Source organism: Toxorhynchites rutilus, chromosome 2 (genome assembly GCF_029784135.1).
Source record: "Toxorhynchites rutilus septentrionalis strain SRP chromosome 2, ASM2978413v1, whole genome shotgun sequence".
In the NCBI taxonomy this organism is placed as follows: Eukaryota; Metazoa; Arthropoda; class Insecta; order Diptera; family Culicidae; genus Toxorhynchites; species Toxorhynchites rutilus.
Window position 1 is genome coordinate 283,059,385 of NC_073745.1, and position 72,089 is coordinate 283,131,473.

Below are 72,089 nucleotides of genomic sequence, written 5' to 3' on the forward strand. Positions count from 1 at the left end.
AAGGATGGTCTGAGAAAAGCTTTCTGCAGACCAATCCTGTCTGGCTAAGAGGCGGTTTTCAGTATCTAACTGGTAACTAGTCCAATCTGCGAATTCAAATTTCCACCTTGGCCTAGTTAGTGGATACTTCCGGAGAAGATTTACCAAGGAAAATAATAATGGGGAAGTGATCTCTATTACAGTTGTCTTCATAGACGTTCCATAATAGCTTCGAAACAAGTTGACTAGAAGCGATAGTGAGATCAATGGCGGTTGTGAGACCATTAGAAGAGTGTAATCTGGTATGTTGACCATTATTCAAAATGTGAAGGGAGTGATTAGAAGTGAAATCCTCAATTATCTCTCCTCTTCGATCGAGGTGTGTACTACCCCAAGTATGAGAGTGAGCGTTAAGATCACCCCTAATTATAAATGGAGGGCGAAGCTGGCTTACTAGATGATCCAGTTGACCACCAAGTGTAGCCAAGTCAGCATGATGTGGGATGTACAGGCTAACAACTGTAACTGCAATTGGGAATTCAGCTAAAATTCCTATTGCTTGCATTGAAGTGTTGAGTTTAAGGAGTTTATGGGGGGACCCGGTTTTAATTGCAATTGCAACCCCGTTTGAACATAGGGTGGGGCCTTCCTTAAAATATGTTACATATGTTATATGTAATCTGAAGAAAAATTACCAGGAGTCATTGTTTCCTGAATACAAAGAATAATGGGATTAATTTCGGAAATTAATAGTTGTAAATCAGTAAGTCTACATCTGAGACCTCTAACGTTCCATTGGACGGCTAAATTGTTAAAAAATTTCCTGTTATTTTTGGTGGGATTGTTAGCCATTTATGAAGAGTTATTTCTGTCTGGGGCAGATGTACTGTTACCAAAATTGGATGGCTGTAGCCTCATTTTGTCAAAAGATTGGTCTATTTCCATATTTGTTTCTATTTGTGTGTTTCTGGGTCCGATTATAAGTGGTTCTTTATTAGTTTGTTTCGTTTTTGGTGGAGTTTTCATGTGTTCTCTAGTCGGAGTCTTTTTTTCCGGTTGTTGTCCGTTGTCAATCGTTAAATGTCGTTTGTATTTTTTTGATCGTTTTATGTTCATGTATATGCTGTGTTCTGGTTGTTCAGTGTTGATTCCGATGTTAGTATTTCCACGATCGCTTTCTGTGTCCATTTCGGTCAAAGATTCATTAGCATTATTAAGATTTGTCAATTGTTTCTTGAGACTTTGATCTCGCGATTTTTAATTTCAATGATTTTTTTTGAATTCGTCATCTGTTTTGTGTTGAGTTAGCCTTAGTTGCGCTACTCCTGCATAGGTGGTGTTACCGCCTTTTGCAATTTTATGCGCTTCTTCAAACGAGATTCCCTTGACAAAATGAAGCCGTTGGACTTCCTTTTCGTCCTGGTAAAATTGGCATTTTCTGTTGAAAGATCCATGCTCATTGTTTTTGCATCTAAGGCAAAAAACTGGTTTGCGCATTTGATATCTTTGACAATTTTGTGCTCTTCGCCACAAGTTCCACAAAGTGGTTAGTTTCTTGGTTTTGTGTGTCCGACATTCCAGCACTTATAACAGAGCATTGGTCTGGTTGCCACTCTTAGCGGACCAAATTTAATAAATTGTGGAGGAACAGTACCCAATTTTTTAGAATAATTGCATTTAGAATAATGGCGCTGTGTGGTTCGATGGTGGACTGTATATGATTGGGGAGGAGGCAAAGATGCTCGTGACCTTTCCTCGGTTTAATTGGACAGCTGGTGATGCCTCACGCATGCGACAATCACAATCGCCGGGAAGTAGCTGGCTGAAAAGCTGCGTGCTGCGAAACTTTCCACTCGCTGATCTACGCTGACGACCACTCTCGTTGAATCAGCTGCTAGATAGAAACTCTTAAACACTGTGAAATTCAATACACGGAATGTTGTCTTTTATAATACACTTTATTTACATTGCCCTAGCTTAATCTAAAATTATACTAACTTATTCTAGACTAAAAGAGAAACACTTGTAAAAAAAAACTGTTTGAGGTAAAACACTTCTTGAGCCGTCAAAAAAATATAGATGTGAGAGCGTCTCACTGGCTGAAACGCATAGGTTTATTCAGCGGTAATGCTGCAATAGCGATGGACAGCATTTTTCTTTCTTGTGTTGTTGCCGTTATTGCGCTATGTAATGCACGTGCGCTGCTGGAAGGGGAATCAAAGAAAAGGGGCGTTTGTTCCTTATGAACATGTACAGACATGTTTTCTCTTGCGGGTTCTCTTTTCTTCAGTCGTGAGACTGAACATACTCCCCCGGCGAATAGGTAACAGCTGCTTTTTCTAATGAAGTGGAATCATTTCGATCATTGTCCAAAATAGGTAAAGGTGCTAATTTGTGAATGGGTCGCTTGAAAGTGCCGTTTTTACATTTGACTTCTACCACACGCACTAAATTGTCAGGTCCATAAAATAATTTGTCCACTCGTCCTATTCTCCAACACTGTGGAGGCAGATTATCTTCCTTCATTAAAACAATCAAACCTGGTTGAACATTTGGCTTTTTGACTTTCCATTTGTTCCTCACTTGTAATTCGGTGACATATTCTTTAGTCCAGCGACGCCAGAAATGTACCTTTAGCTGTTGTATGCGCTGCCATCGGGATAGTCGATTTTCTGGGATTTCTTCAAGTGAAGGTTCTGGTATAGCTAAGAGTGGTCGATTAATTAATAGATGACCCGGTGTTAGAGCTTCGGGATCATTCGGGTCTGAAGAGTGAGCATATAAAGGTCTTGAATTTAATATCGCTTCTATTTGACAGAGCAGAGTAGCGAACTCGTATATTGTAAGCGAAGCATTCTGGTAGATCTTTTTCAAAATTGTCTTCACACTTTTTACTCCTGCTTCCCAAAGGCCTCCAAAATGTGGTGCATTGGGTGGGATTGTTCTCCAAACAATTTCTTTCATTTGACAAAACTCGAATATTTTTCTATGTGTATTTTCTTCTTTGAACATGCAGAACAAAGCATGTAATTCAGATTTGGCGCCTCTAAAATTTGTACCGTTGTCACTGAACATTTCCTCAGGAATACCACGCCTAGATACGAAACGCTGTAGCGCGGCGAGAAATGCGTTGGTGGATAAATCTTCAACTGTTTCTAAATGCATGGCTTTTGTAACCATGCACACGAAAACACAAATATAACCCTTTATAGGAGCTCCTTTACGACCAGACTGCTTTATCAGTATTGGTCCTGCAAAGTCTAAACCCACCTTTTGAAATACAGGAGCTGCATTTACTCGATAAGAAGGAAGGTCTCCCATTTGTTGGTCTAGGCATTTGGGATTCCTTTTGAAACATGTGACGCATTTTCGTAGAACAGAACGTACTGTAGATCTAGCGTTGAGAAGCCAATATTGTTGTCTCATAATGGTCATTACTCCAGATTGTCCCACATGCATATTTTCTTTGTGAATTGCAGTAATCAAACTTCTGACAATCGAGTTTCTACTAGGGAGAATCAATTGATGTCTTGTTTCGTATGGTATATTCGAATGACGTAACCTTCCACCTACGCGCAAAAGATGTTTGTCCATAAACGGGTTCAAATTATTTAGTCGGTGATTATGCTCGCCAGATAATATACTCTCTATTTCCATGGCAAATTCATGATGCTGGATTGCACTGACAATGTGCAAGTTTGCCTGGCGTAGTTCAGCGATAGTTGGATAGCGACTAAAGTTACGGTTCTCTTTGGATTTTCGTGTATTCGAGATGAATCGTAACAAATATGCAACGACTCTCTGCAATTTGCGATACGACTCAAACTTTGTCAGAAGTGGAAACTCTTCGTAAACCATTGAACAATAAACTTGTAATTCGTGTTTTAGCTCGGGAATCTCAATATCCGGAAGTATATCAACACTTTCAATATTATACTCCGCTGTTTGCATGAACTTGGGACCATTCCACCATTTTTCATTTTTAGCTAATGCTGATGCAGATTGTCCACGGGAAACTATATCTGCCGGGTTTTCATGTGTGTTTATATATCTCCATGTGTGTGTATCGTGTGATTTGATTTCTGCGACTCTATTTCGTACAAATATTTGCAGGTTGTTAGGCGACTTATTTAACCACGCTAAAACAATTTGGCTATCTGACCAGAGGTTTGTTGATGAGCATTCTATTTTTATTGCTTTAAGGATCTTCGAGACTAATCTGGTAAGAAGCACTGCTGCAAGGAGCTCTTTTCTTGGAATAGTGACTGGGGAAATTGGAGCTACCTTGGATTTGCCACAAATCAATCGCAAGTTCGCCGAGCCGTCCGAATGTATAGATCTGATATACACACATGCGCCGTACGCTAGTTGTGACGCATCCGAGAATCCGTGGATTTCGTAATCAATCGCTCCATTTGAAATAATACATCTCGGGATACGTATTTCTTGGAGAATCGGTAAATCGTTCAAGAATTCCTCCCATTCAATACAAAGTTCTTCATTTATCGGATCATCCCAATCAAGTTTACATATCCATAATTTTTGCATTAGTTTTTTCGCTATTACAATGACGGGTGATATCAAACCAAGCGGATCGAATATTTTTGCTATCGCTGAGAGAACTTGGCGTTTGGTAGTATGATCACTTTTGGTGGATTGTTGAGAGAGGAACAGAAATTCGTCTGCGGATGGATTCCACAATAATCCCAATGTTTTTATGACTTCGTTAATCGTAGAGTCCCCAATAGTTACTGTAGATTCTCTGTCTGCTTGAGGGATTGCTAATAAGAGGCGCCTGTCATTAGATGACCATTTGTGCAAGTGCATTCCACCGGAATTGAGTAATTCAATTAGTTGTTTTTGAATTTCTCTCGCTTCTTCTAGGTTGTTAGAGCCAAACAAGGCATCATCTATGTAAAAATTCTCTTCGACGACACGTGCTGCTAACGGATAAGTCTCTTTTTCTTCTTTAGCTAACTGGAGCAAAGCTCTTGTGGCAAGATATGGCGCAGATGCTGTCCCATACGTTACTGTCATAAGCTCAAGCACACGAAGCCTCTCGTTGGGTGATGAACGCCAAAAGATTCGTTGCAAAGAGCTATGTTTTGGATCTACTAAAATCTGTCTATACATTTTTGAAATGTCGGCACTCATTACGTACTGGTATTTTCTGAACCGTAATATTATCGACATTAAATCACTTTGAACGGTAGGACCAACCATCATTTCATCATTGAGAGATCTACCAGATACCTTTGCTGAAGCATCAAAAACTACTCGACATTTAGTTGTCGAACTTGAAGGACGTAGAACAGCATGGTGAGGAAGATACCATTTTTGCAAGTGAAAAGAATCTTCTTCTTCGTTTACTTCCTTGCAATGACCAAGTAACTCATACTCCGCAAGGAAATCGTCATACTGTGACCGCAAATCTGGTTGACGCATCAGTTTAGATTCAAGTGAGTAGAATCTACGCAATGCCAGAGCGCGCGAGTCTGGCAATTGAGTTGCTGTGTCTTTCAAAGGAAGTTGAACAATGAAACGACCTTTTCCATCTCGGCGGTAAGTTTTCATAAAATGTTGCTCACAAATTTCTTCTTCGTCGGTAAAAATATTATCTTCTGGCACTCCTTCTATTTCCCAAAAGTTTTGTAAAAATTCTCCAATAGAATCTACACTCACAGTAAGAGCTTGCAGTGTTGTTATGTTGTGATTGTAATCATTATATCGACCACCCACTAGCCATCCTAATTGTGAGTCTTGAAGACTGGGTAGGTTTTCCGCTAGTCTAAGACAGCCTGGTTTCATCAAATCATGGAACCAATCCATTCCGATAAGTAGGTCTATATTATCTGATTTATTAAAGTAGGGATCTGCTAATTTAATGCCTGATGGTATGTTCCAATTCTCAGTTGTGAAATGAATAGCCGGGATGTTACCGGTAACCTTTGGCGTGATAAGACAATCCAAATTGAACTCAAAATTAGTGCAATGTGATCGAATTTGAACAGAACACTTCTGCTTCACAAGCGACTTCACATTGCCGATTCCAGCTATGGGAACATTCACTTCTTTTATGTTAAGATTCAACCTATTTTGTAGTGATTGCGAAATGAAACTCACCTGAGAGCCACAATCCAACAGGGCACGGCATTGATGTATTTGCTGATCTCTATCTAAAACTTTGACTAAAGCAGTGTACAACACCACTTGGCTGATTGGGTTCGACCGTGTATTAGAAAGGGCTGATGTTACTGTGGACTGGACTGCAGCATTTTCTTCAAAGGTTGTTGTTGACTCCACTGCGACACTGGTTTGGGAAAGTTGCCTCTTTTCGACATTGCTGTTTTGTACAGCTTCATCGTTATGAAGCAAGGTGTGATGCTTCCGTTGGCACTTGAAGCACGTTCGTTTCGATGGGCACTCTAGTACTCGATGACCTCGACGTAGACAGTTGAAACAGCAGTTTCTCTCCTTCACCTTCAGCAGACGTTGATCCAATGATGAACTGCAGAATTCCGGACACTTGTAAGATGGGTGGCTGTTACTGCAGAAATCACATTGACTTTGTTGCACTGCAGGCGCGATTGCTGCGTTGGATCGCTGAATCGATTGTCCTCCCCAGGATGGTTTAGAAGACGCACGCTGATGTTTGGATGCCACTTCGTTGGTTGTCTGGCATCTCTCCAAAATTGACACCCGTTCTTTCAGGAATTGGACAGTTAGGTCGAAATTTGGTAGTTCACCTCGCCGTATGGTAGCCTCCCAAAGTTTCTTCGTCTCGCCATCAATGGATTGTGCTAACAAATAAACAGCAATTTGCTCTGAAACACCAGTAAATTCCTGTCCAAGGAACTTTAAATTCTCCACATGGTTGCTGAATGTTTCAACTAATTTTTGCAGCTCACTGTAATTTTCTTTCACTATTTTTTGCAAGCTTAACAACCCGCGAATATGCAAATCGATCATTCGCCGCTTGTTCTCGTATCTCTCCTCTAGCAGTTGCCAGGCTCTGTCGTAGTTTCCTTCGTTTAGCGTCCTGGCGTCAATCAATTTGGCAGCGTCTCCCACTAGAGCCTTCTCTAGATGATACAACTTGATGCGAGGAGGCTCATTGCTTCGATCCACTACATCTCGGAACATTATTTTAAACTTCTCCCAGTGCTCATATCTGCCGTCGAATGTTGGTATGGCACGTGGGAGCGATTGCTGAATCACTAATGGCGGCGGATTCATAATGGGTTGTGAAGCAGCCGGTTGTGCTTGTCGCTCTAGCAACATTTCTAATTTCACTGTCACTTCGTTGTAAATTTCCTCAAACTGCACATAACGATTATCAATTTCTTCTTGCTCCAACGCTGGACTTCCACTCACTATTTGCTGATGATAACCGTCAAAGTCGTTATTCGCTGCTTCAACTCGTTTCATCCACACTTTGACTTGTTGACTGGAAATTTCCTTTTGCTCCACTTCTGCTTGTTGAAGGAGATGCATGATCCTCGTTATTTTTCCTTGCGCTGCCCCGCGGAGCGCAGACAAAGCTTCGATGCTGCTAGCAACTTCTGCAGCTGCACTGTCGTTTTTCACTGGTGTTCTCTTCGTGGGCATTTTGCTCGTTGTTTGATTGTTCGTTCACTTCACAAATTGTTCAAATACACTCACTCACTTTAGTCTATTAACGCTTCACTGTTTAAATTCCGTGTTTGATTTCACACTGGTAACTGCTCTTCTTCTCGGAGTCTGCTTCGATCCGGTTCGAAGGACCAATTTCTTATGTGTGGTTCGATGGTGGACTGTATATGATTGGGGAGGAGGCAAAGATGCTCGTGACCTTTCCTCGGTTTAATTGGACAGCTGGTGATGCCTCACGCATGCGACAATCACAATCGCCGGGAAGTAGCTGGCTGAAAAGCTGCGTGCTGCGAAACTTTCCACTCGCTGATCTACGCTGACGACCACTCTCGTTGAATCAGCTGCTAGATAGAAACTCTTAAACACTGTGAAATTCAATACACGGAATGTTGTCTTTTATAATACACTTTATTTACATTGCCCTAGCTTAATCTAAAATTATACTAACTTATTCTAGACTAAAAGAGAAACACTTGTAAAAAAAAACTGTTTGAGGTAAAACACTTCTTGAGCCGTCAAAAAAATATAGATGTGAGAGCGTCTCACTGGCTGAAACGCATAGGTTTATTCAGCGGTAATGCTGCAATAGCGATGGACAGCATTTTTCTTTCTTGTGTTGTTGCCGTTATTGCGCTATGTAATGCACGTGCGCTGCTGGAAGGGGAATCAAAGAAAAGGGGCGTTTGTTCCTTATGAACATGTACAGACATGTTTTCTCTTGCGGGTTCTCTTTTCTTCAGTCGTGAGACTGAACAGGCGCGTTGGATGGTAAATGACATTAATTTTTGTACCGTCAATTAATTCCTTCAGAGAGAGAAGGGTTTCAACATGTTCGGGATTTCTCACCTTCAACACGTATCGGGATCGGTTTTCTTCGGTGTGGGCGTTCTCAATATCACCCTTCACCGCATCTTGAATGGTTTTCCCAATTATAAACGGGTTCTTTGGAAGTTTACAACCTTCCTGTGCCTGGAGCAAGAGGAAATGTGCTTGCCCGAACTCGCCGTTTGGGTCAATAAAAAGTGGAACTGTATAATTATAATTGTTGCGCCTTTTATTTATATCAGGTGGTACCGCGCCACCACTGCTTTTAGCCGCCATAATGACGGCTGGGCTAATCGACCCACTGAGTTTTTAATATGGTATTTATTGATGAGATAAGATGAGAAAAATGGTTTCGCTTACCGCGTACCTGAAGATAACAACCAGTGATTAACCGAGATCTCTGGTTATCGCCGTAGAAACACCTCAATTCCAGGAAATGAAAAAACAGCCTTCGAAGAGGTCCTCTGGCACTCACTAAACTGGATCACCAATATATTCTCTTTTTTTGGTTTTTTGACGTAAAACTACGTCTTTCATTAAGGGTGCCAAATCAGAAAACAGGTCACGTTTTTATGAAATAAAGGTAACGTTAATAACTATTTTTTTTTAAGAATTAAGGGGAATATTTGCCTTGAGTATAAACAGTGGATCTCGCTGAGGCAAACTTTCATTCGGCATCGGACTGTTGAGCAATCCAGTTCACTTTGCTTTCATTGCACTTCGATCTAAGATTGGACCCCACCAGTGGTAATCCAACTTGGATATCGTCGTTTGCTTTTTATGTTCGTTATTCGTTATTCGTATCGTGTGTTTTTCTTCCCGCGTCATAAATTGGACGTTTCGCGTAGTGTATGATGAGCAAGAGGAAGAGGGAGGCAGGCTCTAGCCCTGCAAAAAACGAACGCATTGCCAGGGGCAATGAAATTTCGAGCAAGCGTCATCTAATGATGCACGCGATGTTGGTGTAGTGAAAAGCGCTCGCACTGAACCGAGTCTTCGCGAGTGTGACACCGCATCGAACAACAGCAAAATAGGCGATTTCGGCGCGTCGGTCGAAAATGTAAACGGCTTCTTTGGTGCCTTTGAGATTGCATCAATGCATTAAACTGACGTTATGGCGAAGCAGGCGTTAAGGTTATGCTCCAAAAAAATATTTGGGGAATACCAAGCATTTTGAATGTCTTACTGGAATGTTAAAAGTTATTTAGGTTCGCGTGCCAGTCGCAAGACTGCCTTCAACTAGGATTGCATTTGCGCTAATATTGATCATAATGAAGCATTGCTACTGTTTTGGAGGTTGTTGATATTAACAAAAAGAGTTTATTTCGCTTGTTTAGTCACCATGAAAGTAAATGTCGTTCTGGAGTTTTGTATGTGATTAGGTTTCGCTTACCAGTAGCAAAAATTCCTCCACTAAGGGTGACAGCTGCGCTTCTCTCGAGCATGAGAAAGTAATGCAACTTTTTTTGAGACCAGTAATATTAACAAAAGCGTTTCTTTTGAGAATAGCGCAAAATGATGAGAAGTATTTGTACTCCTAGTAGCTTCAAGCCACCAAGAACTTCTGTATGCATGCTATGGCGAACGCTTATTTGGCGCTTGGTTTACGTTGTACGAACGATGCCTAGAGGTGCGATTGCTTTGAGGCAATACTAAATAACATGTAGCATGATATTTGATACTTGCAAGTGTTGTCATTGTTGTTGTTTCCATTCGGTGCCAAACATATATTGATGTAGTTATGAGATGTGGAATAATGGTGCTGGTGTAACATGTATGTAATCGACTGTAGCCGAGTCTATGTCAATTGCGAAAAAGGCCACCGGAATAGCGTTCGAGGTAAATTTTCAATGCATTGACATGAAATAAATTGCGACATACTATCAGCTAGTGTATTGTTTTGCGAGGACAACAATAAATCATCAATCAATTATCGTCAACTGATTCTACAATGAAAAACCATTTTAAAAATTATTCTACTAAGCAGTTGTTTCGAAAATTTCACAACATTATAGAATAATATCCAAAGGTATAAACAAGCGACTTATATAAAATAACAGCGTAGTTCTACGTCAACAATGCGGTCGTATCTTGGACACAACCTCCTATAATTTTTTATAACTTCACTTATAATTTTCTTTTTCTATTCTTTCTTTTTATTTCAAATTCACTGAGTCTTAATACAGACTTTTGCAGCACTTTTTCTCACTCAAACACAGCACAACACAACGCAGCGCAAATTTGGCGGGAAAACAAAAATAAGAAGAAAACGTTAGTGGGTAGAACTTGAATCAAGCAACACCCGTGATTTTTATTCTAGCGGCTGCATAAGTTGCCCGTTATTGACAGCTCTTTTCGGGAAAGCACACAAATGGACAGAAATGGGAATGCTTCCAATTCTCATCAATTTAAACTATATACAGACTATGGGATTGTAATGTATAGCATATCAAACAAATCTTAGAAAAATTCCGATTCAATTGGTGTGTAAATCGTTGAAATCCGTTCGCAGCAAAAATAGTTTTTAACGCTAACTTTATTTCATAAAAACGTGACCTGTTTTCTGATTTGGCACCCTTAATGTAAGACGTAGTCCTACGTCAAAAAAAAAACAGTAATATGTTATATATGAGGGGCTTAGAATGCAAGGGGTGTAAGTGACCTGATCGATTTCTCTTCATTAACTTTTTCTTTAGTTAATAACTCAATTGCAAAAACGTTCCAATTTAAGTTTGCTATAAAATCCGATAGACGGGGTTCTGACCTATCTTCCACATTGTAAAATACAGCTGGGAATGTATTTGCTGCTAAGTTATGACCAAAATAGAGAGTCGATGTAGAGAAATCGATCAAATCACTTACACCCCTTTCATTCTAAGCCCCTCAGATGGAAATGTTCAGAATAAAATTTCTTAGCATCTCATCATATTCACGATAATTTTCAATGATCCAAACTTTGTAATTTATGGAAAGAACTACTAACCTCACAAATTTACTAACAGTTTGACACTGCGAAATGTAAACCATCATCACTTTCACCGCCTGTGTGTAATTTTGACGTAGGATTACGTCTTTCGGGAACATATTGGGGCACAACTTGAAAATCGAAAATCGAGCACATCGTGAAAATTGTCCAATTTCAAACGCTTATTGCTAAGTCATTTCATGATGGATGGATGAAATTGTTACGTCAATCGATTTCGGCACTCTATAACAATTTTTCATGTTGAATAAAATAATATATATCATAAAACTATCTATCGAACAATTGAAAAATCTCAACCCCTATCTTAACGGAAATACCCACTTCTGATTGGTCGAAACTGACGACACATGCAGCGGTTCCCTAACAGGGACATCGAAACCAAGCTGTCTGGGGGAAATCGGAATTACAAGTATATGCAAGTTGGGGGCATTTTCAAAGTGTAAGTAAGGTGAGTGCTACGAATAATTCTAGCAAATAAAATTTCAATTTAGAACTTTAATGTTGATTGCTTCGTGAAATTTCATATCAATGAACGATCGTGTATTGTGAAAAATTTAGCAAAAGAGTAAGTGTAAAATTATAAATGGTAGCAATTGTGTTAAAAATGACTTGATATATGAAACGATTTATTTCAATTTCATAAGTAAAAACCAAGGTGTGTTCCCGCTCGAAAACGGGTCGTTCGGTTTAAGCTGTCTGTTTTTTTGTATTCATTTTCAACCATGAAAATTTAATACGAAAGAAAAATTGGAAAAGTGCAAAAATATTCGAAAAAGAGATTTCTCATTTGCTCCACATATAGTATTAGGTGTTGTTAGTCCAATTAAAATTTCGCATTGGGGTGAATAAAAGGTTGAATAAACACTTAGAAAATAAAAATTATAAAAGAAAATTACCTTTTCCATTTCAAATATGCTTTCTCTATAATAAAGTAACGTGTTTTTACTGATGAGAAAAATTGATAATTGTGTTCGGTATTGAAAATTATCTTATTTTTTTGTGAGTTTTTTTTCTATATTTCATCCATACATAACACAGGAGGCATCTCGTCTAGGGTCACAGAGGGCGGTTTTAATCATATCTCATTCCACTTCGGCATCTTCTATCAGATACGCACCATTCAACGAATGTTTACAACCCTTCTGTCATCATCACTCGGTAAACACCGGTGGAATGAAGAAACAATACTCAACAACCGGCAACAACAAAACGGCCCCGGCCACGAAATCATTGTCAAAGAGTTTAACAATGTAATTCTTCGAACATATCCAAAATCAACAGATAGCCTAACGGAATCCTACGGCAACTATGCGGTCGTGTCTCGGACACAACCCTCCTATGACTTTTTTCGTTAGATCGCCAATTGGCGATCTAACGTACAAATCTACACCTAGGCGGCGCTGCGGTGAAAGTGATGATGGTTTTAAATTTTTCCATGTGAGCTTATGGAAGGTTGTAGTTCTTTCCATAAATTACAATGTTATAATCATAAAAGATTATTTGATTGCGATGAGTTTGTAAGAAATTTAATTCTGCGCAATTTTATATATAATATGTTATTTATTTATCTCTTTCAGTAGTGAAAACTATAAAAATGTTGACAATGGTTGAATTAAAGAAGGAAATTCGAGAGCACAATCAAACACAAGTAGAAAAATGCACGATTCCTGCATATGAGAACTACCTTGGAAAGCCCGGAAGCAAAATATACGTGATTTGTTTTTAGTTTTAGGTTACATTAGCATCATTTTCTTAGTTCAAAAACAAAATCCAGATGTCTCACCAATCGTTTACGTTTTGCGTTAGATCGCCAATAAACTAAGTTATCATTTGATGCCAAATGGTTGCTTCCCAAAGCCATGAAAAATTATCAAAATTGCTGTTCGATTTTTCAAACGCTTGGCCTAATATGGGTTAAACAACACGGATATCGGATGTAACGATAAAAAAAAAGAACAAACTGTGTATATTTGTACAACCTCGTTTGTAAATCATTATTTGCTTATAGAAACTAAGAGCTATAACTAATATCACATGGACGCAAATATATTATCTATCCTAACCATCCGGAACCACATCTCCAAGATCCTAGTTGCCGTGAGTACTTTCACTGCATCCCACTACAGGTGCCATAGTGCCCATGCTGTGCAAAACTGAGTTGCTGTAATACTCGTGCTGATGGGAACCACTCGTTCCGGATGAATTCGCAACGGGAACTGACGCTTCGCCATTTTGTTGTGGCATTAATTGATTTTCGTTTTGGGACGAAACCTGGCCCCCGGGCTGTTGCTGATAGTGAAGACTAGCGTTGTCGAGCGATGTACTTGACGGATAACCGTAGAAATTATCCACCTTCGAGAGATTGTTAGCGAATCCTGCCGGTCGAATCATAGGCTGCAGTGGGAACTGATGGTGGTGGTCAGTGATCGACGGTGGTATGAGAGAAAATGCATCCAGCGGAGGTTCCGCCGGATCTTTATCCACGATGACCACGTCGGAATTTACGCTTTCGCACAGACGCTCCTGTTCCTCATCGGCGGGTTGTGGTTCAGATGGCGCCAGGGGCTCCACAGTAGCTTGGTGGCATTCGCTCTCGCCAGTCGGGTTGTCCTCGCTTGATACATGCTTCGCGCGATGTAGCTGATACTTCAACCCGCTGATCGAAACGAACGTACATTTAGAGCACTTGTACAGCAGATTGGATGCAACATCTGCATGCAACCGCTCCAAATGCTTCCTGTAAGTGGTGCTTTGAATGCTGGTATAGTCGCAGTAGGAACAACTGTACATATGTCCATTGGAATTGTGTCTCATTTTGTGCCTCCGGATAGCGTTGTGATCATTAGTGGAATAATCACAGTGATCACACTTGAACTTCTTCTCGTCGGAATGCTTCGCCACGTGTGATTGCAGCAGGTATCTCGTTTTGAACACCATTCCACATATAGAGCATCTCATTCGCCCTTCGACAGCGCCACCATCGCTCACGTGGCGACTCTCAACGTGAGCTTTCAGTGTTTTCTGGTTCGAAAATTTGAGGCCACATTTAACGCAATTCACCGGCAGCGACGAGTGCTGCTTCGGATGATCGCTTGACCCATCCGATTGCTGCTTATCCTGCGACGTCGTCTGTTGGCCTCGTGGGTGGTCTCGGTGGGAGCGCCTGTGATTTCGGAGCTGTTTATTGTTTTTGAATGCTTTATCGCAGATTGCGCAGATGAAGTTCTTTTCGTCGGAGTGAATCTTCATGTGGGTGTTGTTCAGTCTGCACAGGACGGGTGTTTTAAAATTGCACAAATGACACGAATAGAGCTCCATGTCGACGGAATGCTCTCGCCACAAATGAGTGTGCAGCGTATTCCAGCTTCGGAATTCTTGCGAGCCACATTCCGGGCATCGCACGGTGTCCGGTGAGATGGATTCGGTTGGAGGTACGTGACACTTTTTGTGATACATCAGAGTTTCCGGTTGCTTAAAGCGAGCTCCACAGTCGGCCAGATCGCATTTATAGCCCTCTTCGAGGGGAGTCAAGTTGGTGTAGAGTTTCTTTAGTTTGGTAATTCCGGTCTGTTTCGCCCCCTTTGGACGACCTCTGTTTCGTGTGCGATCTTTTTCCGCACTATGCGTGGTGGAAGTGGACGTTTGAGGTTGTTCACTATTCGATCCCGACGGTTCATCAATTTTGATTTCTTCAACTTTGTTAAGAGGCGCTATCGGAGTGGAGATTGATGTGGTTGGGTGGGGAGATATATGATTACTGGGAGCCGGTGGAGAGTGGTGCTCCATAAGGTTCCCCGATACATATATTCGTGGTGGTGGTTGTTGCTGCTGTGGTTGGGCCGATGGTGCCTGGGATATTGCTGGTGGGATGGTATGAGTAATTGTCTGTTCGGTCGCATTCTTATCCTGTGGCATCGGTGGATCAAGATTGATTATCTCTTCGGCACAGACGAACAAAATATCCTCATCAGTTTGATGATATTGCTGTGAATCTGGTGGAACTGAAGGTTCAGGTAATGCCTGCGGTTGTTGCTGGTGGTGGTCGATTATGTCTGTGGGTGGTGCAGCAATCCTGAAACAAACGAGGAGATGAGATTAAGGTTTGGTTTGGTTTGTAAGGTTCTCTGTTTGAAGTAACTCTGCGTGCGAATAATGGATAGCAGCCGAAAAAGAACCTGAAACTATTGAGAACCAGAGCAGAGGATCCAGCAGGATGTTTATAATAGCCATTATCCATGGCTGGTACGCAAAGAAAGTATTGGATTAACCTCTAAGCCAAGGTGTGACGAGGGATGAATTATCGGGGGGGTCTGATTAAATATCTTGCCACTAACGGAACCTGTGGAGTAGCAGGGCGCGTCTACAGTACTGTGTGCCCCTACTGCATTAAGCGGGGCACTGATGCAGTTGACCTTCTTTACCGCGCAGCTCGTGGGACCTTTATGAATAATCCCAACGAACAAAACTTTTCGGATTTCGGCAACCCAGAAATTTAAAAATCCAAAAACCTTGAAAATCTAAGACCTTCTGGAGCTAGGCGTCAAATTTGTGGTTCCACGCAAAGAGACATCATCATGGATTCCGGTAAAGGGAAGATTTTACGCGGTGAACCTTTGAAGCTAATTCAAGAGCCTTGGGTTCACGAGAGGAAGAATACCGGTTCATGTAAGTTATTCTTTCTTTCTTTCTTTGTTTTTAAGAGGCTTTAAACTTTGCAGTTCATTCGCCTCTATGTAAGTTATTCTACGATGACAAGCATGACACCCCAAAAGCTGCTGTCTTAGTGAATGCAAATATAAAATACTTTCCTGTAACAGAGTTCAGATAATGAATTTGACAGACAGATAATTGAGTTTGATAAATTTCCCATGGAAGGTAATTATATTAGCTTACTTGCTGTGCCCTTGCGAGCGGCCTTCCGGCAGTTAAGCGGAACATTCGTCATGGGGGACGAAAACTTGCGTGTAGGCATGTTTTTGAGTTCTTTCTTCGTTTTATTTATCAATTACTTCTCAGTTTCCACGACAAAATTGTTGGAGTAGATCTTACGCTTCAGGTTTGCCCTGAAATTTTCGATGGGACACAATAGGGGGACGTTGGGCGGGTTCGCCGACTTGGGTACCACATCGATATTCAGCCGCTCCTTCTCCTCTAACGATCGCTTCGAGTAGTGGGCCGGCGCCAGATCCGGCTAGAACACCGCGTCTTCGCCCTTATGGTATTTCTTGATGAACGACGCAACTTCCGGTAGGCACTTCGTACTATAAATATCCCCGTTCACGGCCAGTGCGGACCTAAAGAAGAGCGGCTTTGACATCCCTTTCTCGCTGATAACCACAAGATAGACGTAGGACTACCGCTGGCTTGGTAATAATTTGTTCGAAGTTACACCACAATCAGTATTCAATGAATGAATGAAAAAAACTATTGTTGATGGCCCTAAAAAGAACCGATGATTTTGCGTAGTTTTGTAGGAGCAACTGGTTCACACATGATTCATTTGGTTCTCGTGAGAACAATGCCCGAGATTTTGTGTGTGTGTGTGTGTGTGTGTGATGGAGAGAGAGAGAGACGGCCGTCCCCTCTTATTTCCGGTAGACTCCTTTTTGGCTATGAAGGGAATCTTAAACGAACCCTACACACCAGTACCCTCCATTTGCACAAACCGTTCCGGTCACTTTCATCTCGTTCACTGGTGGATCGTTGGCAGGTTTGTTCAGCTTCTTGTATACTGTCTTATTCCGATCACTACAAATACAAGCGAGTAAAATAAAACGCAACTTGCATCTATCTGCTGCGACGGCTTCTCCAGGTGCCTTGATTTTGTGCTGTGTTGGTTGGGATAGGGTTGCCATAGCCTCGGATACGACGGTGGTATGGCAACCCTATCGACCCCGGCACTTTATATAGTATGCGTATTCGTTAACCTGGTGTTGTGGTTAAGTGTGCGTATTTGTTGACACTTTCTGTTCAGCACCAATGCAAGGAAATAAAAGAAATAGCAACTTGCATGTGACCGGTATGAAGTTTTCTCGAGGTGCCTTGAACACAGTTCGATCACCACAATAGCAGTCATCATCATTGAGTTAGATTGTTATGATTTAAATAGCTTGCTTTCTAAGCAATTTTTGAGCTATTGAAACAAATTTTTGCATCAATAAATAACAAGCATATAACGCGTAGACATTTTATCTTTCGAATGAAGTGTTTATCATACCGTTTCATTCAGTTGTTTAGAAGCTATTAACGCTCAAAATCTGGTTATCCGGCGTAACGCTTTCGTTTTCAAAACTTTGAACTTACACCCCAGCATAGCAATGAATGACGTAGTCCTACGTCAAAATCACGAAAATCTGTTATTTTTCGACCTTTCGGAGTAGGATCCCGCTTAAAGATCGTGAAGATGTCCCCCTGACAAGGAGAACTAACCAACTACTACACTCCTTGACCAACTTCAACCTTCCTTCCATACCTACTTTACCCAGAATCAAAGTTTAACCCTGGAACCATTCCTCTCATAAAATACATCTTTTCCTACTGAACCAAGTTAAAGTCGGAAACCATCTGCATCCTGTTAGTGCGGAAGCCTACACCCAAACTAGCGTTATCAGAAAGCATTTCATTTTCGACAGAAAACATGTCATTCCCTGCCTTGAAGCGTCAAATAGGCAAATCATGTCATATGTCCCCAACGCTTCAAAATATTTGTATGTATGGAAGCAGACATCTCTTTCTTTTTACTTTCTTTTTTTTTGGGATTGCACACAAAAAAAAAGTTCAAACGGCGTCAACGGGGATCGAACCAAGGCCGGCTGGAATGATATACTGTTCTACGCGACCACGCTATCCAAATAGCTAATGATGATGTTACGCAGAAGCGTGATTATTACATCTCATTACAAATTGAAGTTGGGAAGTTTTTTCTAATTTTACTCTTAGAAAACACTTTCCAGCATGAAGGAGAACTATATCCATCTCGTTCTGTGCTTATTCGAAACGTCTTTGTTTCGCTCGCTCGTATTTATGTTATATTGCCGTACACTATATACTATATAAATGCTTAACAGTATTTGTGAGTCATGGCATTTTCTGTCATTTTTACGCTCATTTAATGTAATAAATCGGGATGACAAAACATGTGTTAAAAATCAATTTTGAGTGTACGGTCTTTTGAAATCCCCCGCCCTTATCCTTCCCCAATCTGGAAAACTATTGATTATCTACAGCGATTCAACAAGCTGTCTACAAGAGTTGAAATCTGCCTCTACCACCCTTGGCTTCTTTCTTCTACTGAGATTTTCGCATTAGAATGAAATGTCTTCTTTTGCCCACATCTGGCTGATCTGGCATTACTTTATTTAAAACTCTATTGTATGTGTAACAATAACGAAAACCTAAGAAAGGATTCTCTATTTTTTGCGTAGGACTACGTTTTTGGAGCGTAATGCTACCACATCACAAACAGGGTTCGTTTTTATGAAATAGAAATAGCAAATGCAAATGTTCATTCTACGGACAGTGTGGATGGAGAAAAAAAATAATTGCAATTTATACTTCACCCGTTTTCCATATATTGAGTATAATCAAGCTTTTTTGCGATTTCATAGCATTCACGATTCATCAGTCATCCGGCTAGGGACCAAACGGCATCGAGGTTTCGCAAATGGTCTTTCTCAAGGCCAAGAGTATAGTTTAGTTTTCTAAATTGGCCTTTTTCAAGGCTAGAGGCGCTTGAACTGAGACATTTTAAATCCTTATAATTCAAACCATGATCATCATTATTCAAATCACAGTTTCGCTCCAGCAGTCTTTCTCAGTGCTGATGTCGACACAGCTGTTTTGTTCGATACAAAAGAGGAATTGGAAGATAAATATGGAAATTCTATTCGATGGAGATACTGCGTTGATTTTCATGCCGTCTGTTGGGGAGTACTTGTTTTGCCCAACATCATTTCTGCATCTATGCGGGGGTTTAAGGTTAAAATTACGAATAACGGGAGCGTTTCGTTTAGGGGGCAAGCAGATGAGCGCTAACAACCCTTAGCTAGGTGAATGAAGCGGTATGACATTCATTTTCGATAAGTGAAGGGTGTATGGGTAGTGTTTGTTACTTATTGACCTAAAAACTTGTTTCCGTAGCTCAATAACTGCTTTGAAAGTAAACTATTGCTAACTATTGGAATATGCACGATGTAAACACAGACGGGCAGAAACCACATAGCAATTGTTCATTCTATGCGTTATCAAATAAATAACGGTGGTGGGGGAACAAATGTGTAATCGCCTCGTGCCGCGCATACTGGGTGCGCTACGTGAATTTTTCCAAATCTCGTGTATTGCTTTCGCGCGAACAAGAATGAATCATGAATCACCCATATTCAATTGCTTTTCCAAAAAAAGGCAACGCCGGAAGAGAGCTTCTGTGGATTTAGAAACGTGTTCGAATTTATTGATGTAATGATAATGATCTATTGAATTATGGAGGAATCCTCAGACTATAGGATTTTCTCAGTTCATTCGCCTCTACTCTTCAAAAAGAGGAATAACCTCGCTGCCGCTGCCATCTGGTCGCTAGCAGAATGACTGATAAATCATGAATGATTTCTGTCATCTCCAGGTTGAAAGTCGCGTCAAAAGGTAGTTTTCTTTTCAAGCCGAATGTGAAGAAAATATTTCACAGCGATGAGAGCTGCGTTATTTGGTGAAAAACTGAAGATGAAAGTATTTCAGTGTCGCTTTAAACAACGATCAGTCAACTGTACCTGTTAATTCTGAGAGTTAATTGGAAAATCTGCCCATATTGGCGTTTTATTGCTTTGCGAAATTCGAAGTCCTACGTTAACAATGCGGTCGTATCTTGGACATCAACCTTCTTTAATTTTTCACGGCCCGTGAAACTGTTACTAACACGTGTTTGTGGCCTCTCTGAAAAAAGATTAAGTACCACTGGGTTGGTGTTACAATCCTGTTCCACAACATCGTCGAATCCTTTCCGGCTTCCACATTGGACACACAAGCCTTATCCATAGTTTCCCAATCGCAAAATAACTGCATCACGTGCGTGGTAGCCACATACTAACAGAGTGCAAAGTCTATGACAATGATTGTTCGGCCAAGGATTTGGGCTTCACCCTGAAGTTATTATTCTCCTCACCCTACGAAAATAAAGTGATCTGATTTCTTAAGGATACCGGCCTGTTTGACAAAATTTAGTTACTCCAACAGGGACGAATGACCTTTAAAAAACAAGAACGGAACAGAACAGAGTTCTGATTGTGGAACACTTACCTCAACGGTTCGACGGATCCATCGTAAGCAACATTTTCCGCAGTGCTGCCCGGCTCGATAATAATAAAATCGCTGTCGAACTGCGATTGATATGCTTCCTGCTGGGACACGCCTCCCCCACAGGTGGTATCGCAAACTTGCAGCTCCTCATACTGAGCATCAACCCCATTGAAGTCCTCCAAGTCGGCAACCGAATCATTTAATATATTCCCAAAATCCTCTTCCATCGATTGGTGCTCACCATCTACCGGCATGTCGCCGTTTTCCATGTTCTGAGTGGTGCTAGATGTGGGCAGTAGATTTTGAAACTGCAGCTGATCGATTGTCATCAGATTCAGCTCGTCAACCGACTTCAAGTGGATTGTTGGTTGCTTCAAAACACTGATATTCTTGATAAATATTTTACTTTTTCTCGGTGCTGGTTGAGAGTGAATGGATTCCGAGCTAGTAACAGTAACCACCGGTGAGGTTGCACTAATTGGCGGAGTGGAAGAATTGCTGCTACAAATTGGGGTTGGAAGTAAGACCATGTTTAATCCCGAACTTCCCATCGACGAGCCGCCGATGCTGATTACGGAAGCGGCAGGACTAACTACCGGCGGCGGAGGAGTAGTGTAGAGGCTTTCACTACTGCTAGTTCGACTCATGTCACATGTCGATGTGATGGGAGGTGTAACGGGGAGCAAAGGATTTCGCAGAATATCCACGTTGCGTATGAATATTTTACTCCGCTGGGAAGTGCCACTAAGCGGCTCGCTCACACTGATAGGAGGCGATTCACAATTTGGACTTGGAGTAGGAACCACAAAGCTATACTTGCTTTCATGTAGCCCCGATGCATTACGGAACACATTGTCCACGTTTTGAACGAAATTCGCGTTCTGCAACAGCGACACGTTTCGGATGAATATTTTGCCATTCTGCTGCTGGTGTTGTTGTTGTTGATGTTGCTGTTGTTGCTCCGCGTGATGTTGTTGCGCCTGCTGAACATTTTCCTTCTCGATAACATCCGGTTTCTTGAGCAATTGTACATTTTTTATATAAATACGACTCTTGTTCTGCTCTGGAATAACCGCCTGCGGTGATTCCGAGACTAAAACATGTTCCTGCGGAACTGTGTTACAGCTTGTGGTAGCTTCATCTCGCTCCGGAGCGGGAAACTTGTGCTCCATTAACACCCGCATCTCGGAACGCACCATCATGTGATCATCCAATAAGTGCACCTCCAGTGAGCTCCTCTGCCGGAACTTATTTGCACACGCTGGACAATGCAGCGGTTCGCTCGTTTCGCCCTCCCCCGCCGACTGATGCTTCGTGCGCACATGATCCCTCAAACTTTGCTCCACTATCGTAATAAACGGACAGCATTCACAACAATGCACCACTAATTCATCATCCCGTTGCTCTTGGCGATCCTCTGCCAGGTAGCTCTCCGCTATGCTCGGTAGTTGGACCATTGCGGTTCCCTTTTCCAGCGCCCGTAGATCGCCCAGCTCCCGTTTGATGGGCTCCGATTTATCCTCGCACTTAATCTCGGCCGGATTGCTGCTTCGAGATTGTTGATTCTGCTGCTGGTACTGCTGGTTGATTTGCATCGGGACTTTGACGAAGATGCTCGGTAGGACAACATCGTTCGGGCCAGAAGAGGACGAATAGTTATTGCTCGTGAGGTGGCAAATTGGTGGGAGCGAGGGTCCATTTGTACTTGGGACAGCTGCGTTCGATGGCTGCGATGGAATCGATGTGAAATACGAAGCGTTGCTGAAGTTTAGATGAGTCGGTGAATCTGTGCTTTGCAGAGGTGAGTTGATTGGATTCGCGGCCAGCTGGAATGTACGCAGTGATATGATACGAATGGTTGCGTTCACATTTTGTTCGTATCTTACCATCGAATCGAAACCGAGGCTCTCCGTACATTGGTTTTGGAAAATATCCATTGTATGCGCGTTTTAAAACATTTCTCACGTATTAATATTTATTTTTCACACGATTTTTCTGTTTAACATTAGTTTCACTTTTGTTGCACTCTCGAATTGTAATGTTTACATTCTGTGTAAGCGATATCGTTGACATTTTATTTGGAAAATGACAGCTCAACAGCTGTTTCTATATTTTGATAGTGTGAGTGTAATATTCATTTTGTTTTGATGATTCTTGATGATGGTTCGTGTAGTCAGTATAGCGATGGTGGACACCATAAAAATCGGAAAAGTCGCGACTCTTCACAGCTGGGATGAAAACATCAATAGGCGGTCGACTCGGATTGCGTCACCTCGGTGGCTTGGGGCCGAATCGGTGGCCCTGATTCTCAAATACACTTCACGGTGGAAACGAAATAAACGGCACGCCATTGAACTACGTTTTACGAATTAGTGAAGTGTCGAAGATAATGATGAGTTTTCAGGCAGAATGAGCACTTTTCAAATAAAAAATCATTAATGAAAATTAACTTCTTCGTATCAAACTGGTATTCAATGTGAGTGGAAAACTTTTTTTTCTTCATGTGGTATAATAATCTCATACTAAAATTTCATCTGAAGATAATTTGATATTATAATGATAAGTTTAGTGGGAAACTAATCTCGTATCCAGATGTCGACACCGTACCATTGTCATCGCGATTACGTTTCATTCCGTTTTCACCGTGAAGTGTATTCGTAGTGTATTCGAGAATCAGGCCCGATTTCTTATCCACGATAGATGGTGACTTCGTCACCATTGCATTGTTCCTAGAATTAATTTCATTCAAAAAAAAAAAAAAAACTCATAATGAAAATTGCACTCCGCCGGCGTTCATACTTAAATACCGCAAATCCGAAATTCGCATTTTCGTAGCACTAAAAAATAATAAAACAATACAAGCAATAAGGCAAGAACAATATAAAAGATAAGTGAGTACCCGTGCGAATGATAAAATTGCTATCTATTGAATTTCAATTCCGGTGACGCTAAGAGCCTCCGCACACTACAGACCTTTGACGTAGGATTACGTCTTTCGGGAACATATTGGGGTACAAATTGAAAATCGAAAATCAAGCACATCGTGGAAATTGTCCTACCGAAATGTGATCCTAACAGAGGCATTAAAACCAAATCATTATCAAAGAGTTATCATATCCAAAACCAACAGATAACCTAACAGAATCCTTCGTCTACTATACGGTCGTGTCTCGGACACAACCTTCTTGTGACTTTTTTTTCAACCGACATTTTGGTCGGATCGGCCTACTGGTGCAAAAACCAACCCAACTGAATCGGTGTAATGTGCGTACATGCATACCTCTCCGTACTGATTAAGAAGCCGACAGAACTATCGGTCGACAAGTCCGTCTGCAGTCTGCGGAGGCTCTAATACGTAAGTACCGATTTTTTTTGACGTAGAACTACGTCTTTCAGGAAGGGTACCAAATCAGAAAACAGGTCACGTTTTTATGAAATAAAGTTAACGTTAATAACTATTTTCACAGTGAACGGATTCTGATGATTTACATACCAATCGAATTCGAAATTCTCTAAGATTTGTTTGATATGCTACATTACAATTTCCTAATACCTAAACATTTTAAATTAATGAAAACTAGAAGGATTCCCATACCCCATGCTTCCCGTACCCGTACCGTCAATAACGAGCAACTAATACACTCGTTTCTGCTCGTTTCCAACTTATTTGGTATAAATGAGCCATCTACGATTTGAACCCACACCACTTCTCGTTTGGTGGTCATCGGAGCAACATCGTTGCTGTCGAACATCGAGTGAGAATGGATTCTTTCCCTGTCGGGAAAGTACTCGATGCAAGAATAGAAGATATTGCGAAACGGCAATGCAATTTCATCCGCATACACTATACACCCTTGACGAAGAGGAAGCCCTCTGTATCAAAGTGTGCTTCGACAAAGAAGGTGTCAGCAGCATGCGGACAATTTTTGTGCTAGTGCGGATATGGAAGAGTATCCTGAAGTTTGGAATACGGACATACACTGCATTTATTTAAATACAACATATCTTTCATGGAAGTATGCTTTTAAATCCCAGTAGGAAAAGCTTACACTTTTTCCTCCAGAATTATTGAAACAGACCCCTATATTGAAAGGTTAGACGTAGTCCCACGTCAAAACAAGCGGATTGAATAATATAATTCCGTAGTTCTACGTCGAAAATGCGGTCGTGTCCTAGATACAACCTCTTACAGCTATTATTGACGTATGACTACTTCTTTTGACTCTACGAAATTAGGAATGTAACGGGGCGGGGCTACCATACAAATGAAACACAAATTTCTGCATTACTCGCGAATTAATCAAGCAAATAGAACCATATTTGGCATGTGGAGGTTTAAGGGTGCAATAAATGATTCTATGGTGGTTAGATACTTCTCCCCCTCTCTTAGGTGGGGCTGCCATAAAAATGAAACACAAATTTCTGCATAACTCGAGAGTTAATCAAGCAAATGAAACCAAATTTGGCATGTGGAGGTTTTAGGGTGCAATAAATGTTTTTGGGGTGGTTAGACACTCCACCCCCTCTCTAAGGGGGAGCTGCTATACAAATGAAAGACAAATTTCTGCATAATCCGAAAACTGATCAAGCAAATGGAGCCAAATTTGTCATGCGTATGTTTTAGGGAACACGAATTATCATGGTGAATAGACACACCTCCCTTCTCTCTAAGGAGGGATACTGCCATACAAATGAAACATACATTTCTGCATAATTAACAAATCAAGCAAACTGAACCAAATTTGGCATGTGGAGGTTTTAGGGGGCAAGAAATATTTCTAAAGTGGTTCAACACTCTTCCCACCTTTCTGTGGGGGGGATTGTTTCTATGATGGTGTGACACCCTTTCCTCGACTGGAATGGAGAGGGGGTCCCATAAAAATATTACACATATTTCAATAAAAAATATTCCAACCAAACATGACAATTGAAAATTTTCGGAAAACTCTGAAGGAAAAAGGGGAAAATTCGGAAAATAAATTCCCATATGTTCTACAATTACATACTGACAAGTGCTGTTAGTCCATTTGATGTATGCGCTAGCGAAATTGATCTTTGTTCGAAACTGGAAATGGATTTTAATGTGATGAAACGCACTTCTATATCTTCTTCTATCTATACTAGTAAAAATGAATGTGTTGATAAGAGCAGAACTCGAGGAAGGAATTGTTCGATTTAGGGCTGTCTTTATTCTATCATATTTTTTGTATAAAACATTTATTCCATGTAACGAAGAATCATGTTATTTGCAAGTGGTTGAAAAATCTTGAACGAGAATTGTGTCTGAAAATAATCTGATATTATAATGATAAGTTTTGTTAGAAATACTAGGAATTTTATAGTAAAAGGTAAATTCAACGGGGTTGATTAGAAGATCAATCAATGAACAGTTCTGCTATTGGACCCATGAACTTGCTTATAGTAAGAAAACGTGAATGTTTGAAGGTATTGATAACAAAAAACTAATTTTGGGCGGTACGACGTTTGCCGGGTCAGCTAGTCGTATATAAATTGCACTAAGATTATTATCACTATAAAAAACTTGTTATACAGGTTTAAGTGACGAACCAGCCAAATGAGTTGAAAGTCACTATAATACAGATTAAAAAAAAAATGTTATACAGGTCGGACTCGATTATATACAGACTTAATTAATGTACATTTAATGTGGTTCGATTATATACAATTTTGGACACGATTATATACAGTTTGAATTTTTTTTTTCATTTTTCAAATATGACTTATTTCACGAAAAAAATAACCTTTCAACGTTAAGGTGAAATTCAAGTGGATTTTTTATGTACAGTGGGGTAAAAATTGTGATTTTTGAAAATTTTGCTTGAATTTTCACCAGGAATTGTTTTTATATTGCAACGAAATTGAGATAGATAGAAGTTGGGTGCCGAAGAACAAATTGTAGAGTGATTAGGAAGCTTTAATTTAATTGATAGAAACAATCAAGTTCAATATGAATTTTTAGGATACAATTAATAATAACACATTCAAAATGACTAACTTTGACTAACACTTCTATAATGTTATTTTAATCCACTAATTTACATGTTTCACAACTATATCCTTGAAAGCAACATAATCGTCTTCTGTAGCGTATTTTTTAATGTAGAGCCAGTTTGAGGCAACAGTGTCCGACAAAAAGGGGTTCATATAGAAAATTGAACGTATGCGTGGAAGGGTTTTTTTCATCAAATATTATCCTCTATCACCTCCTGAATGAATTCGGATTTTTTATATGAGAAAGGTATTCTATGACTTTAAGGGGATGAATCAATTAAATCAATTAAATTCCTCTTTTATATTTGAAAAAAAAACCAAAAATATACGCATAAAAAAAATTAAAAAAAAATTTTTTTTGACTCGATTATATACAGGATTCGATTATATACAGTGAAAATAAATCCGAAACTGTACGAGGGCGGTCCGATAAGTACTTAGCCTCATTACCCGATGGTGTCAGTATAGTGAGAGAGATTACTTATCGTGTAGTACATTCATGTAAACGGCTACTGTCGAAACTTCAGCCGAATCGGACTCGTAGTTTTGTTTTGACCGTGTGTGGAAGCGGGCGTGTCCGCGGATTTTAGATAAATGGAAAAAATGGAAATTCCACGGCCAAATTGATCGAATTGAACTACGAGCTGCTGCCCCATCCACCGTACTCTCCAGATTTGGCCCCGTGTGACTTTTTTTTTGTTTCCAAACATGAAAAAATCGTAAGGGGTTGTATCTAGGACACGACCGCATATTTTCGACGTAGAACTACGTAATTATATTATGCAATTCACTTGTTTACCACTTCGAATATTATTTTAGAATGCATCGAAATTTTTGACGTAGGATTACGTCTTTCGGGAACTTATTGGGGTACAAATTGATAATCGAAAATCGAGTACATTGTGAAAATTGTCCAATTTCAAACGCTTATTGCTCAGTCACTACATGATGGATTGATGAAATTGTTGCGTCAATCGATTTCGGTACTCCATAACAATTTTTTATATTGCAGAAAATTATATATGTCAAGAAACTATCAAATAATTGAAAAATCTCAAACCCTATCCTAACGGAAATACCCACTTCTGATTGGTCGGAATTGACGACACATGCGGCGGGTCCTTAACAGAGACATCAAAACCAAGCTGTCTGGGGGAAATCGGCATTGCAAATACATGGAAGTAGGGGGAACTTTTGTTCCTATCGAAATGTGTTCCCTAACAGAGACAACCAAAACAAGCTGCCTGGGGGAAATCAGCGTTGCAAACATATGCCAGTTGGGGGCATTTTTATATTGCAAGTAAGGTGAGTGATACGATTAATTCTAGTAAATAAAATTTAAATTTGGAACTTAAATGTTGGTTGCTTCGTGAAATTTCATATCAATGATCGATAGTGTATTGTGAAAAATTTAGCACAAGTGTAAGTGTGAAATTATAAATGGTAGCAGTTGTGCTGAAAATGAATTGATATATGAAACGATTTGTTTCAATTTTCGTAAATAAAAACCAAAGTGTGTTCCCGCTCGGAAACGGGTCGTTTATTTGAAGCTGTCTGTTTTGTTGTGTTCATTTTCACCCAAGGAAAGTTTATACGGCGAGAAAAATTGGAAAAGTGAAAAAATATTAGAATAAGTGATTTTCCATATGATCTACATATAGTATTAGTTGTTGTTAGTCCAGTTAAAATTCGCATTGGGTTAAATAAACACTCAGAAAGTAAAAATTTTTAAAGAAAATTATCTTTTCCATTTCAAATATGTTTTCTGAATATTAAAATAACATGTTACTTACTGATGAGAAAAATTGATAATTGTGTTCGGTATTGGAAATTATCTTATATTACATTGGTGAGTTTTTGTGTGTTTGCTTCATCCATACATAACACAGGAGGCATTTCGTCTAGGATCACAGAGGGCGGTTTTAATCATATCTCGTTACACTTCGGTATCTTTTATCAGATACGCACCATCCAACGACTGTTTACCATTCTTCTGTCATCATCACTCGGTAAACACTGGTGGAGTGATACCCAACAACCAAACAAAACGGCCCTTTTCAGGGCTACCAAATCATTATCAAAGAGTTTAATGATGTAATTCATCAAACATCCAAAATCAACAGATAGCCTAACGGAATTCTACGTCAACTATGCGGTCGTGTCTCGGACACAACCCTCCTGTGACTTTTTTAATAGATTATGTACTTCGCTACAAATAAATTTGAAGATCGTCCTTTTACATTTAATATGATGCCTAGGACTACCAAAATATGTGAACGAAAGAATTGTCAAAAGATCATTGTATTTTACATTTCCCTCTGAAATTATTGCACATCTCATGTTTACGCAGTTCTCAAACTGTGAAAGTTCATTGATCTCTAGTATCTGAAATGACGATTTTGACGTTTGACGATGACGTTTTAGGGAAACATTTTCCGGTCTGCCCAATGACAAGTGAGTACAAAAGTACTCAACACCAAAAAATACCCCCGACTTGCATGTATTTGCAAAGCGGATTCCCCCAGGCACATTAATTTTGGAGTCCGTGTTAGGGAAACACAGCTCAGTGGAAAAAAATACCCCCGACTTGTATGTTTAAAGAAAACGGATTCCCCCAGGCACATTGATTTTGAAGTCCGTGTTAGGGAAGCACAGCTCGGTGGGAACAAAAATACCCCCAACTTTTATGTATATTTGCAAAGCGGATTTCCACAGATACATCGATTTTGAAGTCTGTGTTGAGGAAACCGTAAATCGGACCAATCAAAACATGGTAGTTAGGGCGTTTAGATAACCCTTGACATTTTACAGTTATTCAACTGTTTATCTCATGAAAAAAAAAAAACATTTTGTTAATTATGATAGACGCGTAGAAATATTTCCTATCAATTGATGCAAATACGGGAGATACGGGTAGGGTAGGCACACAAATCGGCAGAACAAGTGTATGGGAAAAAGGAAATTCTTCCAGTTTTCATGAATTCTAATCGTAATTCGTAATTAGCGAATTTTAATGTATAACATATCAAACAAATCTTAGAGAATTTTCGATTCGAATGGTATGCAAATCATGAGAATTCGTTCACAGTGAATATAGTTATTAACGTTAACTTTATTTCATAAAAACGTGACCTGTTTTCTTATTTGGCACCCTTCCAGAAAGACGTAGTTCTACGTCAAAAGTCACTCGCCGGGTAGAAATTTGAGTCGAATGAGGAGGTCATCGCCGTCACGGAGGCCTACTTTGCAGACCTCGAGAAAACGTATTTTTCAGATGGTTTAAAAAAGTTAGTGCATCGCTGGGTCAAGTGTATCGAGCTAAAAAGAGACTATGTTTAAAAATAAATCGCAACTTTTCCAATTTTTTTGTTTGTAGGCTAAATACTCATCGGACCGCCCTCGTATATAATCGAGTCCGCCCTGTATCTCGAGAACGGTTAGTCCTAGGATAAAACGTTATATATAGTTTTTCATGTAGAATCGCTAGTAGATAACATTTTTAATGTTAATTTTCCTAAATGGTTACGATTTCACAAAGTATTGAATTTCAAAAACTTTCAAAAATTCATATCTCCATTATGGTGGAATGACCACGGCACCACTGTACGTCAAACTTTGTTAAATTATAAGGGCTTTTCAACAAAAATATACAAAAAAAATCGAAGTGAAGGTGTTTCGAGATATAAACGGTTTTTAATATAAAATTAGATTTTTGAGTATGCTTTTTCAACAGTACATTTTAAATGTCATTTTTTTTTAAATGGCTCATTTATTTTCCAATAACTTTGTCAAACATCATATTTCAATCGGACTTCTGGGTTTGGAGTTACGATTTTTTGAAAGAATGATCAATAATTTCGAAATGATGAGGGTTGCGTCAAAATTTGCTGTTTTTCGACAGATTTGGGGTGGAATTGCTCCATATCGTACTTCCAAAGGAAATAAGAAAAAATCGAAATATTGCATCGTATTCCCCACCCCTGTTTGATTCTCCTGTCAGCAAGCTTTAAATGGGTTGCTCCGCTGCGAAGCGATCAGTCATTTTCTATCTGGGGAGTAGTTGACATCCGCAACATGGCAGTGGCAAAATAGTAACGTGAACAGAAACAACATGGTCAGAAGCAGCAGCAGCCTCTGTAATCGATCCAACACACAGCGATGCAATATTGTTTGGTTGAGACGCCGCATCGCAATGATGAATAATCAGTCATTGATGTAGCGACCAGGCGATAGTGACGGCTTAAATCTCGCTCCGTCAGAATTGTTCTTTTCAGGGTCACCAAAACTTTCACTAAAGAGTTATTCCGAAAAACTCGATGAGTTCGAAAGTAATATCCGAAATGATAAAAAGCAAATTGATTTTTATAATTTTTAGTGAATTTAGGAGCGTTCTTGGGCTTATTGGTGACTTTTTGGCTTCTCCATTTATGACTTGAAATCTGGTTTAAAGGGTTATGTAACCAGTTGCCGGCGCCGTGTAGGGGTAAACGTGACTGCTGTGCTATTTTTAAATACAATTTTTTTTGGAAGACGACTTGGGTCAACCCATTTTGTTTAAAATGATCCGGATGTAATATTCAATTGAATATTGCTAATGTTCTTTCTTATGCGAGTACTTTGAAAATAATCATGAATATGACCCATTCGAGCAGTTTCAATCGTCAATGAATGATTACCCAGTTGAAAGGAAACAACATTTAAAATGAACGAAATAGAAAGATTGATGTTAGGGAGGCAATCTGGCGTAGTGGTAACATCCATGCCTCTCACGCTAAAGGTCACGAGTTCAATTCTCACTCCCGACATTCTTCCAAAAATGGAAGTAAAAAGTGACGAACCAGCCAAATGAGTTGAAAATCACTATAATACAGATAAAAAAAAAATATTGAAGTTTTAGTATACGTTGAGACTATATCCATTTCACTTCAACACAATCAACTAAAATGAACCAATTGAAAATGACCTAATTACAGACCCTTTAAACTTGCACTTAATTAGGAATCGGGGGAAATGAAGGCTGCTTTATTAGGGACGACAGATATTGACTTGGAATTACCCATGCATGGAACGTTGTTCTCCGTTCTTGGTTAGCGTTCATCATTCATAACCAAAATGGTCACGTGTCCACTGTTTCAGAGCATCGTCGAGAATGTATTCATGATACACGGTGAAATTCTCTTATACGCAATATTGGCAATACATCAAATTAGTTATCCTGTTATTTAATTCATATTCCAATAAACTTTTTTATTGCTTAGGGAGCAAATCTATACAAATGAGACTTCGTAACGTTTAAATAAAATTAGAAAAGTGTGAGCAAATACTTCATGGAAATATTAAAAAGAAAATACAAGTCGAAAAAATGAGAAAATATTATAAACCGACACTGCTACTGCATTGTTGTTGCACATTGTGGTATTCTTATGAGCTTTAATACTTCACCTACTCCTCAAATTAAATATCTTCTTGTCGAGTACCACCAGTGTCGTATGCAACGTAGAAAGTTTTCGATTGTACGTAAACGTTCATGTCACAGCACAGAAATCAAATATATTAATTGGGTGGATGTCCTCAGCAATTCGATAGAATAACTATCTCATTCACTTGGTCTCATTAGGCTCGGAAGTGGCATGTAAGTAAGGTAAAGTGCCACAAAGGTACACTGGAAATAATGTGCAAAGTTTGTAACTTTTCTGGGAAACGTATGTGTCTGTTCCATGTTTCACGCAGCATTCTATGGACAGAACACCTTCTAAGCTTTACATGCTCGCAATTAGTATCCATCCAAATCATGAAATAGAAATGCATCACAAGAAAATTAAATACTTGACCGGGAGAACTTCGAAAACAATGTGGCATCCTTAACGAGAAACGAACTCAATTGATTGAAACAATTATGGAAATTTTGCCGCAGTATGAAACTATCCGGGAGCTAGGAATTGAATCGATTCCACCCCGGGGCAATAATTTTCCACCACTCAAAAACAACTGGCGCTCGTTCCATTCCGACTCGTCATTGCAGCATCGCCGACAGGCAAGAAGAAAATACTTCGGAAAAAATCGACATTCTTTCTGCTTATCTAATTTATTGCCTTCAGCTATACGGTAGAGCATCTACCATCCGCCTCGAACCAATTCCACGCGGGGTCGAGTTCGGTTGAGTTGGGTTGGTGGTTGGGGAGGCTCACTCATTCTATAATGAGCGAACGGAATAGTTACGCGCATAGTTTTACGCTGTCTGCAGAACGACCAGCAGCGTGAGGTTTCAAGGAATGATACTCTACACAACGGTCAACCACAATTCCAACCAAAGGAACAGCGCACGCCGGGGTGTGTCGAATAAAAAAAGGAACCATTTCGCCGCTGCAACGAATTTCATTTATTGGTAGTGCATCAGCAGCAGCAGCTGGATTGGGAAACCTAATTCTGGATGTTATATAACTCGGCACTAGCTTCTGTCAACTGTGGTTCTTGTTTGTTTGTGCTGCTTTCACCAAAATGATGAGAACAGCTCCAGGTGGCTCAGTCAAGCAAGATAAATGTTTGTCGAAGACTTTTGCGGTGAATTGACTCAATTCGTGATACGTGCTGCATGCCGACGGTTTGAATCGAGGAAATAGACAAACGCGGGCTAGAACTCGTTGCATCAGAGTTAGTTTTCTATCTCTCATTGTTTCTGCGATTGGTGGCTTGCTGAAAATTGCAATAAATGTATTATCATCGCATTTGGACGAGATTGAGACTTGATCGAAAATATTTCATTGAACACATATTGAAGGAATAATGCCAAACGCGACAATAAATAATGAAACACGATCAAATATGCCAGTGTGACAAAGGTGAGTCAAAGAACTAACAAATTTCTGCGATAAAATACTGTAAATCACCGTGGTTAAGGGTGATAAAGTGTCCGAAATTTTATCATCACCAAATTGTGATAACTTTCTGATATTTGATAATGATATCTAGCAAATTTTGTTGTATTGAAACTATCACGAAAAAGCAGAGTTGTTTTTGTACCAATATTTTGATTGAATTGCCATCTCATAAAATTTGTTTTTAGCTATGCAGTATATGTTGTACACTATCAAGCCTCATATAAATTTTTACAAATTCCGGAAACAAGCATTGAAGGAAAATACACTGTTAAATACTTACGAAGTGTTAGACAAAAAAGAGCGAGTTATCTGGGTTTTATGTAAACATGTTCAATATTTCGCAGCTCAATTTCGAGAATCGAGAAAATGAATAGCTTCTCTTCTGATTAAATTTGTGCTCCTCGACTCAAAATGTTAAGCTAGATTTCCTCGAAAAATGTATTTATTTTTCTTGGTTGTTTAATTTCGGAATCATGGCAAATATCTTCTATTAAGTAATCAGTATCATCATAATTGGTTGAATGTACATTCTGTCAGGTTCATTATTGGCTTGACAGTTTTGTGTCTTCGTGTGAACGAGCCGTTAAAGCATTTTAATGATCTGTCAATGCTAAAGCGTTAGTAAAAATCCACATTTTGCTCATGGTGAAGTACATGAACGAGCAACGGTGAATAATATTTAAAAGGGGGTCTTCGCAGCCACATTGGTTGCGCGTTCGCTTAGTAGGCGATCGATCGTGAGTTCAAAACTCAAGCCCCTCATTGACCATCTTTGTGTAGTTACAGAATAACTACGTCCACGCAACAATCATCAGCGATGGAGATCGATCCACGGTCGATATAAGATCGATTCATCCATACAACTACTCTGCTCTGCAAGAAACATCGGGCTGCTGTTCTATTAATAGCTCAACAATGATCATGTCAGCTGTCTCCGCTGTCCGGTGGTCTAACTGGATAATGGAAGAACAGAAGGAATACTCTTACGCCTAAATGGCTACTGTGTAAATGTACCATATGCAATGATATAGAAGAAATACTCTTACTCCGAAAAAAAAAGGCAACTGGGTAATGTTCTATTTATAGATATGATAAACATGTGACATGTACACGATTAAAATCCGGCTCTGTTACAGCTAAAAAATGCTAATGAGTCTAAAAAATAAAACGAATGGAATAAAAAAAAATATTAAAAATTATTACACTACTGAAATTTGGAGTCCGTGATTGCAACTTGAGGAGCGCTTGCTTCAATTTTCGGCAGGCTGTGCATAGTTTAGTGATCAAACTTTATTCTACATTTTTGCTGTGGGATGTTTTCGTGCTAACGAGAAGCCGCCTCGCACGTAGCAACAAAAATATAGCAGTAACAAGTGAATCCATCCGAAATGACCTTAATCAGTGAATTGCACGATGAATTATATTTCGGACTGATTTATATTTCGAATATTTTGTAATATGCTTGCCCTGTTGATATAACTACAGGGTTTTCCAACTTAAAATTCCGAAAGTAAATTGAAATAAAACACACTTAGAATTCGAATTTCGATGAAACTTTTATTTCAAATTAAAGTTTACTTTATGCCATTATGTGTGAAATACATCATCATTCAAATGTCCAACTAGGGCTTCCTCGCACACCTTGATCCGGAACAGGTAATTTTCGATGACTTTTCGGCACATATGGGGCGGTATCTCGGTCATAACTTCACGAATGTTGTCTTTCAAATGTTCAAGAGTTTGCGGAGAGTTGGCATAGACACGGTCTTTTGCATAACCCCACAAAAAAAAGTCTAGCAGGTTCAAATCGCATGATCTGGACGGCCAATTGGCATCACCAAACCGCGAAATTATGCGTCCCTCAAATTTCGTTCGCAATATGGCCATGTTCGGTCGTGTTGTGTGGCACGTGGCGCCGTCCTGCTGAAACCACATGTCATCCGTATCCATATCTTCAATTTGTGGCAAAATAAAATCGGTTAACATGCGGCCATAGCGCTCACCATTCACAGTTACCGTCTCGCCGTCCTCATTTTCAAAGAAATACGGCCCGATGACTCCACCAGACCATAATGCGCACCAAACAGTGACTTTTGGCGGATGCAATGGCCTCTCAACAATCACGTGTGGATTTTTTGAGCCCCATATATGGAAATTTTGGGTGTTCACATAGCCACCGAGCTCGAAATGTGCCTCATCGCTGAAGAAAATTTGATGCGAAAATTCAGCATTTTGCTGCTGTTGTTCGTTCACCCAATCGACGTATGCCCGACGCATTCCATGGTCACCACGCTCTAATTTTTGTACCAGTTGGCCTTTATATGGATGTAGGTGCAAGTCATATAGAATTGAATCATGTAGAATTTAATCGTTCATTTATATTTGAATTTCTCTCGTGTTTCATCAGTTCTCATCATCGTTATTAGTTTACTATTATTGCTTGGTAAGTCTTTCACAGTTGACTATTAAAAATAATCAAATATAATGAACTTTTCCCTCAAAAAATACAAAATAAAATGTTCGAAATTTGAATCGAACTTGTTTCCCGCGATTCATATAATATTTCGGACAGTTGAAATTGGTGATATGGTAAATGATCTTGGTTTGTCCGATTTAGGGTGTTTTCACGCAACTAGTAAATGCAAATCGATTTTTCTTCATGAAAATCACATATAATCAATACGAGTTTGGGTTTGTTGAAAAGCCCCAAGTCTCTAGTTGCTAATACTGCCATAAGGCATTGAAATTAGTCGATTTTTTATGTTTTTTACGATTTTCCTCAAAGAGAAATTATGATCATGGTTTGTCCACATCTGTATGGTTTGTACAAAAAATGATCATGGTTTGTCCGGTTTTAGAAATCACTATTTTTGAATGAAAAAATTCGAGTTTTCAAGTAGATGTTGCATATTCTTTGCTTGAGTTTACTGTCATCATATTGATCCATTGATGGTTTAGGCTTTCTTCAGAATAATGAGGGGCGCATTGACACCAATAGAAGGCGGATTTTTAATTGTTTAAATCATGTGAATTCATAAAAATATACTATAAAATAACTGAAAATCATGAAAGAGACAATTTTATTTATATGTTTTGAAACATTCGAACACATGATTTGACACAGGTGCGTTGAATTAGAGCATTCAAAAAAGTGGACAAACCATGATCATATTTTCGACTGGACAAACCAAAATCATTTACCTTACTACAATGTCAGTTTCCAGGCCTCTTATGGATGCAAAGCGTAGATTCATATAGATCACCAAAATATTTTGAAATCTTGTATAAATAATACACATGTTTTTCAACTACAGACCAGCCGATAAATATGAGGGAAACTAAATGATTAGTGGACAATGTGCAAGAGGATAAGCTTCTAACAGGAGAAACGTTGAATTCTCCCTATGCTGTCGTGTATCCTGGTAACTGATCAGCTCATGGTAAAAGTAATCCTTACGTTACTCCTGCAGTGACCACAAGCGAGTCCTGGGATATGTTGAATAAAACCGTAGAATCTGCGAAGAAGTTGTTTGAAGTGACGAAGCACCAAAAACTTGAGGCAAGGAAAAGGAAAACTGAGTTGAAACTGAGGAATCCAAACATTAGCAAAGTTAAGGAAACAAGAAAAAAACTTGAAGAACTGAAAAAGTCAAAAAAGCTGCAAATTCGAAAGCGAAATTGGTACAAAATATAATGATAAAATAGTTGAAACTATGTAACGAGAATCAAGATTCAAGATAACAACTTTGAACGAAAAATACTTGAAAGTCAAATATTTAATTATCATTTAAGAAATATAACCTTTACGGTATTTTAAACCATGAAGCTACAACATAAATAAACGACAAGCATTGCGGGGAAAAATAAGGAAAGGGGTAAATGGTTGCAACTATCTCAGAAGAGATTGTTGAAAATTAAGTTAAATTAAAAAAAAAAGCAAGTGGTTCAAGTTCTATTACACGTTTACTAACTATGAATGGTTGTAGACAATTTTTGAGACATTTGTGTGTGCATGGAAGGTGGCAGTACACTTTTAGACATGTTTAGATATTTAGACATTGATGATTGTATTGCATTAGGAATATAAATTGAGCTTAAAACGACAAAAAAAAAACGTTTTTTAAACAGAGTGTCTGAAATTTGATGTTTTATCATAAAGAGTGTCCGAAGTTTGATTCTAATTCGCTTCGATTGAAAAACATTTTTATTCGATAATTTTTTATGTTTTCAAATAACCCTCTACCGCCCAAGTTTTTTGTTTATCTAAAAAAACCTACTCCACTTTTATATGTGAAAAATGAAAATATTCTAAAGACGTTCTAATGGGGGTGAACATTGAAAATAATGTCCGAATAATTTGAAAAGGGAATCCGCGAAGCCCGTCTAAAGGCGGGCTTGGGCTGTAGAGGGTTAAGTAGGCACCACAATAGAAAACTTAAAAGCATATTGAGCTAATTTACTAAATATATCAACCAAATAATACCTGTGCATAAAGTTCTGACCTGTTTTCTGCATCAAATGCCTTAAGCGTCCGAAATATGATTCAGAACGGTAAACCCATGATGTTTTTCCCGCGCCATATTTCTAACCTACTTGTTGTGATGTAGAAGCAAAGAATAGCTTTTTTAGGTGCTAGAAATCAAAGTAGAAATCAAAGCTTGCGCCTCCACCCTATAATGATTATTATGGAGACGCTTCATATTTAATAACACACTGAGTTGAAGTTAGGCAGCACACTTTTTATAGACGAAGAAGAGACTTATCACCTTTCTTTTATCTCATAAGAATGCCAGATATGCCTCCACGCCATTAAATATTTTTCAAAGGGGACTGCGTTTACGCCATGCAGGAACATGGAAGCAGGGTTACCATATCTACAGAATAATCTGTAGTTATACAGATTTTTCAGACTTTTTGAAACCAAGAATCTGTAGTTACAGATTACAGATTTTTTGATATGCATACAGATTTACAGATTTTTCAGAATAGCGATCAAATATTAGTTATAAATCGATCTCAATAACACTTTTTCCCATCTCACCATTTTTTTCATATAGCATTCGAATCAGTCTGAATGAGAGTCGTGTTGGCATTTATATGTAAAGTGTAGTACTGCATTCTCATATTCAATCTAAGGCGAAATAATGCAAAAGTCTGCGGCTAGCTTTATAATGAATAAATAACACTGTTCATCTCTTTCATAGTAAGGCACAGTGAATGCGATTTTCTGCGTGGTTACCATCAACATCGTCAAATTCATAACAACTATGCCAATCAATGCTACTAAAGCTTAAATTATGCTTCAAATTTGAACTTATGAATGTAATACAGATTTCGATACAGATTTTCTGAGAAAAAACTAAGATAAAAAGATTTTTTCAGTTCAAAAACACAGATTTTATTATGGCAACCCTGCATGGAAAGCGCATCCAAAGGGCTGGGTAAGGAAATAAATAGTGCCCCAAACCAAATCACCAGTTCTATGGAAAATATTGTATAGGGTACTGAATAAGAAATTTTGACAATTTGTTTTAACCCTTTTGTGGTTTACCATAGGATCTACGATGAAAAACGTATTTTACAATTTGTTGTACTTTTAAATTTGTTGCTATTCTTAATAGCTTCCAGAAAAAAAATTTAAAAAAATACTGAAAGTGTATCGAGAAATATTATCAAAAACATTTTTTGATCTAAAATTACTAGTACTTACACTATCTTGAAATAATGAAATATTTTTATGGGGATTCAGAGATTCAGTACTACTCTATAATTTATATTTAAATGTATTCCTACACCTTCAACAGATATGTGTGTTTTTTCCAGAATTTCAGCAGCATTACGCGGTACAAAAAAAAATACATTCCCAAAATTTGTTTTTTTTTTAGAATTTCAAGGCTTAGTACTGGCTTCATTTATGTTCAAATATGTTCATATGTGTTTTTTGATATTTGTGATTGTTTTCAAGAATATTTCGAAAGCGGCGCGGTTGGAAAATATCTAAAAAGAAAATTTATTATTTTTTTTATTTCATTTTTTTTTATTTTCCAAAATCTGTGATTGTATTGTATTCGTGTATTCGTAAAAAGAGCCCCAAACCTTATCACTAGTGCTATGGAAAATATAGTGTACCCATGCAATATTTTCCATAGCACTAGTGATAAGCTTTGCGGCTCATTGAAGGCAAATTAGAAAATTAGGTTGTTTTTCTTAATCCCTATATGATTCACTGTATGAGCTATGGTTAAAAGCGTAGTTTTTATTTTTTCATGCCCTTCTCAATAGCTTGGAAAAGTGAAACAATACTCAAAGTGCATCTTACTACATTGCGTTACACAACTATAGAACCACCTTTTTTCTGAGTTTCCAGAAATATGTGAGAAGTCAGTTGAATTGAAGTATATAGTGTAGGATATAACAACTATCTTCCATTGAAAGACAGGCCATTTGAACTTATGTACTTATTGTTGTGTTCAGGGGCGAAACATTCAAAAAACAAAAATTTGAGTGTTTCATAACTATAGAACCAGATGGAAAAACTCTCACTCCTTTACTTTATATCCTACACGGTATACTTGAATTCAACCGACTTCTTACATATCTCTGGAAACTTAGGAAAAATGAGTGGTTCTATTAGTTGTGAAACGCAGTGTATAATGCACCATGATATGTATTACCATCGAATTCATTTGAAATTGGATAATTTTATAATTGGATCAGATGTTGATATGTTTAGTCTTGTAAATTTAAATCCATGAACACAATGAAATCGTCGATTTCATGAAAATAAAAAAAATATTGGCGGTGTTAGGAAGTATGTTCAATCTTCGAAATATTATAAAACATTTCAAAGCAGTACTCTGCCGTTCTACGCATCGTTGTCCAATGTTACTTTTTGACGATTTTCACTTTTCTTCATAAAACGTTGTTTTTATGCATAATCTTACGGAAAAACACAAAAAACATAGTTTGTTCCCACACACAAAGTTAATTTTTAGCACAAGTTATGGCATCCCGATTTATTACATTAAATGAGCTGAAAAATAACAGAAAATGTTCTACTCCTCAATACATGTATATCATTTGTATAATATATTAATAGAGCCAATATGGGCGAGCGAACGGGAGCCACATTTAAGTGAAAGCAAATGAAACCTTTTCGTATAGTTCGCCAAATACACGGCCCAAACAGAGAAAGATATATTCTCGTTCTTGTTCTTATTTATCTTCTTAGAAAATTCTTTCCAACTTCATTTTATGATGAGGTGTAATATTACCACGCTATTATATAGCAGCACTGGCAGCTATGTGGATAGCGTGGTCGTGTAAAATAGCTTTGCATTCCAGCCGGCCTTGGTTCGATCCCAATTGACGTCGTATGGACTTTTTTTTTGCACAATACCAAATGAAATGAGAAAAGAAAACAGAAAGAGATGTCTGCTCGCATACATACAAACCATTTTTAAGCTTTTAAAACAGCTCATTATTTGCGCATTTGACTCTCCAGCACACGGAATGGCATCATTTCTGCCAAAGATGAAATGTTTTCTGCCAACGCTAGTTTGGATGCAGTTTTTAAAAAAAACAACATCAAGCTCAATTGTCCCATGTTGATATTCTATTCATAACTGTCCCACCATGTATTTTTTGTAGATCCATATCGAATAAATCTGTTCAAGTACAAGAATTTCATGTCACACTTTCAGCAAGGCTAATGCACTCATTTCTGGTTTGGAAGAATGAACTAATTCTCAAACAAATAAGAAAAAGTTTACCAGAACACGTGTACACATTGTTAGCGAATGCCTAATAACAATGAGATTTATATGCTGCAAAGTATTGCAGATCACTCCCTTCTTCATAAAACGATGTTTTTATGCATAATCTTTTGGAAAAAACACAACAAAACTTATTGCTTGTTCGCAGTATTTCAAAAATCAACATCAAGTGCGATTGCCCATGTTAATATTCTAGGCATAACAGTCCCACCATGAATTTTTAAACCCGTAATCAAGCATGACTGATTCAGTGAGGGGATCTCATCACATTTCATTAAACAATAGTATAGTGCTTATAAAAAACCAGGTGTATTGCTAAATTGAAATGCTTAAAGCTTTTGATAGACAAATATGCGAGAAAACTTTGATTGCGTTTTTCTCAGTAGCTGATTTTGGAACATGGGACTACTATGCGTAGAATGGCAGTACTGTGCCCAAAAACCTTATTTAAAAATTCCTACTTTTTGAATTGCCAAAAAAATGTACGCTTCGAAATCAAAAACAGGCATATCAAAAACAAGTACATTTAATTGAAAATTATGTTTTGATGGATTTAATGTATGCTCAGATTCTATCACCGGTATCGATTATGTTGTTTGCCGCGGGTACTGTGGTGGGTTCTTCCACAACATGTGCTCCGGAGTATCAAGAGCATTACAGTCGTACTTTACGTCGCACAAGAAGAATCTTTTTTGGATGTGTGACAGATGCGCCGAACTGTTCGAGAACGCGCTCTTCCGATCAATTTCTGCTAATGCTGAACAAACATCGCCATTATACTCTTTGACGAATGCAATTGCGGGGCTGCGCGTTGAAATTAAGCAGATAAGTTCAAAATCCAATGTTCAGTTTTCTCCAGCTGCCAACTGGCCCTCAATAACACAACGAAGGGCCAATAAAAGGCCTCTTGATCAGAATACTACTGAACGAGCATCTGAAAACTGTCGTGTTGGTAGTAAGCAGATGATGGACAACGTCGTGTCGGTACCCACGTGTAACCAGGAGGAGCAGAAGTTCTGGTTGTATCTCTCCAGAATTCGTCCTGACGTTACAACCGAAGCTGTGACAGCAATGGTCAAAGCAAACCTCCAAACCAACAGTGATCTTGCTGTGGTGAAACTGATTCCGAAAGACAAGGACACCAGCTCTCTCACTTTTGTGTCCTTCAAAGTTGGAATGGATTCATAATTAAAATCTAAGGCTTTAGATCCGGAGACTTGGCCCGAGGGTATGCTTTTCCGGGAGTTTGAAAATTTTGAAAATTTTGGTCCCCGAAAATTTCGAGTTCCTGCAAAGCTTCCGAAACCACTAACGCCTATACCACCAGCTCAAAACTCATCTCCTGCCACTATGACAGCACCGTTAGTGGAGTGTTAACGTGTTTTGACCCGGGATGCACGCCTGCCAGCTCTATGGAAGTCCCCAATCCCCTCATCTCAGTCGAGCTTTTCCAGCCATCGTCCAACAGCCATCCCGGTTCTGAGTTTGAGAATGGAGAGAGGATCTTCCAAACCGCTATTGCAGGCAAGTGCCCATTCAATAGCAGCACGTATGTACCTGATTTTCTCAACGTTTCTAGTCAGCGTTTCTGTATCTCGTCTGAATCACTGAAACCACCAACGATGTCTCTTTCATCAAGCTTCAGTCATCCACATTCATCATCTGCATCAAAATCTCTCTCGACACCGGGATGCATGCCTGCCAGCCTTATGGGAGCCCCCAATCCTCTCATCTCAGTCGAGTATTTCCAGCCAACGTTCATCAGCCATCCCGGACCTGAGTTTGAGAATGGAAAGGGGGCCTCCCAAACTGCCATCGCAGGCAAGAATACAACCGAATTAAGCATTTATGTACCTGATGTGTCTGACGCTTTCAGTAAACATTCTCGCCATTCTTCTGGATCATGCTCTGTATCCACAAGTTGCTCATCTGCTGAACTCATCCAATTGTCAAGCTTCCGTCATTCATCACATGAATCAATCGCAGTTTCGGCACTGGGATGCACGCCTGCTAGCCTTATGGGAACCCCCAATCCCCTCATCTCAGTCGAGCATTTCCTGCCAGCGTCCATCAGGCATCCCAGACCTGAGGTTGAGGATGGAGAGGGGGCCTTCCAAACCGTTATTGCAGGCAAGTATGTTACCACACGGAACACTTCTCTTCCGGTAATGTCGACTTCTTCTAGCAACCTCACCTCCGTCGGAGGGGGCCCTGGTAACGATATCGGACCTCCCACGATAATTGCAGTTCCAAGTACCATGTCACCCACCGAGTCATCGACGAATTTGACATCTATCAGTGCTGAGGGACACGTCACTGATAGTATGCTTTCCGTGTATTATCAGAATGTAAGAGGTTTGCGCACGAAAATCGCCCAACTGCGTTTGTTACTGTCCAGCTGCGAGTATGACGTACTTGTATTTACGGAAACATGGCTCAAGGCAGATATTGATAGCAGTGAGATTTTTCCCGACTATATAATTTACCGTTGTGATCGTAATGCACATACCAGTACTTGTTCGCGAGGTGGTGGAGTACTGGTTGCAGTCAAAAACTGTTTGGATTGTGTATCAGTTCCGATTGCTAACTGTAACGAGCTCGAACAAGTTGCAGTACGCATAAAAGAACAATTTCGGTCTCTCTACATAGTCGCGATATATCTCCCTCCTAATTCAAACAACCAGTTATACTCTGCACATGCAATCGCTGTTCAATCCATAGCTGAGCGTCTTTTGGAGTCGGACATTATCCTATCAATCGGAGATTTTAACCTTAATTTACGATGGAGTTTTGACGATGACATCAATGGATACATTCCTTCAAATGCTACTTCTGACATCGAACTTGACTTCACGAACGTGATGTTTGCTCAAGGCTTGAGACAAATGAATGGTTTCACAAACGTAAATGACAGACTCCTCGACCTGGTGTTTACCAATCTCCCAGAGTTCCTCGATATTATTGTACCATCTTCACCGCTATTACCTGTGGATAATCATCACGCTCCGTTTATTTTATTACTTGACGTACGGGTTGTCCCAACTTCAACGGACGAGTCTGAAGAATGCCTCAAGTTCGACTTTTCTTCATGCGATTTTAATCTTTTGAATTCTGTGCTTGCTGAAATTGAGTGGGAACGAGTTTTGAACAACGATTCAGTAGATCAGATGTTGTCAAACTTTAACGAATTTATTCACGATGTCTTCAGTCGCCATATCCCTCGAAGAAGAAGAGTGTCAAGCTCCGTTTACTATAAACCTTGGTGGACTCCTGAGCTACGAAATCTTCGCAACAACCTCCGCAAGGTGCGTAATCGTTATTTCAATTCGAAGAATGAGACTGACAGAGCTAGACTTCGAAATCTTGACTTGGAATACAAGAGTCTCCTTTCTGAAACATTTAAAAACTACCTGCTAAGAATTCAGGCAACGGTTAAACAAGATCCTTCAAGTTTTTGGAGTTTCGTCAAGAAAAGAAAAGCAAGCAGTAATATCCCTGGTTCGGTTAGCTACAATGAGACCGTTTCTACCACAAGTTCAGAGACCGCCAATCTGTTTGCTGCCTTCTTCGAAAGTGTCTTCAGCAAAGCATCACCGGTTCAACGTCACGATCGTTTTGAGGAAATACCAATCCATAACATAAACCTACCGTGCATTCAGTTTACTCCAGAGGAAGTGAGGAGAGGTCTCGAGGATCTTGACCCCAAAAAAGGACCAGGTACAGATAACATACCGCCCGCATTTTTAAAGAACTGTGCCTCTTCGCTTGCCAAGCCCATCACTGCTGTTTTTAACCGTTCGCTCTCGGACAGAATATTCCCGACCGCATGGAAATCAGCGTACATAGTGCCAATCTACAAATCAGGTAGCTATACCTGTGTTGAAAACTACCGTGGTGTGTCAATACTCTGTACTCTCAGCAAGGTTTTTGAGAAGCTTGTTCACACAGTTCTCTACCGAGTCGCGACTCCCATCATCTCCAGTAGTCAGCACGGATTTGTGAAACACCGTTCAACAACATCGAACTTAATGTGCTATGTATCAGCGTTGTCACTTGAATTGGAATCGAAGCAGCAGGTTGATTCAATTTATATAGATTTCGCGAAGGCTTTTGACACAGTACCGCATAAGCTGATCGTTGATAAAATGGGTCACACTGGATTTCCCTCGTGGATAACGGAATGGCTCTATTCGTACCTGTCAAATCGTAACGCATACGTTATGGTCAATTCTGTGCGTTCCAGAACTTTCGACATTCCTTCTGGCGTACCCCAGGGCAGTGTTCTCGGCCCTCTTATTTTTATTATCTTCATCAATGATCTTTGCCTGTTACTCTCCTCATCCAATCTTTCGTTTGCCGATGACTTAAAACTATTTCGTGTCATAGTTTCACCAGATGACTGTGCTGCTCTGCAAAACGACATAAATCGTTTGCTTGTCTGGTGTGGCGACAACGGAATGCGAGTTAACTGCAAAAAATGCAAAGTGATATCCTTCTCCCGTTGCAGTAACGTTTTAGTCCATCAATACAACATGGAATCAGTTGCCTTAGAGCGTATCAATTCAATATGCGATCTCGGTGTTACTATTGATTCGAAGCTAAGATTTCATGAACACATCAACATTATAACAGCTAAGGCGTATACAGTGCTGGGTTTCATCCTACGTCATACATCTGAATTTACTGATGTTTATTGCCTCAAGACGCTATTTTGTTCGCTTGTGCGAAGTATTTTGGAATATGCTTCCCCGGTTTGGTGTCCTTACCAAGTTACACAGAGTCTTGCGATTGAGAAAATTCAAAGAAAATTCGTGCGTTTCGCTTTGCGCTCTCTCCCGTGGAACGATCCGGTCAATCTACCCTGTTATGCTGATCGTTGTAAGTTGATCGATTTGGAAACACTTTCATCGAGGCGCACTCAATTTTCTTTGATAATATTTCTCGATACACCATAGTTTTCACTATGGCGCCCTAATATTATTAGCCAGCTTATTTTGCAATAACTTTGTTAACATCATATTTCAATCAGACATCTGGATTTTGAGTTACGATTTTTTGAGAGATAGATCAGTGATGTTGATTACGCCCTTTTCCAAAAATCAGTCGTAATTTAAATTGGTTATATTATAATGAAAATTGTGATTTTAGGTAGCTTCCATCATAAGTACCAAGTTTCAAAAAATTCGGAAAGGGTCAGGTCAGCGGTTGGACGATTTGGCGTGGAATTGCTCTTTAGTAATATCGCCGAGTGTATTGCAACCATTTTTTTAGTCTACCCAAAACTAGTTTAACACATTGAGTGCCACGGTTTAGAGCGATTGGATGGACATTTTCAAACGTATTAGGACTATCGTTTCTTATTAACCATCCACTAGTTTTTCTGTTCGAGAGGGAATGCATATGAGTTTATATGCTTATATTATTTACCTTTATTATCATATGTTATACTGTCAGTCACATATATAGACTGACGAGGCAGTCAACGTGTTAAATGGAAAATAATTATATCTCACTTCGCGAACAAACAAAAAAAAATTCTCTCCAAATGCTGAAAATGCAAATGCAAAGAACACACAGAGGGTGGATTATGCAAAATCAGGGATACTCGAGAGAAATTCACAGTAACCATGCTCGTTCTCATCGCGTGCTGATAGTGACTCTGGGCACTCAACCCCTACATATCTATAAGCAGTTATTTTCGATGCTTTGTTGTGGTACACGAGATTGCAATAACCGTTCGCGCATGTAAACACCTGGGCGCGCCGCGCATCGTCCAGCCTTTCTTTCCATCCAAGCTGCCAGAAATTGATGCACCGTAGAATGAGCATCGGTAGTGATGGTTAGTCGACCGTGCGACATGCGACAGTGAAGCTTCTTCGATAATCATTTACATATTCATCCATCACTGGTGATGGCGGTGAAATGTACCTCCAGCTGCCGTTTCTCTACATCTCGGAAGCAGCGAAGGAATGAATGAACGAACGCACGGATTCGATGTGTGCTAAACTGCCACGGGGGACAAGCCAGCTTCCATCAATCTTCCCTCGCGCCGATGGGCATCTGTCTCTTATAATGAAAAATAAATGTTTCCCAGTGTATAATGCCGACGGATAGAACCGAAGCTAAGACGTTCTGAGTATTTGACCGAGTCTTTGCCGAGGATCAGATTTCACGTGACAATGGAAGAGCTTTGGAAAGCAAAGGCAACAATCTCCCGGTCCGCAAGGATTATCCTTTGAATGCGCACTTGCTCGGACAAAGGGGTGAAGCAACATGGTTTGGATCGTATAATCAAAATAAACAATACCCGAATAGACTATAAATATACGTTTCTATATAACGAGTAAATAGACCCAGGTATGTGACATAACGCCGTGTGATTAATTTTGAATCCGATGAACATCTTCCCCGAGTCAGCCTATAACAATACATCCTTAGTCTCCACTTAGATTCCAGCAAGAATGAATTCCATTCAAGCGTTTCTCATTATTTCCTCCCAGCCTGGGATCATGCTTCTCCGTTCGGGGCTGCATCCAGTTGCTGCTGCAACAGCATTGTGTAATTTAGTAGCAATCAGCAGGAGGAAACCGAATTTGAGCTACCATCTTCGCCAGGAAAATTGAAACGAAAATTGTGTTTATTTTCCGCAGCTCTTCACAGCCCCCGGGAAGCGTGTGTTGCACTGGGTCATTGAAAAATGGGTACCTCTGGAAATAGGAAATAGTACTCTGTGGTCTGGAAAAAAAGCTGTTCCGGAACGAGCAAGAGAGAGAGAGAACTAACCGCCGGTTGTGTGGTATAGGTTTAACAGAAGAAAACCGTCTAGAAACGACGACTGATTAGTTCTGGCCCGAAGGTTTCCGGCCCGAATGTGTCAGCAATACGTGGCGAGGGAAGCAGAAAGGACCATGGCTCGTGTGCCGAAAGTAAACTGTGGATGATTGTAGAGTATAATGAAAGTGCAAAATCTTGTACTGTGTGCTCGGGGGATGGGGGAGGAGATCCTCTTTTCCGCCCGCTCGCTCGGGAGGTCATGCATGATAATTACGCATTCCTATCAGTTGGCAGTTGTGTGAGGGTCGGAAAATTAATGTGGGTTATTGTTGGATGTGGCACGTGGAGATTTTTCAATTACACAGCAACGCTGCCGTTGATGGATTGAAGATGCTGTGACTATTTATAAATTGCCGCCGTTACCCTGTGGCAAATGGAGGAAACATGCCACAAGCTCATGCTAAGTGAATGCTGTATTGAAGAGAAATTGGTGGCTCTTGCTTTTACAGAATATTAATTTTTTTAATTGGATCTACTTGTTCTCTAACCAAATTTGTCATTTGTTTTTAAGGAGGAATGAATTTATTAGATAAATCAATCTGGAATAGGATATATGGTCCTGTGTACTGATAGTGGTTAATTTTGGATATCATCTCATTTCCAATTTAAAAACGAAAAATATATTCAACCTTGATCTACTAGCAGCGTAATCGACGTCTATTCAAGTTTAAATTTCATTTAACTTTGTGCTGAGAAGTTTTCAAAAAAACATTTTCTTTTTCCTATTCCCGCAAACCTGAATGGTTTTGTTCGAATATCTCTTCGGATTCTTAATTTGGTAATAAAGAAAAACGATGGGCAAAAGACAAACAGAAAAACACTGTTGAACACGAAGTGACCGTTACCTCTGACATTACATTTCATGCTAACTCGTCTTAGAAGTTGCCAGCACCATCTCAGATAGCAGTGAAACGTTGTGGATGTAAAAAAATTGGTCATTTAAGTCACTTTGCATACTAGGAATATTCAAAAAAAAAATTAAACTGCTTTTTGAAAAGGGCAAACATTTTTCTTCTTATTTTTTTACGAAAATTATAACTTAAAAACTGTTATATCTACAAATTTCTGGTCAGGAAATGGAATGTAGGAATTTTTTTGAATTTTAATTAAAAAATATAATGTTTTTTAAATTACTCTGAAAAAATAACATTTTAAAAATTGAAATTTTTTTATCTCAAAAACTTTTTCTTGACGTAGAACTACGTCTTTCATTAAGGGTGCCAAATCAGAAAACAGTTCACGTTTTTATGAAATAATGTGAACCTTAATAACTATTTTTGCAGAGAGCGGATTTTGGCGATTTACATACCAAACGAATCGTAAATTCACTAAGATTTCTTTGATATGCTGTGCATTACAGTCCTCTAATGTGTTACTTAATGGTTTAAAATGATGAAAACTAGAAGCATTTTGATTTTTCCATACATTTGTTCTGCACATTAGTGAGTTTTCCTACCCGGGCCGTCAATAACGAGCAATGAAGGGGAATATTTGCCTAGAGTATAAAAATTGGATCTTGCTGAGAGAAACTTTCATTCTTCGTGGATACTCGACCGGCGAACATCGTTTACTGGACGGGCGTCGGCAGGGTATCGAATGCATTTCTCAAAGAATTAGTGAGAAGGAGAAATACGACAGGAGTTTTGCCAAGAGCCTTTTTGAAGGCTTGAGACGAATGAAACAGAGAAGTTTAAAGGAAGGCAAACTTTCAGTATCGTTCTGTATTCGAAGCAATGAATATCGCTTGTTCTTCTTCGTTTTATGTTCTCACATGTTTTCGTTTCGGATTGAGCTGTGGACGCGATCACTCGCTGATGTATCTGGCATTGCCATCATTATATCGAACCCAAGCTAAGCTATCAAAATAATAGTTCTGGATTTTTGTTTGTGATTTGGTTTCACATGACAGTAGCAAAACTCCTCACCAAGGATGACAGCTAAACTAATCGAGACCGGCAATATCAACAGAGCTTCTGTTAAGAAGAGCGCAAAACGGAGATTAGCTTGTGTATATTTTTAGTTGCTTCAAGCCTGCTCCTTCAAATAACTGCTCCCGTGTGCATCGCAACAATCGCCTATCGGGCGATTGTTTGGTGGTGCCAATTAAGAAGCCATGATAATAAATATAAACAAGGAGGGGAGATAGCGGAAGGGGAATATTTGCGCTAGGGTGTGTATAATGGATCTCTGCTGCTCTACTATTCGAAGCAGTTAACATCGCTTGTTTTTCGTCATCATAAGGTCTTCGACTGTTCTTTTGACATTGCATCAATGCATTAAACTTACGTTATGGTGAAGCAGGCGTTAAGGTTGTGCGCCATATAATTATTCGGAGAATATCAAGACCATCATCAATGTTGTACTGGAATGTTATGAGTTATTTGGGTTCGCGTACCAGTCGCAAAACTGCCTTCAACGAGTATGGATTTTGCACTAATCTTCATCATACTGAAGCAATCCAACTCTTTTCGAGGTTATTGAGATTAACAGAAAGAGTTTATTTCGTTTATTTAGTCACCAACAAAGTAATTGTCGTTCTGAAATTTTGTATGTAATTTGGTTTAACTTGCCAGTAGCAACACTTTCTCCACTAAGGATGACACCTGCGCTTATCTCGAGAATGAGAAAGAAATGCGACTTTCCTCGAGGTCAGTAATATTAACAGAAGCGTTTCTTTTGAGAATAGCGCAAAATGAAATTATCGCAGCATTCTAAAATAATATCCGAAGTTGTAAACAAGCAACTTGAATAAAATAACAGCTTAGTTCTACGTCAACCACGCGGTCATGTCTTGGACACAACCTCCTATAATTTTTTAACTCTCAAAAAAATTATTACATTATTACAACATGTCACCTGTACTTCTGAAAATGGGTTCTTCTAACAACAACTTTTTCATGTTTTCTTTGAAAAAATACAACTAATCCTAATTTTATTTGATGTCAAGATAGCGATATAGTGTGTTCTACATAGTTTTAGATCTTATCTTTTATAGTTTTTGGAATATATGGTATTTATTGTAAGAAAACGCCTGCAAACATAGTGTATCATGCGTAACATTTTTGTGTGTAGATTCATGCGTTTGGCATGTTATTGACATGTTTCTGAATGCAACAAAGTTTGCAGAACATGTTCTTCGCGATAATATACACATAAAAATGTTACGAGTGGATCATTAATAGTAATTTTTCAAAGAAAACATGAGAAAGTTGTAGTTAGAAAACCTCCCTGTAGAAGTGCCCCTTTTCCGATATTTGGTGACTTTGGACTATTCATAATTTTCTTTCAGAATTTAAAAAAGTGAAATTGTTTTAGAGAAAAATATTTTGTATAAAACTTTTCTAAAAATTTTGTTTGTGAAAATATTATCAAAAATTTTTTTTATCGAAAATATAGAAATTTTGTTTTCTTTTATTTGGAGATTCAGCATTGCTCTTATTTTAAATGTGTTTCTACATTTTTTCTAGATATGCATGATATTTTTCAGAATTTTTTGTTGCGCGGTACATTATTTTTATTTCCAAAATTGGATTTTTTTTTAGAATTTAGAGATTTAGTACTGGTACAATTTATATCCTCAGTATTCGTATGTGTGTTTTTTCAGAAAATTTCGAGTATTGCTCAGTACGAAAATATATGATAAATTTTCAATATTTTTTTCTTTTTTTTCTTTATATTTTCAAATAATTTTCTTCATTTTTCTGAAATATGTGATTTTATTGTTTTTGTGTATTTGTAAAAATTGCCTCCAAACCTCATCACCATGGAAAATATTGTTTTGGTTACCAAATTAAAAAACTAGGTATTTTTTCTGAATCCCCATATGGTTCTCTATAAGAGCTTAGGTAAAAAACGTAGTTGCAAATGAAAGTTTGAAAAAATACTTAAAGTGCATCTATGGAACAATTACTGCTTCTAAATTACAAAATTTGGGAAATTTTTGGAATTTTGTAATATATTGTGACGCAGTTTTATTTAATTATTGACAGTCGTTGTATACGCCAGAAATAGGTACGGTTGAAATTAGAATAGTTGAAATGCTTATAAAATTGGGGACAATTGGGTTGATTTTTTTTAAATTTATGGTTGTTGTAGTATGCAGTGTAATTAAGTTGTGAATATTTTCAGTATATTGAGAGGAAAAAATAACAATATTCTGAATAATGAGTAAGTGTATCAATTATGGAGGAAATATGTCACCAACATACAGGAATTCGCAAATAAATACTCTATTTTAGTTCAAAAGTATACAAAAATATACTTTTTCTAGCAGTTTGAATTCTGTTTTTTGAAGATTCTCGCTGAAATTTCGATAATTAATCGACTAAATTGTATAAAAAACTTGTTTGAAAATGTCACTTCCATGTACCCATTATGGAAAAAGTGTTCCTGGAGTTTCGTAATAAGTGTACCTATTATAGTGATAGTCGGTGTCACATGGAAAAAAGTGTTAATAGAATTCAAATAATACTTCAATAATAAGTTTTAAATAAAACTATGCCTCTAAATCTTATTCCTAGTATGCTATACTATGGTGTTAATTCTACACTCGACGAAAAATTATGGGAACAGAGCGCGAAGTCGACATTTTGGAATGGCCTTGCAGACAAATTTTGCGCAACATAATTTCAATATGCAAAGAACATCAACCAATGATCTTTCAGCTCCTTGCATTAACGTGTACAGTGAAAGACTGTTCTCTGAAGCTATTTTGTTATGATTTATTTTCTGTTAATGAGAAATTATTGGTTCTTTTTTCCAATGCCCGACCGGATAGCGAATGTTGGCCGAATAGGCGGGATACCGAATAGTTACCGAATATCCATTTCATCTCTAGGTTAGACTGGTTGGAAAATAACTGCCTGCTCCTCGCTGCTAGGCCTCTCTTCTAGCTGACAGAATAATCACAAAGGGGTGAGAGTTGTAATGCAGTTTTTCTTTCTTTTTAGCCCTTTTACGGGTAGTGGCAACTACAGGGTTTTCCAACTTTAAACTCCGAAAGTAAATTGAAATAAAACACACTTAGAAGTCGAATTTCGATGAAACTTTTATTTCAAATTAAAGTTTGGTTTATGCCATTATGTGTGAAATACAACATCATTTAAATGTCCACCTAGGGTTTCCTCGCACACCTTGATCCGGAACAGGTAATTTTCGATGACTTTTCGGCACATATGGGGCGGTATCTCGGTCATAACTTCATGAATGTTGTTCTTCAAATGTTCAAGAGTTTGCGGAGAGTTGGCATGGACACGGTCTTTCGCATAACCCCACAAAAAAAAGTCTAGCGGGTTCAAATCGCATGATCTGGACAGCCAATTGGCATCACCAAAACGCGAAATTATGCGTCCCTCAAATTTCGTTCGCAATATGGCCATGTTCGGTCATGTTGTGTGGCACGTGGCGCCATCCTGCTGAAACCACATGTCATTCGTATCCATATCTTCAATTTGTGGCAAAAAAAAATCGGTTAACATGCGGCCATAGCGCTCACCATTCACAGTTACCGTCTCGCCGTCCTCATTTTCAAAGAAATACGGCACGATGCCTCCACCAAACCATAATGCGCACCAAACAGTGACTTTTGGCGGATGCAATGGCCTCTCAACAATCACGTTTGGGTTTTCTGAGCCCCATATACGGAAATTTTGGGTGTTCACATAGCCATCATCGCTGAAGAAAATTTGATGCGAAAATTCAGCATTTTGCTGCTGTTGTTCGTTCACCCAATCGACGTATGCCCGACGCATTCCATGGTCACCACGCTCTAATTTTTGTACCAGTTGGACTTTATATGGATGTAGGTGCAAGTCCAAATGCAAAGTTCGCCACAATTATGTGTTTGACAAGCCCAATTGCTGAGCACGCCGTGGAATCGAAACATTCGGGTCATCCTCCACACTGGCAGCAACAGCAGCAATATTTTCGGCCGAACGCACATTACGATGATGCACAGGTTTCACAATATCCGCTACGGATCCAGTTTGTTCGAATTTATGCACTACATTAGCGAATGTGTGCTCTGTATGCCGTCCATGACGACCAAAAATCCGTCCGTAATGCTCGAAAAACATTTGCCGGTTTTTCATCATTTTTATAGTATAATTTAACAAAATTAACACGTTATGCTATGCTAAAACGATCCATATTGTAAAATGGCAGACATTCAACTAACGATATGACGCTTTGGTTGATAGCTATGTCAAACGGTTGTCAGCGCAGGGCTGTATACTTTCGGAAGCCCGAAATGGAAAACCCTGTATAATATTCTCAATGGAGATGGTGGTTTGGCTTGGGAAGCACTTTTTACTTCCTTACCCAGCCAGGTGCTTTGTTCAGCTCTCAAGTTTTCGTTTTTCTCTACTCGATCTTCCACTTATGAAGTAATCTACAAATTTAGCAAAAAATCCACTGTTATAAAATAATTAGACTTCGAAGTTCTGTTCAACACTACTACGTTCGTTCCATAAACTCAAGGTTCGCTATTTGGAGTTGACAATGCTTTAACGGAATTACCATGGAACTAGCGTTTGCGGGTAATCCGCACTGCGGAAACTATTTGAGCATTGACGAAGCTTTGCCTAACTCGGCCTTTTAGTCTTCCTCCTGCACGATCCCATATGGGTTGCAAAATTTTACAGATTGTTGTTTCTTGGTCGATCTTCAGTGCGATAGCTCCATAGCTAGTGAAGAAAGTTTCCGGGTGTTCTGAAAAATCCCCTCCGTAATGGAACGTTAAATCGTCTTTAATTGGATCAGTTTTGTGAATAACAGATTTATTGCATCGACCCGACTTGAAGACACAATATTAACAGCGCAATAAATATTTAATTGGCTTGCAAGAGGGATGATTGCTGCAATGCCCCAGACTCAATCTTTTTTCAGAAGGATTATGGGATCTTTCTAATTGCTGCACAATGAATAAAAACCATCGTTCATGCTTGAAGAATTAAAATTGAAATTGTAATTTTATTTATACAGCTCCTTCCATAACCACAAATTAATTCCGCCCAGCAGTAATGGAACGAATTATACCGTCGATTGTACGGTAAAAACTATAAAAACGATGTTGTTACTGACGCATGGATGAATATCCCACCTGCGGCACCTGGCCCAATCGATGCGAAACAGCTTGCGAACATTTATTGAAGTGAAAGATGTTCAGACTTGTAAAGACTCAATGTTTAAATCTGATTCTTTTGAGTCAGTATTTTAATAGAGAAAATAAAATCAGAAGAACAGATTGAGAATTTGTTGGTTTATAATTCTACAAGTAATCTTTTTTCGACGACATTCGAATCAACGGATGTATTATTGGACTTGTGCTTCTACTTTTCCACGAGTACCATATTCTACCCTTTCACGCTGAATGGCTCAATCGACACGTTCGATTTCGATTCTGCCAAACGTCCAGCTGCGAGAATGTGCGCTTGGGTGGACACATACACGCACACACATACACACCGATGACAGATAGTTGATTACGAACTATTTCCTCCAAACTATCCCGCAAGCATGACTAGCTCAAATGACGATCCCTAACTAAAGTGGACTGAGCTTTTGAAAGCATTTCGTCCACACGTTTCCCAATAGTCTTAACTGATTTCCTCCACCTCCCACGCTGGGTCAAGTCATGCATTTCCTCCTCTCCCCCACAACGGTACCTACTAGTGCAGATAGCATAAATGTCTGCCTCTCGTTCCACTTCGTTGCTCGGAATGATTAGTCACGTTTCATAGAGCCAAGTCCAAGTTTTTATCCCGCTGCCCGTTTCCGCTTGGATCGGGGCCACCCTCCCCACGCAGTAATCTGTCCACATCTCGGCACACTGCACTGGAGCAGATATGGCCAAACGTGCTCATATAAATCACTGGTGGAAATCGGTGACACATATCGGTCGGGTGTGCAATGAATCGGGCGAAAAGCATCCCACTCCGGACTAAGAGGGAAACTGTTGCTTATTTGCGAACCATTCATCCCATCATTCAACAAAGCATCAGCATCAGCTTCGGCACCGCCATACAGAAACGCATATGGGCAGAAAGGAGCCGTGGCTCGGATGAAAAATCAGGAAGCAGCTTATTTGATGGCAGCCAATACCCACAAACACACGACGACTGTGGGTGGCTTGGCAGCGCATATGCACGGGATGGTCTGGTCTGGATGGTCGTGGAGCGAAAATCTCACCCGTTTCCCGATGAGTGATTTTCTTTTCGTTCATTCCGGAGCTTTGTCGTCTCACTTTCCGGTGGTTTTTATTTTTGAAAGAAACCGGATAAGCACCGACTGACCGTCGATCATTCGTCATATCGGTGCGCAAAGAGAGGAAGCTGCAGACCGAATAATTCGATTACTAGCCGGGGATCGTTTACCAACGGTGGTTTGCTTTTATGCTGGCGTGCTTCGGTTAGGAAAATGGATCATGAAACCTTAGAGCGTAGCGGAATGTACGTTAGGGATGCAATGCATGCTTTTTAGGAAATATTCTCGAGATTATATTGATTCTCATTGTATTGCTTCGGAAATTTGAGACTTCTATGTTTGAACTGCATTTATTAAGAATAAATGAGCAATTCTTGGAACTATGTGCACGATTTGAATCCGCGATTTGCACAAAAAAACAATCAAATTTTAAAATCAAATTGACGCATTTCATAATCTGATATCCTCTTCATAAATACAATATGGATGGACACTAGGTGCCAATGATCTGTCATCTCGAATTTCGAAAGCCCATAAAAATGTTCACCACCTCGAAGAAACACCCTATGCAGAATATCAGCTTAATTGGACTTAAGGGAGAGTGGCGCAAAGGGATGAAAGTTTAAGTTTCTTGAAAATCGGAAAATCGCCCAAAGGGGGAGTGAAGGAAATCGGGGTTTAAAAAAATAATTGAGTTGCCAAATGTCTTAAAATTCCATGAAACGTCGAGATCTACTGTCAACTCAAATTTTTTTTTTGGCAAAAGTTTACACTCTGGGTCTTTTTTTCGGAATACGAAGCGTATGGTTTAGGGTCCCAATAAAAATAATCATCTCGATTTTTCATTTGCGATTATACCTCGATGATTCGGTATTTGAATGCCAACTATTCGGGTTCATCCCATGATTCATTTGTTTGGCGCGTTAGTTTGCTGAATCAAACGCTGTTGAACATATGGGAATGTAATTTTATTTTCTCTTTCTATAAATTACTCTAGAGATAAAATATGTCTATTATGTATAATAATGAACATCTCGCATACTGTTTTTCTTAGCTTTGTCTTACTCGTTTGAATAGTGAGAAGTATTTAGTGTAAGTCAAGGTTACAATTATTTTGTAAGAACCATTTCTACAATTTTGTTGAATAATCAGCCCTATTCTGTATCCCGACGGTTTTCATTTCGTTCGAGTTATGATTTCGCACGTTTACCCATTTGAAGATCGAAGAGAAACAGATCGAACGAAATACAAAAACAACTCGAACTATATACAGACTCGATTATATGTGATTCGATTATATACAATTTTGGACTCGATTATATACAGTTTAAAAAAATATATATTTTTTATTTTTCAAATATGATTTATTTCAAGAAAAAAATGTTACCTTTCAACGTTAGGGTGAAATTTTAGTGGCTTTTATATGTACAGTGGGGAAAAAATCGTGATTTTGAAAGATTTTGCTATAATTTTTATCAGGGATTGTTTATATCGATATTGCAGCTAAATTAAGATAGACAGAAGTTGGGTGTAAAAGAACAAATTGTAGAGCGATTAGAAAGCATTAATTTAATTGCAATAATTAACAATCGAGTTCAATATGAATTTTCAAAACAAAATTGATAATAACACATTAAAAATTACTAATTCTGAAATGTTAATACTTCTGAAATGTTGTTCAAATCCACTTATTTAGATGTTTCACAACTATATCCTGTACAAAATTTTCTCATTTTTCAAATTAAAGCAACAGAATCGTCTTCTGTAGCGTACTTTTTAATGTGGAGCCAGTTTGAGGCAACAGAGTCTGAAGCAAAGAAAAAATTCTATAACTCTGTCATTGATGAAATTCGAACTTATGCGTAGAATGATTTATTTAATCATATCTTATCCTCTATCACCTCCTGAATAAATTCTGATTTTTTCTATGAGCAAGGAGTTTTATGACTTTGAGGTGATGAATCAAAAATAAATTGTTCTTTTATATGTAAAAAACGATAAATATATTCATAAAACGATTTAAAACAGAATTTTTTTTGACTCGATCATATACAGGATTCGGTTATATACAGTGAAAATAAATCCGAAAAACTGTATATAATCGAGTCCGCGCTGCATTTCGAATCGATCGAAATACAGAAGGGTGCATAATACCTTCTTAAACTCATAGAAAAAACGAATTTATTCATCATCAGTATAATCTGAGCTACTCCCACATGGGATTCTGAATTTCAATCCTTTTATCCTTCCTATTCTCGTGTAATTTAATATACGGGACACGAGGATTGATTTAATTATTTAAACAGAAACTGGTTAACAGCATCGGCTAGAAAAATAATCTTCATATAAAACATTTGATGGATTTCAAGAAATTTTCTAAAAGTGATGCAGATTTTCTTTAGACGGATATCGAAATCATGAAAAAATAATTTCAAAACAGTATCTTGTGGATGCTTTATAATGATAGACTCATTTTTTCTTTGTTTGAAACTCATTCTCAGTTCAGTTCAGTTCTTTGTTTTTAAGGAACATTAAATTTTGCAATTCATTCGGCTCTTAAATCTGTTATCACTTTTTTTTAAATATTCTTTTATTCAAAGCATGTCTTCAAAACACTATCATTGAACATATTTATTACGTAAAAAAGAAAAAAATTATGGCCTTATTCTTTATAACTATCGTGTGAATGTTTGAGTTACAAAAACCTGCTCTACAATGTTGGAAAAACTTCACGGTTATTATACAGGGTTTTCCAACTTTAAATTCCGAAAGTAAATTGAAATAAAACACACTTAGAATTCGAATTTCGATGAAACTTTTATTTCAAATTATAGTTTGGTTTATGTCATTATGTGTGAAATACAACATCATTCAAATGTCCACCTAGGGCTTCCTCGCACACCTTGATCCGGAACAGGTAATTTTCGATGACTTTTCGGCACATATGGGGTGGTATCTCGGTCATAACTTCACGAATGTTGACTTTCAAATGTTCAAGAGTTTGCGGAGAGTTGGCATAGACACGGTCTTTCGCATAACCCCACAAAAAAAAGTCTAGCGGGTTCAAATCGCATGATCTGGACAGCCAATTGGCATCACCAAAACGCGAAATTATGCGTCCCTCAAATTTCGTTCGCAATATGGCCATGTTCGGTCATGTTGTGTGGCACGTGGCGCCGTCCTGCTGAAACCACATGTCATCCGTATCCATATCTTCAATTTGTGGCAAAAAAAATCGGTTAACATGCGGCCATAGCGCTCACTCTTCACCGTTACCGTCTCGCCGTCCTCATGACTCCACCAGACCATAATGCGCACCAAACAGTGACTTTTGGCGGATGCAATGGCCTCTCAACAATCACGTGTGGATTTTCTGAGCCCCATATACGGAAATTTTGGATGTTCACATAGCCACCGAGCTCGAAATGTGCCTCATCGCTGAAGAAAATTTGATGCGAAAATTCAGCATTTTGCTGCTGTTGTTCGTTCACCCAATCGACGTATGCCCGACGCATTCCATAGTCACCACGCTCTAATTTTTGTACCAGTTGGACTTTATATGGATGTTGGTGCAAGTCCAAATGCAAAATTCGCCACAATTATGTGTTTGACAAGCCCAATTGCTGAGCACGCCGTGGAATCGAAACATTCGGGTCATCCTCCATGTTGCAATTATCTGTTAGTCTACTCCTAAAAATGGAAATAAAAAATTACTATTCATTTAGGACAATCGGAAATAGAGTTACTTACTTTTTGTCATGTGAGTAATTCCAAATGAAATCGACAAATGACAAAACATGAGTATTTTTGACTCGAATGAAAGTGTGTATTCCGTTTGGGTTAGATGAAATATTAGTTTTCCACAGCAATTGGGAATTTTTTGACTCAAGCGTAACTTTTGAAAAGGGCGTATCGATTTGAGTAAGAGAAATCTTTGATAATTTTTATCTCAAAAACTATGAGTCGTACCGAAATAGTTATAGAGTCATAGAGTATTGATGGTTGAATATAAAAAAAATGTACACTGACAAAAAAAATTAGTACTCTTTTTTTTATTTACAAAATAAGAATTCAATTTGCAATATCCAAAATATATATTTTTAAATTTTTTTTTCAATTTTTTCATACAAATTAGAAGTAATGCAGAAAATTTAAAAAATGGGCCCAAGATGGTAAAACTATTTTTGACGAACTTTGTGGTACATCGAATTTTTAGGAATTTTCGAAACTTCGAATTTTTGTATGTTAACAATCATTTTTAGCCACAAATTATGAATCCTGATGTGATTTAAAACAAAAAAGGTTATTATCAATCTACTTCTAAATGTAACCATTCTCGAAATATTAAAAAAAAATATTTCTAATTTATTGTCTTTTTCATAGTAAATAATCCCTTTTAATATGTTTGTCGTATCATGAAATCATGACATGTTATGTTCATGAAATTTTATGAATTTTCTTATAATTTGCAACCATTTTTTTGATTGATCGAAGTTTGTATTAAGATAAAAAAGATTGTTTAGTTTCGCTATGTTTTGTGTTAACCCACATGTCTTCGAATGTTTCGTAACGTAACTCCTAAACATATGTCTTTATCATAATTATGTATTTGGAAAAGTTGTTGGAAATTATAAGCGAATTCATAAAATCTCATGAACATGATGGCATAACACGACAAACATATCTAAAGGGCCTATTTACTATTAAAAAGACAATAAAATAGAAATATTTTTTGAAATATCTCGAGAATGGTTACATTTAGAAGGTGATTGCTAATAACCTTTTTTGTTTCAAATAACATCAGGATTCATAATTTGGGATTAAAAATGACTGCTAACATACAAAAACTTGAAGTTTCGAAAATTCCTAAAAATTCGATGTTCCACAAAGTTCGTCGAAAAAAGTTTTACTATCTTGGGCCCATTTTTTAAATTTTCTACATGACTTCTATTTTATATGAAAAAATTGAAAAAAAAACTTAAAAAAGTACATATTTTTTAATATCGCAAATTAAAATTTTATTTTGTAAATAAAAAAATATATTAATTTTTCTTCTCAGTGTATATTTTTTTTCAAATTAAGCCAACAATACTCTATAACTCTTTCTAACACACTATTTCGGTACGACTCATATTTTTTGAAATATAAATTATAAAAGATTTCTCTCACTCAAATCAATACGCCCTTTTCAAAAGTTACGCTTGAGTCAAAAAATGAACCATGATGATTTATTTGGAAAAGTTGTTGGAAATTATAAGCAAATTCATAAAATTTCATGAACATGACGGTATAACACGACAAACATATTAAAAGGGATTATTTACTATGAAAAAGACAATAAATTAGAAATATTTTTTTAAATATTTCGAGAATGGCTACATTTAGAAGGAGATTGATAATAACCTTTTTTGTTTTAAATCACATCAGGATTAATAATTTGTGGCTAATAATGATTTTTAACACACAAAAATTCGAAGTTTCGAAAATTCCTAAAAATTCGAAGTTCCACAAAGTTTGTCAAAAATAGTTTTACCATCTTGGGCCCATTTTTTTAATTTTCTGCATGACTTCTATTTTGTATGAAAAATAAAAAAAAATAAAAAAAATAGAAAGTATGTATTTTGGATTTTGCAAATTGAATTTTTAATTTGCAAATAAAAAAAAGAGTACTAATTTTTTTTCTCAGTGTGCATTTTTTTCATATTCAACCATAAATACACTATAACTCTTTCTAAGACACCATTTCGGTACGACTCATAGTTTTTGAGATATAAATTATCAAAGATTTCTCTTACTAAAATCGATACGCCCTTTTCAAAAGTTACGCTTGAGTCAAAAAATTTCCAATTGCTGTGAAAAATTCATATTTCCTCCAACCCAAACGGAATACACACTTTCATTGGAATCAAAAATACAAGTTTTCAAAATCTGCATTTTTAGGACGATTTCATTTGGAATTGCTGATGTTTCAATGGGCTTGCGGGAGCTACATTTTTAGTTCTTAATTACTCCTCTTATCACAGTAACCGAGTCCAAATAAACAAGTTTACGTCCTCTGGATACGTCAGGATTTCGTATAAAAATGCCACCAAGCGGGTTAATTGCTGTTTGTTTATCTTTTCTTTCCTAAAAAATGCAAGACAAGATTCAAAATGTTACTTACTCCCTCCGCGTGACTAGCTTTCACCATCTAAAACACAAGTGACAAATATACATGTTTTTCTCCGTGACATGACAGTATCGTGGTATTTATAATAACACCGAGTTCATCAAAGTTATCACGGCGGCGGTGTGCTGAATTACAGAGGCATCAGAATGAATGAAATCATTCGTCTCAACAACAATAACAAAATTATACTGCCTTTTGAACTTGCTTTTTTGAAAGCAACGAGAGAGATGAATTTGAGCTTTTAATTGTTTGTTTGTTAGTGCTCACATGCCCGATGGTTGAAAATAACACATCAACGGAAAATTCGAAGGTTCGGTTTGTGTTTCATGTGCATTTTCAGAGTTGCGGTATGCAGTCGGTGAATATTCGTTGTATTCGTGAGTAATCCGCGATTCTATATCTACTTTGTCGACAAACAAGTGGAATGAGTGGAATTAATTAATATTGAGGTTTCTTTGCTGCTAAATATTTGTCGTGATAGGTTTTTAAAGTCGTGCTATGACAGTTTTGGTATAGAATTTGAAATGCAAAAGTTAAAGCATAAAAATCTTTTTTTCATAGTCACTTTTCATGCAACTATGATCGGTTATATTAAATGATAACTTTGTTCTACACAGTTTATTGAAATAACTGGGAATACAACATTTTGTCGAGCTATGTTCACCTCTATCTATAATGATAAAAAAGGTAGATTTTTTTACTGCACTTAAAATTTTGGTCACCCTATTTTGAAAATGAGCGCTATATGTAACAACTTTATCGAAGGCAGTTTTTGTCTAGAGAATAACTGTCTAGCTCTAGATGTATATTTCCACCTATTCGTTTCCTGAACCATTGTACTTGACAACAAACACTCTGGGTGTGTCTTCAGTAGAACTACGAGCGAAAGGATGTCCATGATTTTCACCCCAACAATCTGTTTTTCGTCATTCCGCACACCTAACCTTGACCACGATCAAGCTGAGATACTGTAGATGGACAGGGACGCAACTGAAGAAGTTAATACAGGGCGGACTCGATTATATACAATCTCCAATTTTTTTTTTGAATATAATCGAAATTTTAAAATTTTTTCTTTAATTTTTCGCTTTTTGAATATTAAAATATAATTTTTTGATTCAACCCCTTGAGCTTGAGCATGAGCTTGGGTAGACTGTACACTTCATAGTTGCTCTCCGTGATTGACCTGAACCAGCAGAATGGCACAAAAAACACACTGCGCTTGGGTACTCCCATTCTCGTTGTTCATGTTCCGGTGATTCGAACTTTAAATCACGTCAATAACGACACCGGCCACGTCCTTACAATCACCAGGAGAAGGGTAGGAATGTTAGTATCATATCCGCCGCCCGAAGGCTAGAATGGTCACCTATATGGCGTGGTTCCCTAGCGAATATCATCGAGGGGATAGTTGTTGGAAAAAATTAGGATTCACTGAGGTAAGTTATATAATTATGTAAACGCGAACTATCCATCACTCGATGAAACGAAAATCCGAAAATCACAAGTGACAGAGATTATCTTCAGGTATCCTGAGAAGGAAACCTGTAAAATTAATAGCCGGACTAATATTCTATTATTTATCGAACGTACTTTTTATCGACAATTGAATGTGGGAAATGTGAGAAGGTAACCGAGAAAACTCCCTCTAAAACCAATCCTACCGGTGATATATTCCGTTATTCGAAGTGCATTTTCTTTATTCAACTATATTCAACAACACGGAGTGTTATCATTGAGAAACCTGGGAAGGTAACCGTAACCGTATAACCATGTAGACCTTGAAGTCCGATGGATGAATTGTAAAACAATAAACAACAATAAACAATAAACAACAATAACCTTCTGTAAAATCAATAAGGTAAAGATCGTGTGAATTCTTTATCGAGCTCCAATTGCGAAGGTAGAGAGTTATTCTTGGGAAACGTGAGAAGGTAATCGAGAGAACTACTCGAAAATTCTAATATCGCGTACAAATAATAAACATGCAATATTTGGTAATCTTAAAGTCACAAAACGTCACAAAACGTCACAAAACTTTTATTTAACTTGGAGAGTCCAGAAATACCGAATTCACCCCAACTCCAAAATTCAAAACCTAAAATTTCATTAATTCAAATTCTAATTTTTAACTACAAACCTCGAATTCCAAAGTTTAAATTTGAAATTCTCAATTTAAAATTTTCAATCTTAATCTTTTAGTTTTATATTTCAAATCTAAGTTTTTTCAATTATAATAGGAGTACCGGTATGTTTCTTCTTTTTTTAAAAAATAATGATTTATTCTGTAAAATGGTTACAAATTTAATATTCAAAGTATTGCCCATCGCTAGTCACAACATTTTCTCATCTTTCTGGCAATTCACGGATCCCTTTGCGGAAATAAACGGCCGGTTTGTCGGCTAATCACGAATCGATCCAATTTTTGACTTCATCAAAAATGGAGATGTGCTGGTAAACCCGATTGCATCGATCGAAAAAGGTAGTAATCAGACGGAACAATGTCTGGAGAATACGGCTGGTGGGATAGGACCTCCCTTTCAGCGTTTCCATGTATATTTTGACCGGTTTCGCGACATGCGGCCGAGCATTGTCGTGCTGCAAAATAACTTTATCGTGACAAAACGCATCAAATTGTCGTCGGTAGAGTCCCCCGTAACGGTTTCATTCGGTTTTCGCAGGTCATAGTACACCACACCCAGCTAGTCCCACCAAATAGATAGCATAACCTTCTGGCCGTGAATATTCCGCACGGCCGTCGTTGTTGATACATGGCCGAGATATCCATACGTTGCCCGACGTTTAGGATTGTCGTAATGGACCCACTTTTCATCGCCAGTAACGATTCGATGCAAAAAACCATTTCTTTATGTCGTTGGAGCAGTTGTTCGCACGTGAAAAAACGGCGTTCGACGTCTCGTGGCTTCAATTCATACGGCACCCAATGTCCTATCTTTCGGATCATTCCCATTGCTATTAAACAATCGGATATGGTTTGCTGAGCTACTCCAAGTGTATCTGCAAGTTCATGTTGCGTTTGTGACGGATCTTGATCGAGTAAAGCCTCCAATTCTTCATCGTCAAATTTTATTGGCGGTCCGGAACGTTCTTCGTCTTCCAAGTCAAAATTACCACTTTTAAACCGTGCAAACCACGTCTGAAACGTTCGTTTAGTTGGAACATAGTCACCATAAACTTCTACGAAAATGCGAAGACTTTCCACAGCTTTTTTCTTCATATTGAAGCAATAAAGTAACGCTCCCCGCAAAAACACTCTCGTTGGTACGAAATTCGACATATTCGAAGTGGTAAAAAATATGTTGCTTACGCTTCAACTTTTTGACATAACACATTGAGCCCAACGTCGGTCCCTAGGGGCGGTTTACGGTTACGGTTTGTTTTCGGATGTTTTACAAAATGTGACTACCTTCTAGTCGAATTGCTGACTATTTTCTATTCATACAATAATTATCTTTGGGAACTGGGATCGACACTGATATTGTACAATAGAGGTGGGCAAAACGGTTCACTTGAATGACCATCCGTTCACTTAAGTGAACTAGTTCTTTTGAGCAGTTCACTCACTCTTTCGTACAGTGGAGGGATATGTCAAAAAAAGTATAAAAAGTGTGGGATGTTATGTGGCACTGTTCATTCATAAAATGCCGTTCTGTTATTCATTTTTTTCAGCACTAGCTTTGTGCTGATTTGCTTACGATGCATCGCAATAACTGCTACAGCAAAACTGTACCCAAACCGCGAACGTCAATCTCAAAATTATCGTGCACAATATGATATAATATTCGATCGTGAGTTTAACACTCAGTGCCCTCATTATGACCATCTTTGAGTTGTTACAGAATAACTACATCCACGCAACAATCGATCCACGGTCGAAATAAGATCGATTCATCCATACAACTGCTTTGTCTGCAAGACACATCGGGCTGATGTTCTATAAATGACTCAACAATGATCAATCAACTGTCTCCGCTGTCTGGTCCAACTGGATAATGGAAGAACATAAGAAAAACTCTTACTCCTAAATGGCTACTGTGTAAATGGGGATATTCTAACGCCGAAAAAATGGCAACTGTGTAATGTGCTAATTATAGATATGATAAACATGTGACATGTACACGATTAAAATTCGACTCTGTTACAGCTAAAATGCTAATGAGCCTAAAATAAACCAAAGGGGAAAAAAATATGACATAAAACATATTTCATATCAGCGACGCGAATTTTACTGTTTAACAAGACTGTTTAAATCTATCCGCTTTCAACTGTAGGTAGATTTCAAGTGAGGTAGATTTGCATATCAACTTACTGAAATATTTACCCTGAACTCCAAAATATGAAATTGAAATTTTATTCGATAAATAATCAAACAATCCAATCTAAAACCATCGTATCCTGAAATGTTGCGTTTTATATGAAAACGACAACACCGACATATTATTTTTGTTGTTTCATGGAGCTATCGTTTGTTTCCATTCGTTAATTTGAGTACCATTCATCTATCATCCATTTGTTTTCTTTCCTCTTATACACCGCTCACCGTACACACTTCGTTCTGAACTGGGTGTACAGTTCATATGAACTGTTGCCCAGCAAAAAAGAACGACAGTTGGTGAACTAGTTCTTTTGATCAGTTCATGAACGGTTTGTCCATCTCTATTGTGCAAACGCTCTTGATGCGGGCTGAATGGAAAGTGCAGAAAGAAAAAATCGGGGCTCAACGTATTGAGAGAATCACATTAATTAATTCTAATTGGATACCTGATGAAGTCAGCCTTATGAAAAACATAGAATCCAGTGTTGTTCGCACTGATGCTTTTCGACCACAAACTTTAGAGAATATATTTAGGAGTAATGTTTTGATATGAAAGAGTTGTAAGATACTCAGCTCAGGGCGTTGTAAACTTATGTAATATAATTTCTAACAATACCTGGTGAGCATTTACTTACAATTTAAAAAAACACGATTTTTGCTTCACTGTATTTATAATAGCCTATAACTATCACTTAAACGATGAAAAATTACTTTCGTTCTTGAAATATGTCGTATTTGATACTTTTTTCCAAATTGTATATAATGGATCTGTATCCTCTGTTCCTCTAGATCACTACCCAGTTTAAAATCTATTCGAGCGGTTATAAGCACGGTGTCGTCCGTAGGCAGCACTGCCATAGCTTATAATTCGAAAAATCGAGCAGAGCGAAACGGCATCACTGATCTTTGCCTCTTCCCACCCAAGGCGCGTAGAAGTATATCCTAAGGTGGGCCAACTTGCTAAAACAACTCTTCAGCCATCTTGGAAATCTACTGTTTGTAAACAAAACACAATACGCTTGTGCCGGAGCTCGCTCGTGATCAGTCTGTCTCTTTCACGCTTCAAGGAAATAATTCCCCTTCTGCTTTCTTCCGTACTGTTTTCATATACCGCTCCCCTAACCAACTTAGTGACGAAACGGCCTCACCTAGTACCATAGACCCGTCTTGTTCCCACCATTGCTAAACTGTCATCCAGACAAACAAAAACGGGCAGAACGAATGAATGTTAGTTTTTTCAACATAATAATTGTTATCGTAATATTATTATTAGTTCCATTTTCAGCAATCCACAAACTTTCCTATATGTTGCTGAGAGAGCAGGAACACACTGCTAGTTTATACAGTGTTGAAATGATTCGTGCACTTTTTGTATGTGTCGGTTTTGATGCAGTACGTGGAGGTATAAGGAAATGTACTGCTAGTTTTGCAATTTGTTATTCCACGACAAGAAGGAAAGACCGCTCATCTAAATAGAACATTACTCATTGTTATGAATCATAGGGAACTACCATGATAGGTAAAAGATAACGCATTCAAATCAACTAATTCAAACTGAATTCTTTCAACCAACAGGTCATTCGATAACAGCAATTTCTGAGGAGTATTCGGAAACCAACTGGAACTGCGGAGCACTTTGAGATGTATTAGTTGCTGGCTAATTCAAATTATGAATTGAAAGGATACCTGTTATTATAAATATCAATTGAAATTTATATTCTGAGCTCCAGAGTCGGGACATTATACAGCAGGACATTACAATTGCAACAGAACAGTAGAAGTGCAACATCGCTTGTTCAGCTTATTTCAGAATTCTTCAACATATTCCGAAAAGCACCCTTTAGCAGTGATATTAGGTATTGGTAAGCCGATGTTGGAACTAGAGAAATGCGATGAGAAAAATCTCGTTATAACATCTATACTAATCTCCATCATTCCTGATCTTAACACAATAGATTGAACGTTATGTACGCCTAATGCATACGCCTAACAATGAAATGAGGTAAGTTTCATGAAACATTTATAGATGGAAAAACATTATATGTGTGTTTTTGACGTAGGACTACGTCTTTCAGTTCTATACTGGGGTGTAAGTTCAAAGTTTCGAAAACGAAAACGTTACGCCGGAGAACGAGATTTTGAGCGTTAATAGCTCCTGAACAACTGAACGAAATGGTATGATAAACACTTCATTCGAAAGATAAAATGTCTACCCGTTATATGCTTGTTACTTTTTGATCCAAAAACTTGTTTAAATAGCCCTAACATTGCTTTCAAAACAGGCTATTGAAATCACACCAATAGGTATATAAGCGAGTGCCGCTCGGAAATCCACTCAGTTATGATTGCGCAACGATTGAGGTGCGATCGCTGGAATGAATGGATGTCTCCCTAACACAGACTTCGAAACCAAGGAACCTGGGGAAATCTTAAGCAGCGGGTACTTTTATACTTGCTTGCGTTTCTGCAAATCGAAATGTTTCCCTAACACAGATTTCAAAACCATGGAGCCTGAGGAAATCGATATTGCAAAATATATGCAAGCGGCGGGTACTTTTGTACTCGCTTGCGTTTCTGCAAATTGGAATGTCTTCCTAACACAGAATTCAAAATCATAAGGCCCGGGGGAATTGGCATTGCAAAATAGTTGCGAGCGGCGGGTACTTTTGTATTCGCTTGCGTTTCTGCAAATCGAAATGTTTCCCTAACACAGATTCCAAAACCATGGAGCCAGAGGAAATCGGCATTGCAAAATAGATGCAAGCTGTGGGTACTTTTGTACTCGCTTGCATTTTTGAAAACCGGAATGGGTTTTCCCAATACAGATTCCGAAACCAAGAAGTTGGGAAAAACGGCATTGCAGATACATTCAAGTCGACAATACTGCATTTTTACACTCCGGAATTCGTTTTGCTAACACGGTCTACAAAGCAGGTACAGATGCAACGCTTTGACTCGATTATTCAAGACTGTATTGGAAGATATCTCTTCATGTCGCCAGCTCGCTGAACTTCTACGCATAGCGTTTGATGATTAGGCAAAATGTTGACAACTATTTCCTGCGATAACTACTACCATAATGCATAAATTGACTTAAATTGGTATTTGTTTGCAATTAAATTAATTCATTCATTCACTAGTTTAATCAATACACACAAAAGATAGTTCTGCGCAGCGGCGATATCGTACCCAATGAGGAACATTCGAGATGGGATTATTGCTAATTAAAGAAATACAATTGATTACTAAGTCAACGGCAGTCCTACGTCAACCTTGCAGTTATATCATAGGTATAACCCATCCATAGTTTTTTTTCAGAGCGCTTCTGTCCGGGTTCGAACAATGCAACACAAAATAAATGAAAACCATGAGAAGTTCTTTCAACTGGCATTGCAGCACGAAATGCAAAAATAAATGCATAATTATCAGGTTGCTTTGAACAAACAAAACCCGAACAATACGAGTACTATGTTGTCGAGATGAAAAATAGAAGGTGGGAAGATTCACGGGTTTTGCTTGTGTTAAACTTTGATTGTATTAGTAGCCGGGAAGATAAGAAGTTCACATACCAGGCATAACAGTCAGTTACTCAAATGGTACAAAATTGAATGTGTCAACGAATAACGTTGAAAGAGGATATACAGAAAATAATTACGTATAGCCAAAAAATATTTTTCGCGTTACATTCATCATTTGAAAAATAAACAGAACATGTCACGAACCAAAATGTTTCATTTTTGTTATTTCTTCTTATATCAGAATTAGTATTCTAATTTTTACTATGTTTGGATTTTAGAGCATCTTCATGGTAGTTTATCTCTTGTTAGCAATTGTAATTCCTTTTTCCACAATTAGGGTGCTGAACACTTCATTCGTCTAAAACTAGGACGGAAGCAGAAAACTTTTCGTCTCAATTTAGGTCATATGGAGTCTATTCAATTTATTTTTCAAGTGCATTTTACGTGGACTACTTTTGCTACTTTTTTCTCATGCGCTGTAAAATGTTTTCCGCCAAAGGAAAAAACGATTTTGTAACTCTGACTTTGTTCATTCATGTTTTTGGTCGATGTAACGAGAAGTAAAATAAGATTGAAATAAAGTTTAGAACACCTCAACAATACTGAAATTTCAGTTTCTGCTAAAATTTCAGTTGGGCCCCTATGATTTTGAACGCTAGCATTTGAATTAAGAAAAAATACTAATTTGTTCATTTCATCTGCTTATTTTTACTTTTAATAACAACACTTTTCGTATGTAGTGGACTATTATAAGAAAAGTAACATACATAAACAAAATCTGTGACGTCACAGATTTAAAAATCTTCCCACCTTTCATTTTCCATCTCGCTATGTTGTATTCATTTCCGCATTCATATTGCTATATAGATCATTATAATTAATCTTTTGTATGACCAAAAGTAAGCTCGATGCTAGTCAATAAGGAGTTTACAATAGTGAAATACGCAGAGGATCTTAAATATCCTATTTGATAGTTCCGACCAGTAGTAGAACAAATAGTGCATCAATTTCTTTTATAATAGCACAAGAAAATGAATAATGTAATTGTAGTTATTGAGTTACATGAATTAGTATTATGTTCCAGGTAGTGTTTTAAGTTTAATAAAATGTTTCCAATAAAAGTGTTTTTTTTTCTTTATTTTTTTCATTCTCCTCAATACCAACAAACATGAGAGGAAAGCAGTTGGTCGATACGGTGCCAGATTGGCACAGTGTTGGCCCATAATTGGATGTCAAATACGAAGACAAAATCATTGCAAAATGGTACGACATCGGCACCGTTGTCGACACCATTTGTTGGGACCAATCTGGCAAAACAATGTAGAGTGGGTAGATATCGATGTCTGCTACTTACTTTATCTTTCGGGTATATTATTTATTTTATCAAGTTTCTTTTTGTAGTTTTCTCATCAATAAAAAAAAAACATAAACTAGAATAAAGCGCAACTTCATTATTTAGTTCATTCTTTTCTCATAAAAAATTAATTTAAAAAAATCGTAAAGGATTGTATCTAGGATGCGACCGCATATTTTCGACATAGAACTACGCAGTTATATTATGCAATCCACTTGTTTATCACTTCTAATATTATTTTAGAATGCATCGGAATTTTTGCAATTATTTTCTTCGTTACAAATAAATTTAATGAACGTCC

The 72,089-nt window shown here is 38.2% G+C and overlaps 2 protein-coding genes across 2 annotated transcripts; both read right to left on the reverse strand.

Annotated features, from left to right (window-relative positions):
* Nucleotides 1-6,014: 6,014 nt before the first annotated feature.
* On the reverse strand, nucleotides 6,015-7,587 carry LOC129766932 (uncharacterized). Its single transcript, XM_055767532.1, has 2 exons — nucleotides 6,103-7,587; nucleotides 6,015-6,032 (listed from the first exon to the last, which is right to left on the reverse strand). Exons 1-2 carry the CDS (start codon nucleotides 7,585-7,587, stop codon nucleotides 6,015-6,017), a joined length of 1,503 nt encoding a protein of 500 aa, XP_055623507.1.
* Nucleotides 7,588-13,403: 5,816 nt separating this feature from the next.
* LOC129767055 (uncharacterized) lies at nucleotides 13,404-22,789 on the reverse strand. Its single transcript, XM_055767670.1, has 3 exons — nucleotides 22,597-22,789; nucleotides 20,711-22,536; nucleotides 13,404-15,494 (listed from the first exon to the last, which is right to left on the reverse strand). The coding sequence occupies exons 1-3, from the start codon at nucleotides 22,645-22,647 to the stop codon at nucleotides 13,511-13,513; spliced, it is 3,861 nt and encodes a 1,286-aa protein (XP_055623645.1). The 5' UTR covers nucleotides 22,648-22,789; the 3' UTR covers nucleotides 13,404-13,510.
* Between the last annotated feature and the right edge of the window lie 49,300 nt (nucleotides 22,790-72,089).

Excerpts from the sequence above, each read along its gene's own strand:
- LOC129766932 (XM_055767532.1), bottom strand. The coding sequence starts at position 7,587 with ATGCCCACGAAGAGAACACCAGTGAAAAACGACAGTGCAGCTGCAGAA.
- LOC129767055 (XM_055767670.1), bottom strand. The coding sequence starts at position 22,647 with ATGGATATTTTCCAAAACCAATGTACGGAGAGCCTCGGTTTCGATTCG. Across the intron at positions 22,537-22,596 it reads GCCTCGGTTTCGATTCGATG|CTGGCCGCGAATCCAATCAA; the intron begins GTAAGATACGAA and ends CGTACATTCCAG. Across the intron at positions 15,495-20,710 it reads GGATCCGTCGAACCGTTGAG|GATTGCTGCACCACCCACAG; the intron begins GTAAGTGTTCCA and ends CGTTTGTTTCAG.